The sequence below is a fragment of the Miniopterus natalensis genome, chromosome 11 (genome assembly GCF_054644295.1).
Source record: "Miniopterus natalensis isolate mMinNat1 chromosome 11, mMinNat1.hap1, whole genome shotgun sequence".
Taxonomy (NCBI): domain Eukaryota; kingdom Metazoa; phylum Chordata; class Mammalia; order Chiroptera; family Miniopteridae; genus Miniopterus; species Miniopterus natalensis.
The window spans coordinates 68,911,908-68,983,996 of record NC_142091.1 but is presented as its reverse complement, the minus strand read 5'-3'; the positions used below and the strand labels follow the sequence as shown (position 1 = coordinate 68,983,996).

The 72,089-nt window shown below is 41.8% G+C and overlaps 3 protein-coding genes across 3 annotated transcripts; all 3 read right to left on the bottom strand.

Annotated features, from left to right (window-relative positions):
• Positions 1-25,832: 25,832 nt before the first annotated feature.
• LOC107527613 (olfactory receptor 5AK2-like) lies at positions 25,833-26,762 on the bottom strand. The gene has a single exon (XM_016200391.2). It carries the CDS (start codon positions 26,760-26,762, stop codon positions 25,833-25,835), a length of 930 nt encoding a protein of 309 aa, XP_016055877.2.
• A 5,713-nt stretch (positions 26,763-32,475) lies between these two features.
• Positions 32,476-33,405, bottom strand: OR5AK2 (olfactory receptor family 5 subfamily AK member 2). The gene has a single exon (XM_016200392.2). It carries the CDS (start codon positions 33,403-33,405, stop codon positions 32,476-32,478), a length of 930 nt encoding a protein of 309 aa, XP_016055878.2.
• Positions 33,406-40,763: 7,358 nt separating this feature from the next.
• Positions 40,764-65,737, bottom strand: LOC107527615 (fatty acid desaturase 2-like protein FADS2B). The gene is given in 13 exon segments (XM_087822288.1): positions 40,764-40,815; positions 42,263-42,388; positions 43,616-43,695; positions 45,508-45,604; positions 46,574-46,671; positions 46,867-46,943; positions 49,575-49,635; positions 52,211-52,336; positions 54,869-54,970; positions 56,499-56,696; positions 59,428-59,538; positions 62,487-62,509; positions 65,452-65,737. Coding segments are annotated over 13 exon segments (1,437 nt in total).
• Positions 65,738-72,089: the final 6,352 nt, after the last annotated feature.

Below are 72,089 nucleotides of genomic sequence, written 5' to 3'. Positions count from 1 at the left end.
TTGCTTCCCTGAGAGCTTTCCAGGCTGTTGCCACCACCCACCCAACGGAGCAAATTCTTCCTTGTGGCCTCTGTCCCAGAACTAGTCCCACGTCTCGTCCTCCCAGCCCATTTATTGGTAGCCAGTGTGAGTCTTTCAAACAACATACATCTTTCTTCCCTCTAGTAGATGTATTAAAGGAGCCTGTCAACCGCAGGGCAGGGGACATGGTTCCTTCTCCATCTCGCCCTGCAGCTGGTGGTTTGGACGGCAGGCCCCAGCACCTGGTCCTTTCCTGGCGAGCATTTGGCTCCATAGGCTCATTTTCTTACAAGAGCTTTTGACCATGAACACTTTTGTTTAACATGTGAAAACTGAAAAAAAATTTAAGTTCTAATATTGGTGATAATGAACTTAATATTTAATACTTAATGCAAATTGAGACTAAAATAAAATGGATTGGGATATTAAAAATAGTGAATTCTCTTTGGACTTTAAGCCTTCAGACTTTGGGTTCAATGGGAAAGAAAGCAGTAAAATTAAAGATTATATGAATTGTTAGAAGCAAATCCCAAAAGAAGGCAAGATGTGTTAGAGATTTTACATACATGTATATTATCCCTGAGATGAGAATCCTGCTCCTGACATGTAATTTCCCAACTGTGACATGACAAAGTTTAAAAAAACCCTTGAAAACAGAAATGCACCATCTACATAGATAGGAGACTGCCTTTGACCTCTCTGATGCTACTCGGCCCGTTTCGGTGGAGCCAGGATTGACATCAGCCCCTTTCTGTAGCAGCACAGCCCCATTCCCCCGCTGGCCCAGGCCTCTAAAATGCTGCCGGGGGCCGAGGCCCCGCTTGGCGCTGCACTTCTTTCTTAGTTAACATGAGGTCATCCACGCACTTCCAGGGCTCAGCGCCCTCACCATTGTCTCTCCCGAAGTATCCGCCGAGTTCGGCGCCCGCTGTTTGCTTAGCGCTCCCCTATTGTTGGCCATTTGGGTCCCTTCCAACAGCTAATTATTATAAATGGGCTCGGAGGCCTGGCAAGTGCGAGCCCCGCAAGGCCCCCTCATCATTTCGCGTTATCGCACTCCCAGGATGCAGGCCTTTTATGACTTCCTGACGCCGTCTTCCTAAGCACCTGAGCTCTGGAAACACATGCCCGGGAAATCAGCCCAGTGATGTTTTTCTCTTTAAGGGGGACAGAGAAGCCCCCCAATTCTAGGTCTGTGTCTGGAATTCTTCAGAGTTGTTAATCAACTACCACGTTTTTCCTTCCGATTTTTGCTTTGGTTCACTTTCAAGTGAGTTCATTTCAGTTCCCCCAACCCATCCACAATTTTTTTTTTTTTTTTTTAAAGTTAAGAAGCCAGGAAAAATGTAAACTAAGTGGATTAATGTTCTAAATTGACTGTCTAGAAAACTCAAGTATAACAGTACACATATTAAACATAAGGCTTACTTTCAAAGATGTCTCATTCTGTAGAATGCATATTTATTATACGATAGCTGGAAAATATACAAAAGTAGAGAGAAGGGGGAAAGGTCACAATTCCATTTTCTCAGCCCACTACTAGAAGCTTGGTGTATTCTCTCCTAGTCTTCTTCTATGCAGACTTTCTTTTTTTACATAGTTATTTTGAAAAGTATTAAATGTTTAATTCACTTGAAAATATTTTTAGGTTGTGTGAAAGGTAAAAAAACAAACAAACACTGGTTAAAGTTCACACTCCTCAGGTGGAATTATTTCTTAGGGCCAGTCCTGTCTTGACTGCATTTTACCTGGGTCACTTTGGGTAAATCCTATCAACCTGCAATTCTCAAAATATGGTGGCTCTCTTGGGAAGGTTGTTAAAAATTGATATTTCTGCATTGCACACCAGACTTGCTGAATCAGAAAGAGAACTGAGAACTACTTCCCAAACCTCCTTGAGAGTCTTTCTACATCAATATAAGTGGGACAGGGGTTTGGGCTGGGCTGTCCAGGACAGGCGTTCCTACCAGAGGGTCCCCCCTGGGTGGGGAAGAGGAATTCAGGGATCTGAGAGTCCTGGAAACCTGTTTGCAAGTTTGTGTCACTTCACAGGGATGCATTTGTGTGGAGTGTCTACAGCTAGAACATGCTACAGATTTATCAAAGGGCTTCCTACCAGTAAGATGCCTGAGCCTGCCCTGAGCTAAGATTCCTCCTAGAAATCCCTCCGTAATGGTCATCTGATGGTTGTGAGAAGTGTCACGAAGTCCCCTATGAACATCCACCTTCTTCCACCCTGGCCAGCAAAGATATGGGACTTTACACCCTTTCATTATCTGTGTGGCCTCAGGCAAGTTGCACAGCCCCGTTAGCTTAATTTCCCTTTGGAAAAAGCTTAATATAGTAGCATTAATATTTTATTCAACATCTACCTACTATTTGCCAGGCTCTGCTCTAAGCACTTTTAACTGATGATCTCATTTCAATCTACTTGACAACCCTTTGGAAGAAGCACTATTATTATCTCTCTTTTCTGAATGAGCAAACAGGCACGGAGAGGTCAAGTAACCTGTCCATGGTCACATAGCTAGTAGGTGGTACAGTTGCGATTCAAAACCATGTTGGCTGCCTCGGAAGCCTATACTAACAATACTGAGTATTATTAGTAATAACATTATTTCTAATAATAATAATACTATCAGTAATTAATAACATTAATAGCGCTAATAATATTAGTACTAATAGTACTACCTGCAGCACAGGATGATGGAATTGAAAGCATGTATTAGCTGGGTGACTGTAACCAAGGGAGTGACGTAACTTCTGGAAGCCTCTGTTCCTTCTTCATTTGTCAACTGGGGATAAACAATGACATCTGCCTCGTAGGGCTGCTGAGAGGGTGAGACGAACTAATGCTTAGAGCATTAACCTGCACCTGATAGATTTTTAAAAATATTTTAATACATTTTAAAATATGTATTGTGGTAAAATACATAAAACATAAAATTGACCACTTTAATCATTTTTAAATGTTAGCTTAGTGGCATTACTTACATTCACGTTGTTGCACATTTGCGGAATAGATTTTAAGTTTGTTTCCTAGACTATGTAGACTGCAGGGCACAAGACCTGGCACACTGAAAATATTTAAGAACTTGCAGCTTCCCCCCTCCCTCCATCCATGCCCCCCCCCCCCCCGCATGCCCCTCCCTCCCGCAGCCTTCGGAAACTCTAAAATAGATTTTGGTTACTATTTTTCTGTGCAGTGTGCGAGGCAGAAAGACAGGCCACCCTGAGGGGCCTGGGACACATGTCTTAACCTTCTCTTCCTCGGTTTCCTCATCTGGAAAATAGGGGTTAGAGCAACATCCCCTTAATTAGGTTGAGGATATAACTGCGTGAAACTCCCAGAATAGCTCCAGCCCCATTCAATGCTTAATAAATGCTAGAGGCAGCTTTAATTATTGCCCTGATCCTGGGAGGGGCAGGCCTCAGGGGTGCAGGGGAACCGGAGGCTGGCTCTGGCCCCAGGTGGCTGCTTGACCTTGTCCCTTCCCCACCACCCTGACCGTGAGAGCTCAGGAGAGGCAGAACCATGCAGGAGGAAAAATGAGGCCTTCAGGAGCCCACGGAGCTCTGTTCCATAAAAAGCTGCAACTCGGGCTGTCACAGTGGCCTCGGTATATTTGTGTCTCCTTCGCTTCTATTTCGAGAGCAGAGCTGGCGTGGGAATGTTTTCCTTTATTTCAAGCCTTCAGTAGTTGTTGGGTAACAGCTGTTCTTATAGATAATCCTTGAGGCACTGAGATGCTGCTGAGGAATTTCTGGAAGTCAAAAAGGTCTTCCCTCTTTCATTAGCCCGGTTCTATTTTTCCTCATGTCTTTGCTCATGCTGCTGCTGGAATTCTCTTTCCTACCCCCGTGGCTGCCCTTACGCCCTGTCAGAACCATCCTTGTCTTGCTGTTATTTCTCCCTTGGAGCTTTCTCTGGTTCCCTCGGTCAGGGTAAAGCTCGTTTTCTGGGCTTGGTGTTGCAGACTTAGTGTTGGTTGGTTTAAAGAAGTCTCTCCCCACCTGGATGGCAGGTTCTGGAAGGTTCTAGGTCTTTTCCAGTTCCAACATTTCCTCAATGTTGTTAAAAAGAAAGCTATAGTGAACCTTTCTCTTTGTCAGGCCAACAGCCAAACACCTTACCTGTTTTCCGGGGGGGGGCCTCCTAAATAGGTCCTGCCTCTGGGACAGAAGCCAGATGAGGGGTGAAGAGATCGCCCTCTGACTGATGGAGCACAGACCAGACGTTGGCGAGGGTTAGCAATGCTCGTTTCTGCCCAAGCCTGATTCTCTAGTCTTTTTATTTTCAGCTTTATAAACTACCAGACTCTCTGGAAAATTCCTTTTCTGTTTAAGTTAACTAATCCTGGTTTCTGTTGTTTGCAACCCATAATTCTTGCTAGTATAATGTCATAAACACACTAGGAACTTTAGAGATGTTTATACATTTCAGTTTGCTAAAATCCCATGTAATGATTATCTATTGTTTAGGTCTCCTCAGCATTTTGCTCCCCCTTTGGGTACTAGCAGTCTGATTTCCCTTTTCCAAACCACCCAGTTTCCTTCTTAGTCCACGTGCTTCAAACAGAGCTGAGTCCAGTCAAGGCCGCAGGGTGGGCATGTCTGGCCAAAGCACCGCATCCCTCCGGCCACTGTGATCGTTTCAGAGAGGGGCATGTGACCTCACCCAGGCCAAGGAGATTCAGTCCCAGGACTTTTGCTGGAACTATTGGGAAAGAGATGTTTTTTTCCCCCTTGGGGCTACTATGCTCATACCAGGTAAGGCTGGAGCTCTCAGGGACCCCCATGAGGGTGAGTCAACCTGAGAGCCTGTGAGGGGAGCCGACACAGAAGAAAACCAATGGAGAGATGAGAGAAAAACTCCTGATGATGTTGCTTGAGGGCCTGGAATGAACTGTGCCCGACTGTAACAATAACACCTGGCATGTATGAAATACTGTGCACTAAGCATGAGTTTAAGCATTTCACATGTTGTATTGGTTTCCTAGAGCTGCAGTAACAACATTCTACACACTGGGCAGTTTAAAACAATAGAAATGTAAAAAATGTATTGCCTCATAGCTCTAGAGGCTACAAGTTCAAATTCAAGGTGTTGGCAGGACCATGCTCCCTATTCTGAACTGAATTGTGTCCCCTCCACACCTCTCAAATTTATGTATTGAATTCTTAACCCCCATTGTGACTGTTTTTGGAGATAGGTCCTATAAAGAAGTAATTAAGTTGAATAAGATCATAGGGTTGGGCCCTTGAAGAGACACCAGAGGTCTCTCTCTTTCTCTCCTCCATGTGAGGACACAGTGAGAAGGTGGCCATCTGCAAGCCAGGAAGAGAGCGCCCACCGGCAACCAACCCTATCGGACCTTGATTTGGAACTTCTAGCCTCCAGAACTGTGAGAAAACCAATTTCTGTTGTTTTAGCTACGGGTCTGTAGTATTTTGTTGTAACAGCTCAAGAGCAAACTTATACATTCCCTCTGAAACTGTAGGAAAGAGTCCTTCCCTGCCTCTGGCAGCTTTGGTAGCCCTGGGCCTCCCTGGTTTGAAACTGCAGCATTTCAGTCCCTGCCTCCGTCATCACAGGGCATTTCTGTGTCTCTGTGTCCTTCCCCCTTATTATAAGGATAGCAGTCATGTTCGATTAAGGGCAACTCTACTCCAGTACGATCTCATCTTAACCAATTACATTTGCAAAGATCCTATTTCCAAATAAAGAAATCGGAGGTGCTAGGGGTTAGCACTTCAACGTATCTTTTCGGGGAGGCGCATGGGTTAACTCACCCATCGCACCCTGCCTTCCCCAGACAGGGGAAGTAAAGCCCAGAGAACTTCACCAACGTGCCTGCAGTGAGCAAGGATTCGGGCGCGGAGCTGGGCTCGGGTTGTGGTGACAAAGCCTGCAGGTTTAGCCATAGCACGAACCTGCCCGAATGTAGTTTAGAGACACAATTCAATCAATCCCCTAATTTGCTTCGGCCAGCTTGAGTTGGGTTTCTGTCCGTTGTATTGATTCCTTCCCCCTACCATGTGCCTTCTCCTTTCCTGTATCTGACCGATAGCTCAGCCTCAGGGCTTCACTTAGGCCTGCCCCTTGGGGTCTACCCCATGTTCTGGAATGAATGCTGCCTCTTCCGCCCCCCTCCTTCCTCCCATCAACACTGTTTGTGCATCAGATGCTAGCTCTCAGCGGGGTTAGGAGGAAGCCACAGGAGTAAATCAATACAGACTGAGGTGATTTACAGATTGTGATTTTCCTAGGAGCTTTAGCTTTTAGAAGCAGGTCATTAACCTGTTTACTATATGTCTGGAAGAAATTCAGATAGTAAGCTATGGAGGCCAAGGTCTTCGGGCCACGTGGAGAACTTCAGGGGCAGGTAACCTTGGGGTAAATTATAGCATCTTCTGGAGAGGGGATGCTAGCGTAGTGTAACAGTCTTGTATTTATAAAGATCGCCGCTTCAGTTGCTTTAGTTGATTCGAGATTTTGTCTTTTTTCAAGTAAAAATCCCTTCCTCTTGAAATTTTCTATCCCTCATGTCAAACTTTTCAACCTTACCTATAATTCAAACATAATTCAAATATCTTACCCATAGAGGATTTTAACTAACTCCTTTCAGAATAAATTTCTCCCAAACTAGCATCTGTCATTACAGTAATCAGCATTTTTTTTTTTTTTTTTTAAACAGAGTTAGATGTTTTTCCATTTTTCCCCTGAAAAATCTCAGCTCTTGGAGATAGGGGCTGAGTCTGAATCTTTTTCCTTCTGAACTGATCTTCTCAGCTGAGGGTGGTGGTTAAGCCCCCAGCTCCAGAGTCACAGGGACGTGGATTGGAATTTCCACTGCGATAGTTATTCCTTCTGGGACCCGAGGAAGATAAACTAACCCAGCATTGTTAGTCATCATGTGGACACTGTCCCATGGTGCAGAGCTGCTGTAAGAATCCAATGCCCTCTCAGTAACACCATTTGAAAACACAGCTGAATCATAGCCTCTATTTATTGAACATTTACTACGTGGTGGATATTTTGTTAAGTACTTTATAAACACTTCTCCCTCACAGTAACCCTATGATGCAGGAATTATTTTTATATCCCATTTAGCAAAGAGGAAAACAAGCCCAGAATGATTAATGGACTCCTCCAAGTTCCTTCTATCTGGCTAGATTCCAGCTCCATTTGTTTGCAAATTCTGTGACCCTAATACCCATGCTATTGCCTACCATGTCCTTCTACAGTTAAAAATGCTTTCTCCTCTGTTAGGGTGCTGGCCATGGCCTCCCCTCCTTGAGACTTAAGCTCTCCCCACCCCTCATCTCATGATATCCCTTCCCTTTTTCTTACTCCAGCACCAGTAATGATTTTAATACTAATTCTGCAGGATTGTTGTAAAGGTCTCATGAACTCATGGATGTAAAAGCTCTGGCCCTGTACACTGTAGCATGGTTGTCAGATGTACAGTCACTTTTCAGATGTTGATTCTTTCTGTCAGGTAAATAAACCACTTTGATTATGATTTGTTCTTTAGCACTTAAAGTTGCTCGTTCCTGTTAGTCTGTCCATAGCTCACTCCTTTACCCTCTTGTCCCCTTTCCACATCTTAATACCCACCTATTCTTCAAAGCTTAGAACACAGGGTAAAACTTCTTCATGAAGATCTTAGGCCAGAGAAATACAGGCAGTATTTGGGTCAAATTGCCTTGGCCAGAGGGAAAACAGCATAAGGTTGAAGAGTCATGCAGTGACCTGCACATTCCTAGAGCAGCACTGTGGACATCCCATTTGAAGATGATGAAATGTCTCATTTTGCAAGGGATGACCTTTCCCAAGCTCAGGGAACGGTCTGAAGCCTGAGGCTGAGGTTGGCACCTTGCCCCTCTGAGGCTCAGTGCTCTTGGATTTGCCAATAGAGGATGCTCTCGCCACCTGCACATTTTATGCCTTTGCTTCCTCACTTTGTGCATAGTTTTGGGACTTTTCAGTTGTTTTCTGGAGGCTTGAAAAAAACCAAATAACCACTGTAGGGCCCTCTGAGGGCTGTGCAGTTGCATCCTGCACAAGGGCGCTCTGATGTGGAGCTAAAACCCAGCTTGCGCTCTGCTTGCCGAGCTGTGTGCCTGCTGTCTGTGTTTGCCCAGGGGAAGAGGCGCTGTTTCTGATGGCATAAGAGGGCCAGGTAGGCTGGAGCAGCCTGAATCACCCCCTTCCCTGTGGCCCAGGTGGGCTTGTGATCCTCTCCACATTTAAACTAGTGTGTGTGTGTGTGTGTGTGTGTGCGTGTGCACATGCACGCACGCGTATGCTGCCTTTTGAGAATTCAGATCAAATAATCTGATGCCTTATTCTACCAGCAGTGGTCTGGCTCCTCCAGAATGTCAGATGCAACACATCGCTGGCAAACCCTCACATAGTCTGGACTTGGTCTCTTTGCTCCCCCCAGCTCCCTTCTCCCTTCGTCTCTCCCCTCCTTCCGCCCCTGCTCTCTGGCTTTTAGTTCATGGAATAGTATCACCATAAGGTGTCCATGATCTTGTTTTATTTCTCCCTTTAAATTTTGTTCATGCTTTTAAATCCTGATTCTTCATTCCCATTTAGTATGTTTCATGAGCATGCTTCTTTGGGGAGGGGGTTATGTGTTTTTGCAAAATGTAGGCTGTCATTTTGTGCGCAAATCTTTATATTACAAAAATTGCATGGCATTATAAATCTCATTGTTATTTTTCACTCAAAACAATGCTTCGAAGATATGGCTGTTTTTAATTTTTCAGTGGCTTTACCTACTTCCCTGATTCTATTGGCATTTTGTTTACATGGCCTATCCATGTCAGCTGCAGGCCACGTGTCCCCTTCTCAGTTGGGTCTTCCCTCATTCCTGCGACATCAAGCTCCCTCTTCTGGGCTCAGATGGCACTTGCTGATTATTCTGTTACTGTAGGTATGATCTCATTTCGCAATGAAAAATCTATCTGTTCACGCTGAGCTCCTCCATGGAAGAGACGAACATGTGTACATTTACGCAGTTCTAGCACCTAACACAGCTCGTGGCACATATATTCTCAACAAATGCGTGTTGGGTGAATGAACGACAATAGCTAACGTTTCTTGAGAGCAAGCTATACGGCAGGCACTGTTCTAAGGATTTCATATCCATCATCCTCATTTAACTCTCACGCCAGCCTTATGAATTAGGGACTGTTACTGTTATTGTCATTTTACAGAGAAGGAAAACGAGACATGGAATGGTCAAGTAAATACAAAGTTCATGCCACTTGTAAAATGCAGGCACCTTATGCAATGAGTAAATGTGGGGCTGGGCTTCTAACCAAGGCGGCCTGGCTGCAGAGTCCACGGTCTTAGCTCTTCCCTGCGGCAGCCTGTGGACTGCCTAGGACTCCTGACTTCCAGTCCAGTGTGAGCTCTATGCCACAGTACAGGCTCAATCTGTCGCTTCTTTTCATTGCTAGGTGTCTGTTAGGCATTGACATGAGCACTGTTATGTCATTCAGTCACCCAAGAACTTATAGGTGGGTACCATTGTCATAGTTTTTATATGAGGAGACCAGGGCTCCAAAGAATATGGTAAATTTCCTTTTATCTCACAGTGAGTTTAGTGGCAGAGTCAGGATTTGAACCCAGGTCTGACTGATTTTAACTTCCATCATTATCACATGGTTAAGAGAGAGGGCACCCTGGATTTGAGATCCTTGCCACTCTGTTCCTTAGATTTATAGGGGAACTGATGGGCATTTGGTGGAAATCAGGGGTTCTTCTGGCATTGATGTGGTCCTAGGTATGTCCTTCCACCATCTGTGACTTCCTTATGATCTTGCCACTGGGAGCTTGGAGTCTCTTTTCCAGAACCCGAGTCTCTACTCTTCTTTCCCTGTCTTCCCCTAACAAGAAGCAATGTGTACACTAAACCAAATAGACATGACTCATAGACGTACAGCATGAGGAAGGATGGCAGTGTCTCAGCATGGTTTTGAGGATGTGGGGTGAAGTGGGTTGAGTTTTTGGGGGAATCTGCTTTTTAGATTGCTGTGTTACAATTTTCTTTTGTTACAATGAGCATATATTTCATTTAACATTACAAATTGATAAAATTTAATAAAATAGAAGAATAAATATCATTCAGTTTTAGAATTAAAAAACAACAACCTTAGAGATCTCTTTTACCCCAGAGATCAAATATGTGGTGAGCTTGGAGCCACTCCATCCTCCTTTACTGTGTTGGATGCTGATTATTTTTTGTTTCTCTGGTGGCAGCACCCTGATTTCCTGCTCAGGAATCAGCTTTCCCACAGTCTCAGTTCAGGTACATGGGGTGGAATAGACCTACTCTCTTCCCTCAAGGCTGAGTGGCTGACCCAGTGTCTTGGTTAGCTTGGGCAGTTATAACCAAATAGCACAGACTGGGTGGCTTAAACAACATCCCCCCCCCCCCCCCCTTTCATTTCTGGAGACTGGGAAGTCCAAGATCAAGATGCTGGCAGATTTAGTTTCTGGTGAGATGGTGAGAACCCTTTTCTTGTCTTGTAGATGGCTGTCTTCTTGCTGGGTCCTCACATGGGTGGGAGAAAGGAAGGGAGGGAAGGAAGGTGAAGAGAGAGAGAGAGAGAGGGAGAGAGAGGGAGAGTGAGAGAGTGAAGGAAAGAGAAAGCTAATTCTGGTCTCTCTCCTGGTCTTATAAGGCCATTAATCCCATCATGGCGGCCACACACCTCATAGCTTCATCTAAACCCAGGTGCCTGCCAAAAGCCCACCTCAAATACTATCACATTGGCTTGGGGCTTCAACAGAATAGATTTTGGCAGTGACACAAATATTCAATTTATAAAGCCCAGCTTGACTCACTCTTTCTGGGACACAGTGATTGGCTTACTGAAGCCTGTCCAATCAGGACCAGTAGAGAGGGAATCCTGGGGAGTCTGTTTGAGTAGCTAGATAAAAAATAATATTTTTCCATTGGATGTGTAGCAGAAAAGACATAATCCTGAAGTCTAAGGTGGCTATAATATTGAAATTATATATGGGACTCCAGGATCCAGCCATTGCCTGAAGCCAACTCTACCCCTGGAATTTTTATTTCTATAGACCACTAAAATTCGGGCTCTGTGAGATGGGGACTTCACCTCTGTTGTAACCTCAGTGCTTAGAACAGTGGTTATCACACAGTAGGGCTCAGTAAGTATTTGCTGAAGAAATACCAGATCTAACAGTTATTTTTCCCCTCCTTAAGCCAATGTACGTGGAGATTTTTATTGCTTACAATCAGAGGAGTCCTAACTAATGAATACTCATGGCAGATATTATTAATCAATTTTGATGCTTTTTGTAGCCGAACCTAGGTGCAGATTTTTAATCCTTTCCAATATGGTGCTTTGGGCAGACATTATCAATCATTAGAATTAGCAGGCAAGATCGAACTCATTTAGAATCTATATTAGTTTTCTATTACTGTATAACAAATTAACAAAAATTTGGTGGCTTATAACAACATATATTTATTATCTCACAGTGTTCCTGGGTCAGGAGTCTGGGCATGGCTTAGCTGGGCCTGCTCCTCTGGGTCCCACAGAACTGCAATCAATGTATCAGCTGGACTGTATTTCTTTTTGGAGATCAGGTCCTTTTTCAAGCTCATGTAGTTGTTGGCCAAATTCCTTTTGGTGGCTGTCAGTTAGGGCCACTCTGAGCTCTAGAAGCTGTTCCCTGTTCTTTGTCACATGGCCATCTCACAGGCTCCTCCATGACTCGGCAGGTCTGCCTCCCAGGCTTGCAGGAAAATCTCTCTTTTCAAGAAGGACCCAGCTCTTCTAGGGACTTTCATCTGATTAAATCAGATAATCTCTCTCACTGAAAAGTCAACTAATTTGGAACCTTAATCATATTAAGAAAAATCCCTTTACTTTTCCTTAACTTACTCATGGGAGTGAGATCCCATCATATACATACACCCCACCCACACTCATGGGCACGTGCACCAAGGGATGGAAATCTTCAGAGGCCATCCTAGGGTTCTGCCTACCACAGCAGCCCTGCTCCAGCCCAAATTCTTTGTTGTACAGATGAGAAAACCGAGGACAAGAGGATAGTAGCTGTCTGTGCACATACAGCGTCCACCGGCACAGCTGGAAACAAGAATCTGGTGCTCTTTGAGGTCATTGATTGTAGAACTATGGCCGAACCTTTTTCAGGTCTGTACAGACTCTGAACTTGTGGGAACAACCTCTATTTTTCAGTTATCTTTGTGCCTTTCCTTTCTCCCCAACTCCCACTGCACCTAGCTAACAGATACACAAAATGCTTTTAGTGTTGATTTGACTAAAAATCCATGGGCTAATTTTTAAGAACTTGGAGGCTGATCTAATGTTTATGACCAAACCAGTGAGGGATTCAGACACAGAAGGAAGCCTTGCAGGACTCTGATGAATCATTGATAGAGTCCCTGTCAGTGACAACAGTGTCCCTTCTTCTAGCAGCAGCTGTGACCTTTACGAGCTCAGAGTCACTGTGGGGACCCTTCCTATAGGGCCAGGCCCCCTGCTTTTGAGCAACTGAAGCCACTTACCAGATGTGCTCATGATGGAGCTGTGGAAGAACATGATGAATAGGCGAAAAAGATGTTAAAAATGTCAACTCAGGGCCCCAGATGATCCTCTTGGGATTCTGTTGGGTTCCTAGGAAGTGTTCACTCACCAGCTGTTTTAGGATTTTGAATTGGCTTTGTTTCTCTTCTCATAGTCCTGGCTTATTAATATGAAATATGTATGTATCTGAATTAATGTGACAGCAAGTAGAATCATGTGGGAGCTATATATATATAGTATATAAAACATATATATGTCATAAATATAAATGTTAAATATATACATTAAAATATAAAAAATATAAAAATATTTTATTACAACTTCCCAGGGACCATAGTTTTCATGGGAAAAACTTTTCTGATATTTGGAGACCCAATTCATTGGTATTATCAAATTCTGAGCTTAATTCTTGAGACCAGCACATTGCCTGAAAAATAGTAGACTTTTAAAGAGTAACAAGGGCCAAAAAATAGTTTGTAGAGTGAGGAACAGGTAGCAGGCAAGAAGGAAAAGATTTTATAAAAACATGTAGGATTCTGAAAGGCATTTTTGATTGGTTGCTATATGATTTTTCTATTATTGTATAACAAATCACCTCAAAACTTAGTATCTTAAATAAGGAACATTTATTATCTCACAGTTTCTGTGGGTGAAGGGTCCAGATGTGGCCTAGCTGAGTGCCTCTGGCTCAGGGTCCCCTACAGGCTGCTATCTAGGTGTTAGCTGGGCTTGTGGTCTTATCTGCAGGCTCTACTCGGGGGAAGATCCTCTTCAAGCTCACTCCTGTGGCTCTGCCTGGCTGTTGACAGGATTCCTTGGGGGCTGTTGACCAGAGACATTAGCTCTTTTTTACATGGGTCTTTCTACAGGGCAACTCACAACGTGGCAGCTGGGGCTTCCCTAGTGGGGGTGAGGGGAAGAGAAATGTGTATGTGTGTATGTGTTAGAGAGAGAGAGGAGTGGGGGAGTCTTTTCGTAATTTTAATCTTGCTAATCTCAAAAGTAGCATCTCATTGCTTTTCCAATATTCTCTTCAAGCCTTAGAGTGTTTGGCTATGTGAGCCAATAACTTAGAGGGATCCTACTCAGGTCTTCATCTCAAAAACAAACAAATGAATGAATGCTCACCTAACATGTGCAAAGCTAAATGTACTAAAGAGCTCCCTCCAAAAACAATAGACTCTTGCAAGGGCAAATTTTTGTCTTCAAACCAGATGACAAAAAATTTCTTATTACTCTAAAAATGGTAGCTCTTTGAGCTTAAAAAAATATTAAGACAGGGTCTCTAAGAGGGCTTATATAAGAAGAGTTCTTCACAATGCATTTAACTACATTTTCTCAAAGAATTCTCCTAACAATCATTTTTGATAGGTTATTACAGTCCCCCTGTTCCAAATGAGAACACGAAGACCTTGTGAGATTTAAAGATATGAGGCTGTTCACAAGGGCTCCAGACACCGATGGCCTGGGGCCTGTTCCCTAGTGTAGACAATGGTTTAGCTGCATTAGTCAGACTGACTCTGGTTTTCACTGTTGTTTTGAATAAGTTGTTATAAAAACATAGACACCAGAAGATCACATGTCTGGCTCAGTCTGAGAATTTCACATGTTGAAAAGGGAAGATAAATACGTTCTCCTAAGGAGTTAATCATCATTCTCTTACTCAATCGTTGCAAACAGAAGGCTAGATGACCTCTCTAAAGATTCACTTTAGCCTTTTGAATGATCTCTCCGAGCACCCAAGAGTCTTCCTAATGAACTGCAGGGATTAAATTCTGACTTCCTTTGACTTTCCTTAAGGAAGGCCCCTTATTCTGTGTTTTTGAATACAGTTGAGCCATAACCTCTTTTGTCCAAGCTTTTGGCATCTTCAGCTAAGTTCTGGACTGGTTGCACCACTGACGCTAGACCGTAAGCTCCATGAAGGAAGGATTCATGTCGGTCTTGCCATTTTTGTGCCCCGCTTAGCCCAGAATCAGACACTGAGCATTCATCCGAAAAACATTTGTTGAAGGAGTACATTTCTGAAAATTGATTAAGAGATATCTAGTAAGATTGGAAATTGAGTTGGGATAATCAAACAAGATTTATGTAATATAATCATAGACACTAGAGCTGAAAGGGAATGTTGCAAATCAGAGATACAGTGGATTTCGGTGGAAAGAAAACAGAGGACTCTAAAATACCTAAATGCCCTTCTTGGCCTGTGACTCTCTAGCTGAGGGATTTGGAAAACCATTTTACCATCCTGAGCATAAATTTCTTCATCTGTAAAAGGATGAACAACACAGAAAAACTCATAGTGTTGCTGTGAGGGTCAGGTAAGATGGTGTATATAAGAGTACTTTGCATATTTTTGGACAGTCTACATTTCTCTGGTGCAGAAATTGAAGAAAGGAAATAGTGATTCTAATGTGAGTGAAAGGAGAGCATTTGTTATGAAAACTAGCCAAGTAGAGGGCTCTTCCTCAATCAGCCAACTCTCATTCTTGGGCGATAGTGAGGTCTCACCTGGTATATTCACTAGTTGTTTTCAAGCTGAAACACGTGCACCTTCGAAGACTTTCCCACGCTTTGCTGGGCTGAGCCACAGTGTCTCTGATATTGATGATGAGAGTAGTAAGGGACAGTGGTGGCAGGGAGGCAAGCTACATTCTGACCTTGCTGAATGAAGAAGCCCTTTCCCTTAACCTGAAGGAACCCCTAATAAGCTAACTTTGAAGACTTCAGGAACATGCTAACTCTGGGTCCCTGAGCTCAGGTAAATGAGTTAAGATCTCAAGCTTTGGAGTATAACATACCTAGATTCAAATATAGGCTAAATCTCACTACTAGTGCAATCCTAAGTATCTTTGAAGCTCAGTTTTATCAGTAAAATGGACAGGTACATTAACTTTTGGTTATTAAACACATACTATGTGCCATGGTCTGTGGTAAATTCTTTACTTATATATCCCATTTAATTGAAAGTATCAACCTCATGTAATGCTAGTGAGGATTAAATTAAATCATGTATAAAATACCTATCCCAGGCACACAGTAACTCTTCAGTAAGTGTTTGCTGTAATTATCACTATTATTGGCTACTATGGAATTTTACATGTCGGGTTTGCTGCCATTGGAGGTTATGGTTAAACTTGAAATTGAGCCTTTTATATAAACAATCTCATGCCTTCTTATAATCTACCTTATACTTAGGTCATACCTCTTAGAATTTATTGGAACTCAGTTATCTCTGAGTCTCTGGTTCTGATTCTATAACCAGAGCACACTTCTTTCTGAAGGGTGTGAGAGGTATCTTGACTGGGAGAAAATGCAATTCCAATAACTCTGCCATGCCATGACAGGTTCAGATTGCTACCCAGAGACTCATCTACCAAGACAGGGAGAGAGACTAGAGGATTGATGTGGGTAAGATGCTAGTGTCCTGAGCAGCCTTTATTCTAGATGGTGTTATGGGTTGAATTGTGACCCCCCCCCCAAAATTCATATGTTGAAGTCCTAACCCCCTGTAACAGACTGTGATTTTATTGGAGATAAGGTGTTTATAGAGAGATTTTAATCAAGTTAAAATGAGGTCATTAGAGTGGGCCCTTATTCATGACTGGTGTCCTTATAAATAGAGAAATTTGGAGACAGACATGTAGAGAGAGAGAACACTGTGTGAACATGCAGATGACCATCTACAAGCCAAGGGGAGAAGCTCCTTCTCTCACAACCCTCAGAAGAAACCAATCCTGCCAACATCTTGATTTTGGATGTCTAGCCTCCAGAGCTGTGAGACAGTACATTGCTGTTGCTTAAACCACCCAGTTTGTGGTATTTTGTTACAGCGATCCTAGCGGACTAACACAGATAATGACATTTTAACTGTTGAAAGCCATCAGGTGGTATCCTGCTAGGGTCAGGGAGAGGTGACGGGGAAGGGGGTGGGGTGGAGAACTACCAACTATTTCTGGAACTGAAGTAGACCACATCTGGCATTCACTTCCACTCTTTGGGTAAATATGAGCTGGGATTCCAGAAAGTGTTTACAAGGTTCATTTCCCTTAGGTGAAGGAGAAAGGTGACTCATATTAAAGTTAATAAATAATAACAGTAATAAGTGTTTCCAAGGACTAGAAATTTACCAAAATAGGTAGATTGTGTGAAATAGCCGGCCTGAATCATCAGATACTTTTTAAAGAAATAAAGACATTTAACATCCACCATAACTAAACCATGGTAAATAACATGCTTCCTTTAGGAATCCTTAGGGCACTTGTGTTAATGAGTGAATATAATATTGATTTTTTAAATAGACAAACGTGATGTTCTGTTTAGAGCTGAAGATACTTTTTTTTTTTTTTTTTTTTTAAATATATATCGATTTCAGAGAGAGGAAGGGAGAGGGAGAGAGATAGAAACATCAATGATGAGAGTCCTCATTGATCAGCTGCCTCCTGCATGCCCCCGACTGGGGACTGGGGATAGAGCCCGTGACCCGGGCATGTGCCCTGACCAGGAATTGAACTGTGATCTCCTGGACCCTAGGTTGATGCTCAACCGCTGAGCCATGCCTGGCTGGGAAAGATACTCTTTAAATGATGTTTTCTAGAAAGTATTTCAGTAGTCTACTCTCTCTAGTTATTTTTATAAAAGCATTTAGCTGACATTTTTTAAAAAAACAGGTATTTTTCAAACTGAACTACAGGAAAAATGGGCTTCAAGCTGTTAAAAATGTGTTTATTATATTATATTGGATATGTGTATATATCAATAGAAAGATTTACCATCAGTTTTATAACTTAATTGCTTTGTTAAATGTACATGTGGATTCTAAGATAAACCCCACATAAGAAATATTAAAACAGGATAGAAATGTGCACTTTAGAATTAAGACAATGGAGCAGAAAGTACACAGGTTAAAAAGTGTCCTGTGGTCCAGCACATTTGGGAGATGTTCTACACTCCTCTCTTAGAGAGTCAGGAGGCACATTGCTACGTAATGTACTCCTGGCAAGCCCACTGGTAAATAAATCTGGCATCGACTAATCTAAGATTTTACCACTCCTTGGCCTTGGAATCCTTTTCATATTGAGCATCTCGTAAGAATAAACTCGTTGGACTTCATTTTGGAAAATGCTGAGATAAGGCAAATTTTGTTGACACTTACCTGCATGGACACACTTATCAGATGCTGAGATGTTGAAGCGAGAGAAGCTTTCCCTATTTTGCCAGCCCCTGACTGGCAGCAGCTGCTGAACTTGACGTTAGCAGGCAGAACCGGGCCGGAGCCTTCAGTATGGCAGGTCGCTGGGGCCCCGGCTGCCAGCCCCTCGGTCAGGTTGCAGTCTCCTCGGGCTCCGGGTCCCCGACTGCTTCAGATCTTGGCAGTACCAGCTGGGCACTGTTGGTGATGGGGTAATAAGAGTGCTTTATACTTACAGGATCTGGGGAGTGTCCTATTGCTGAAGTTCTGCTCAGTAATAGACCTTCATGGGAATTTGCTTACTATTTTATTTTTTGCCCCCCCCCCCCCCCGAATCTACCTCAAATGCCTTTATGGGCTCTTGCTTACTTTCCCAGTGCATAGGAAGTTCCCTTTTCTATCCTAACACTCCTTGCAAGTTGATGTCGCTTCTCTGGAGTTAATACCGCATTAGCTGGTTTTCAAATACTCTTTGCGTGATGTTACTGTAGCATACTGATTGCTGAGTTTTCATACTTTTTGTGAAGAGAAGTCATTAGCAGGAGAGGCCTGTTCATCAGGCAAAAAGGCTCTGGTGCCTCTCCATATAAATCCATTTCTGTGAAACTGTGATAACCTCTTATGTAATTTAGGGATTTAGGAAGCTCAAAGCATCTTCGAGGCAATTGGAAAAAATTACTCCAGAAAAATAGCTTCTTGTAAAAACTTTTGCTCGGACGCTTCTTTGTGTCTGATGGGAAACGAGACCCAGTTGACAAGCACGTCTTTACTGTGTGATTAGCGCATCCACCACCTCCTGGCTCCTTGGGCCGTAGATCAAGGGCTCCACACGTGAATCACAGATCTGTAAAACATGAGGTCACTCTCATATTCTCCCGAGCCTGTTAGGATCAGCTGAAAGTGCATGTAGAGAGGGCCCCATAGAAGACACGGGGCCTCTGCAGGGAAGTCTTTTCTCCCCCTTGAGGACATCCTTGGAATAGAGGCCAGGCCCCGCGTGTGAAATAATCTGCCGACCGAGCGTGATAGCCGATGCAGTACTCAAGCTAAACTCCACCAAAGCGATAATTGTCATGCTGATGTAAATGTGGGAGTGTGAAATGTCAAGCGCTGGGTGTTCCCCACACAAAAGAGTGATCGATAGCGTTGACCCTGCAGGAAGATGGTGAAAAGGTAGGACACATGTTTACAATGGCTCTTAAAAATCCCATGAACCCTGAGCCAGCTACTCATGGATGCCAACTCTTGGAGCTAGGACTAAGAAATGTATCTAAGAATGGCTTATTTTTCTCTTTGTAAGTTATGGCTCAGTAGAAAGTGTAGGGGAAAAAGTGATATGCAATTTAGAAAATATTTTCCATTGAAGTTACTTTTCCTTAAGAAAAAAAAAGGTCTATTGTTTCGGTCAAGAGTGCAGGCTCTGGAACTAAATTAAGGCCCTGGTTCCAGGCTTTGTTATGTGGCTTGAACAGGTTGCGTAACTGCTCTGAGTTACATAGTGTGGAAATAGGGAGTATAGGTTTTTCATAATCTGAAAATGGGGATTATTTTGTAAAGTTTCAATGAGATAATGCGTCTTCTATATGCTGGCACATAGAAAGCCTATAGTAATGCCTAGCTAATAATAATTCTGACTCGCTCCAGGCTTGTAATAAACTTTCTTACATTGATGGCATTTGTCCATGGATTGCTGCTGTTATGATTCAAGGATTCTTCCATCAAATGATTTTACCAGACACTTATTCCCAGCATTTAATTCTCTCCAGTTTCCCCTTTCGTCTTTAGAATTCTTAGGGCAAAGGTCCCGTTTTTCTACCAATATCCTGTCTTCCTTTTATGCTCACTGTCTACCAGAAAATGTGAAAACTCATTAGGATCAAGGAGGAACAGCTTACCTTTCATTCTCTTATAAGTCACTGCATTATGGTGCTGGATAGACTGAAGCTACCTCAATTTCTGATAGCCTATGACTAAGTTTTGCAGAATAATTGGCCTCAACTAGAAAGCTTATGTTTACTTATTATATGGATCTTTCAACATTAAAATCACTTTTACAGATTGACATCTGAAAAAAGCTGCTTTGTATTATCATGGGTTGAAATTTCTTGAATAAAATATTAGAAAATTGCATTTAAAGAGCCAATAATATGCTTTAAACTTTTTCTGGGAACAAGGTAGGAAATAGATGAATGAAGAAATGCACTTCACAATGTGTTCTTAAAATTATTTTGATCCCTGTGTCTTCTACCAGAAAAAAGAAAAATATAAAAAAGGCGTCATTGTAGATTCCTGCAGTTTTAGGTACAGATATTAATTCTCTCTATTGAAGGAAAAAAAGTGCATCTATATAGAGAAAGAGAGCTTACCCTGTAACTGGTAACAAAAATAAAAAGTAATAACATGAGCAACAGTTTTGATAATTCTAAGAGCTAGTGAAGTCCAAACCTGCGGCTATTGGTTGGAAATATTTATTTATTCTTATAATGTTTTAAACCCTCATGTGCTAGAAAATGCTAAACTCCTGAATGTGGCCACACTCATTGCCTCTTACCTATTGGGCTCTGACCAGTAGCTGAAGGGTGTTTGTGGGTAGCTTAGGAAGCTGCTTGTAGATAAAAAAAATAACATGTTCCCTTGGTAAAGCATTAGAGGTCTTATCTTTATTAACATCAATAATCTTAGTGCTGATTCTCTAGCATGAAGATAAAGTCAGACACTGTGACCTTGGTCTATGGGCCAGAATAGAAACGAAAGCATGTTATTACTGGCATCCCTGATTCTTTCAAGTTCCTTGATAGGTAGGTACTCACAACTAGGTCACCTTTTAGCAATAAAATAAGGGACTTTACTACAAGTCAAGCTTTATGCAAGATGCTTCCTTGTGGTGAGGTTGTAATGTAAGCGAGTAAGATTTGGCCGCTTTCTTTGAATGTAGTGAACAGAGCAAGATGGTGCACGAGGATCACTAGATTTGTGTTATGCATGATAGGATAGCGACGGCATTTTAAATCGTTCAGTTTATCTTTAACAATTCTGAAATGTGTCACCTGGACAACAACTGAAATAAAAGGCGAGAAGCACTTTTCAAGCGCATCGCAAAGCCAGAATTCATTGCGTGTGTTAAAGATGGATATGGAATTATTTGGTCTATTATAAAAGCATTGTTTTTTTTAAGCATGTTAGGGTGGTCTTTTCACTCCTGTCATTTCTATCAAGAAATATGTTTATATTTTTACACTTCTGCTACTTACAATGTATCTTTTTCGTCTGGGTGCATTTAAGGTTCCCCCTTTATTCCTGGCTTTGAGCAATTTGATTATGATGTATCTTGGTGTAGTTTTTGCATGTTTCCTTTTCTGGGAGTTTCTTGTGATTCTTGAATCTGTGGGTTTTTGGACAGTTTCTATTGCTGTGTCTTCAAGATCACAGATCTCTTCTTTCAGAATGTCTAATCTGTGGTTAATCTCACCTAGTGCATTCTTTTCTTTTTTCACCATGAGACACTGTAGTCATCTATTTTTCTATAGATCTTTTTTGAACATATGGAGCATAGATAAAATAATTGTCTTAATATTTTTGGCTGCTAATTCTGACATCTTTGGCAGTTCTTGGTTGGTTTTGACCATTGACTTTTCTCATGGTCGTGTTTTCCTGCTCTTCGTAGGTGTGGTAATTTTGATTGAATGCCAGGCATTGTAGATGTTACCATGTTTGCTGCCAGATACTTTTGTATTCTTATAAGCATCCTTGGGCTTTGTTCTAGAGCACAATTAAGTTGCTTGGAAACTGATCCTTTTGATTCTTGCTTTGTGGATTTGTTAGTTGTAACTGGAGCTAAATTCAGTCCAGGGCTAATTATTTCCCACTACTGAGGCAGGTCTTTTCTGTGTACTCTACCCAATGTATTATGAATCATGAGGTTTTCCAGTCTGGCTGGTGAGACACGATTCCAAGCTTTGTGTGAGCCTTAAGCATTGTTATCCATAATCTTTTCAGTACTTTTTCCCCTAGCTTCTACACATTTGTGTATAGATCAGTACTCAGCTAAATAATTGAGGGGGATCCTCTACAGACCTTGGGCTTTTCTTTCCATACTATTCCCTTTCTTCAGGATCTATTGTGCAAACTCCAGCTGCTTTGGTCTCTCCAGACTTTCATATTTATTTCCTTTAGAAATTCCAGGAAACTCTTCTTGAGTACTCTCTCTCTGCATTGCAGTTTGGAAATTTTCTTAAGATAGAAAGCTGGGGAGATTTTATTTCTTGCCTCTCAGGAATCATTGTCCTTTACTGTTTGATGTACAATGTTTTGAAAATTAATATTTCATATATTTTGTCCAGTTTCTCTTGTTTCAGGCAGGAGGGTAAATCCAATCCTGGCTCCTCCATCTTGGCAAGAAGTGAAAATTCTGGAAGAGATTTTTAATTGGATAAATAATGGAAGTGTTTTGAAGTTGTACAAATTATTTTGTATTCAAGACACTTTGAAGCTTTATTTTATTCCACCAGCAATGGCAATAGATAGACTTTGAAGTTAGATCTATATTTGAGTCTTGGAACTACCATTTAATAGGTATGTGATCTTGGGCAAGAAATTTAACTTCCCTTAGCCTCAGTTGAACCTTTGATAAAATGAGAGTGAAAAAATTCCCTTAAACACAGAGAATTCTATGCAATATTGTGTATTTATAGCAAAAATATTGGCTATAGATTGGGTAATGTTAAAATAAGTCAGAGTTAATCTATAGTTTGTACTTCTGTGTAAATACCTAACATAGTGAGAGATTTATTGTAGTAGGGAAAATGCTAATAACATACTGTTAAGTGCTTAAAGCATTTTGCAGAAAAAAGTGTGATATAAACTGATTTTTAACTTAAAAAATTGTGTTTATGTGAAGAAAACATCAGGAAGGATATTGAGGAGTAGGACTAAGGGACATTAAGAAGCTCCTTTTTTGCGTGGCTGGGTGTGGCTCAGTGGTTGAGCATCGGCCTAGGATCCAGGAGATCACAGTTCGAATCCCCATCAGGGCACATGCTCAGATTGCAGGCTCGATCCCCAGTCGGGAGCCTGCAGAAGGCAGCCGATCAATGATGACTCTCCTATCATTGATGCTTCTTTCTCTCTCTCTCCCTCTCCTTTCCTCTCTCTGAAATCAATAAAGATATATTTAAAACATCAACAACTCTTTAAAAAAATTTTAAAAACAGCTGCATTGAAATAATAATGGATGCATATTAATTTCTTTAGCAATAAAAAAGTGAATAAAAAAAAACAAGTAAGGTTCCCGAGAGATAGTAGATGCACTTGGCCCAGTTCACACCATCCATGCTCAATAGCCAGTGAGCACTAGGAGCATCTACGGAGTCAAACAAAGGCTGCCCCCTGTGCCGCAGTGAGGGAGAGCTCAGCCCCCAGGCACCGAGTGCTGCACAAGGGGCCGTGGGGAGGCCCTGCTAGGATGCGGGCTTGTGCGGGGTGGTTCCAAGGAGGGTTTAGGAAGTGAAGGAGACTTCTGTTTTGAGTGTCATCACGAATTCAGTGATTGGATATTTTGGTCGGTTGTACCAAAGAAGGGAGAATAATAAAGCAGATAAAGCAGTAATTACTAATTTTAGCTTTTTGTTGTTGTTGCCAAGAGTCTTTGTCCCTGTTCTATTGCAGACAGAGTGGCTTTTTCTGTCTTCTTTCATCTCCATCAGGGAGTGGCCTTGTCTAGTTATTGCTTACATTCTGTAAAGGCTGTTGACGTTCATTCGAGAACATTATGGCTGAGATGTCAGCCCTCATCGCCCGCTTCTCCATACCATCGACAATTTCCTCTCTCCATTTATATTTTTATTTTGCTGGAGATAAGATGACTCTACCAGTCCCTGGAGTTAATTATGCTTTAATCCTGTGGACTTTACTGCGGCCCCCATATGCTGGAATATTGCTCAGCTGAATAGAAAAAAGGCAATTTGCTGTATATACAGGAGTTTTGTCTTTAGGTTTTCTTACCAGGCTAGTGAAGACTGATTGCTCACCCAGTGATTTCTCCACAAAGAGTGTATAGCTGAGGCCTGTGGGATTAGTACCTGTTCCCCTGGGCATCTGTGGCCCTACGTGCTGAGACAGGATCAAAGATAACAACCTTTATTAGTTCATTTTCTGCTAAAGGAGAGAGGAGCTTCCCAGAGGGGAAAGTTTTCATGTTTGTTGCAAGCCTTTGGAGACTTCTTACTGACTGTGTGTGTGTGTGTGTGTGTGTGTGTGTGTACTTGCACGCATGTGTGGTGAGGGAATTCTTATAATGTCTGTTGCACCCATGTTGAAATAATCCTTGTGAATGCTCATTACTATTAACACTTATTGGAGGTTTCTTAGTGCCGGGTACTATGATTTCTACTCATTATTTCATCTATCTATTACTAAAAAACAAATTAAAAAATCTCCTGAGATATGTATTATTATGAGAAGCAAGGTTTAAAAGCTTGGTTACTTACAAAGGGACACTGCTGGGGTGTGGCAGGGGTGGGACAGAAACCCCATTCTAAATGACTCTAAATCCTGTGCTCTTAATGGCACATGCAATTAAAGCAGCATTCTGCATGTACAGATACCTGTAGATATTAGGCTCCATCCAGTGTTACTAAATCAGCATCTCCAGGGCTGGGCTATAGTTATTGGCACTTAGAAAAAAATTTTCCCTGGTCATTCAAATGCTGCTCCCCGCAGATTTGTAGAGACCACTTGTGTAGGTTACATGCTCACATATCTTGCAGTTGAGAAACTGTCTATCCTATTGGTTTTTCTGTCATCATGCCTGCATTCATTCAATATTTATAGAATACTTACTGCGTCTAAGGCTCTACACCAGATGCTAAAAGGTCATAGAAAACAATGCATTTCAAGAGCTTTATAGATAACAGTGAAGGTCTTTTATGTAAATAAATAATTGAGATAGGAAGTGATAAAATAACATTTATTAATACAAATGAAGTGTTGCAGGCCTTCAGTGGAAGGAGAAATTATTTCCAGGGGGTAGAATGTTGGTGGGAAACAAGTGTTGAGCTGGAAAAACTTCAGGGAGAGAGTGACATTTGAAGTTCTGGTCAGACTTGGGCATATGAAGGGTATTGCTCCCACAGTGTATGTACTGATTAGCTGTATGTGGCTTTAGAACTTTGGAGTAAGCTACCATGTTATGAGAGGGATTAGGGAGAGGGCTACGTGGCACAGAATTGTGGATTGCCGGTAAGAGCTGGGGGACAGCCAGCGAGAAGGCAGGACTCTCAGTCCTACCACTGCAAGGAGATGAATTATGCCAATAACACAAGGGAGCAATAACACTCATCTGCAGGTCCATCCCAGTTGGGCTTCCAGATGAGTTCCCGTCCTCGTCGACACCTTGATTGTAGCATCTCAGAGGATGCAGTTCAGCAGTGTCTACATTCTTGACCCGTAAAACTGTAAAGTAATGATTGTGTGTGTGTTTTTAAGCCCCTGCATTTGTGGAAATTTGTTATGCAGCAATAGATACAGATTTTAGGCTGACAACAATACAGATTTATTTCCCTTTTGAGGACTTTGCAGGACTATGTCTTGTCTTCCTACATAATGCTACAGTAAACATCCTTAAATATATGTCCTTATGGACTGGAACTTTTATTTGTGGAGAACAACTTTCAAGGCTGAAATTCTGGGTTGAAGATTATTTTTGTTTTAAAAAGGTATTTCCAGATTCCTCCTAAAGTTAAGTAACACCTCAATTTTCCATTAACAATATGTGAGAGCATCATTTTCCATACATCACAGCAATTAATAGGCCTTATCATTGATAAAAACTGCAAACTTCTTCTGCAGTTTTTGCCAGACATGTTGGTAGAAAGTGGTTATGTCATTGTGACTTCAATTTGAGCTCAATATTAGTGAAAATGAACAACTATTCCATGGTGTTTGACTTCCTTGTTTTGATTTCTTGAAAATTAGCTTGCTGGTCTGGTTGTTGACAAGCACAGAGAAGTAGAAATTGAGGGTCCGTCTAAAAGTACTTCTTCCCAATCCCTTTCAGAGCTTCCTTCACGTCTTGGTTTCTCAGGCTGTAGATGAGCGGGTTTAACATGGGGATCATAATGCTGTAAAACACAGAAGCCATTTTTTCTTGCTCTTGAGACTTGTTGGTCCTGTGGTGCAGATACATGTACGAGAGGGTCCCATAAAAGATAGTGACCGCTGTCAGGTGGGAGGCACAGGTGGAGAAGGCTTTCCTTCTTCCTGCAGCAGAAGATAGCTTCAGGATGGCAGCCAGGATGAATATGTAGGAACAGATGACGACCGACACGGCGAATGTCAAGTTGAACCCCACAAAGACGGTTAGGAGCATGATGTTTAAATCAATGCTGGAGCACGAGAGGGCAAGAACTGGGGGTTCATCACAGAAAAAGTGGTTAATTTTATTGGATTTGCAAAAGTTGAGTGAGAACGTAAGACTTGTATTTACAGAGGCATTTAGGAAACCCAGGAGGTAGGAGCCAACTAAGAGTTGAATGCAGACTCTCTGGGTCATGACCGTTGGATAGTGGAGTGGGGTGCAGATGGCCACGTAACGGTCCACTGCCATCGCAGCAAGGATGTAGCTGTCGCTTGTGGCAAAAGCACCATAGACTAGTAATTGCACCATGCATCCTCTGAATGAGATGGATTTTTCTCTTTCTACAAAGTTTTGCAGCATCTTGGGAGTGATAGCAGAGCTGTAGCAGAGATCAACAAAGGCCAAGTGTTGAAGGAAAAAGTACATAGGGGTGTGAAGGCTGGAATCCGTCTTGATGAGTAGGATCATGCCCGTATTACCCACGAGGGTGGTCACATAGATCACAAGAAATACCGTAAAGAGGATATGCCAAGACTTGTCCTGACCAGCAAATCCCAGGAGAATGAAGTCAGTCACCTGAGTGCTATTGTTTTGTTCCATGACTAACAAAGACTAAGTATCAGTTGAAAAGATACACAGAAAGAAAAGCACAGAAAGCTAAGGTCATTGTGATCCTTGATAATCCTGGAATTGGAAATGCTACAATAATTTGGTTTTATAGTGGGGTCAGAGAATATTTTCTATCACATGATTGACTTATATTTTAAAGGTTGAACCTTGACACCTGACTTAGATAATTTCATCTACAGTTGGGAAGAACTGTCATGGATCAGTAGCTGTGTTCTCAGGGTGCAAATTGATTGGCATTTCATAAATGTATCGATTAGGAAATGTATAAAACAAACTTTTATTTAATTATGCTTTCTTTTACGCTCTCAATATTTTCATTAGAAACTTCAATGTGCCTAAATGCTAAATACTGCATCTGAGATCTTGACACACCTGTCGAGTTCTGTATGACCTTGTTCCAGCTTATCTTTGCACTCTCAGTTCATCTTTCCCTCCTGCTTAGTGACTCTTTTCTGCAGTCAAAGACTCACGGATGTGTGGAGTTCTTTATGGAAGTGTTTATCAAAGTATTTATGGTAAAGGGTCATTTTCTTTTTAACATTTCCTGTCCGCTGTGGACCAATTTTTTAAAAGCTATAAAGAGCTCTCAGCGTTGTTAAAATTCTATAATAGTTTTAAATGTTCAACCTCATTTTCTATGGTTATTTCATCATAGAGTGGAAACAGAGTCTAAGGACTGGTGCTGGTTCACGGACCACACATTAAGTAGTATGGTTCATGATGCCCATCCTTCAGAATTTACCTATGTGCCTTCCTAGTGACAGGTAGCAGGTTGCCTACAGCCTGTCTCCACTGCAAATAACTCAGTGTGGGAATTTTTCTACAGTACGTTCCTACAAATGAAATTTTTGAGTCTGAGCGTATGCATACATTTAACTTAACCAAGTTTTCTGAGACCACTTTCCATAATGTATGCACCAATATACATTCCTACAAATTGTATGTGGTGAGGGCAGGGGTTCCCATCTCCTAAATTCCTTGTGAACATTTTCTTAAGTTTTTTTTGGCCAGGAAAAGAGTTGTAAAGTAATATCTCATTTTTATATGCCCCTGCCCCCCATTAATTACAAGTGAACTGGATCATTATCTGATATTCTTAGAATCTTGGGATCCTATTTTTCTGTTAATTGCTGGTCCCCATTTTTGGTCAATGTTCCTATTAGGTTGCTTTTCAGATGTTCTTTGTCCCAGGTTTGAAACTTTATCCCAGATTTGAGTTTCTTGTTAGCTGTTGGCTTGGGAAAGAGTTTCTCATGCTCTATCATCTGTTAATTTTGTCTACAATATGCTTTATAGAACTGAAATCCTTAGATTTGAACTAGTAATCCATCACTTTTGCCTTATTGCTCATTCTTTTGAAAAAATAGTTGCATAAAGTTCATTCCTTTCCCTAGTTGATTACCCCAGGAGAATAGAAAGCAGTAATAACAATGTTTTTCTGTTTATACTGCATTGCTGGCACATTGTGTTTGTTGCACCATGAACACTTTATATCATGCCCATAACTTGAAAAATGTTAGTGTGTTTCTAAATATTTATTTTTTATGAAAGCAGGCTAACAGCACAGAGAGAGTATTCAGTGTATGTGTGTCCCTGTGTATGCAAAATATTTAAATATTTTTAAACCATTAAGTGCTTTGACTTGTTAAAAATTTACTCACATAAATACTTGGTCCAACTATGTTATAGGAAAGTTTTTCCAGACATTTATGGAACAGCTAATTCTAATATGCAATCTTTTCCCATAACTGGCAAAACAGAACATTCCCAACTCATTTCATGAGGCTAATATAACCTTGACCACAAAGTAAGTAAAATCTGAGAAAAGAAAATTGAAACCAATGTCACTTGTGGATATAAATGCAAACAGCTTAAAAATACACATCCACAATCAAATCCACCCATGTATGAAAGAAATGATTGCCGGGGCCTCAGAGGCATTTCCAGGGAACGGCTATTTTCTTCCATTCCCAGGATTTGAACAAGTTGAGGAGCAAAGATAGTGTCTATATGGAGACCATAACATCATGTTTAGACACTTGAGGAAAGACTTAATTAGTCAAGTTGCCTGCTGCAGTGAACACCGTAACTAGACAGGCCTATTCACCCAGTTTTGGTGGCAGCGACTGGGGGAGGCCTCTTGCACATCTGGGGGGAAGTGCCTCTGGAGTGCAGGGGAACATGGGCTTCAGCAGGCTGGCTAATCCCAAGAGGGCCAGGGCAAAGCTGAGCATGCCAGGTTGTTCTCACATTTGTCAGTCAGCTATGTCACTCCATCTTTCTGGGAACTGAGGGAATACAGTGGGGGAGAGCGAGCCCAAAATTACACAAGTTGGGGTCCCTGTGCAAGAAAGAGTCATCAGAAGCAGGAGAAAATATATTTTCCATCCGCAATCAAGACCAAGTTGTATAAATCTTGTATTTTCTCCCCCAACAATTTATAAATTCAATGTCATTTCACTCAAATGCTAGAAAGAAGAATTTTATGGGCACCTTCACAAGCTTACAACGTTTATATGGAGGAGAAAAGAGCTAAAAATAACTAAGGGAATTTTGGAGGAAAACAAGGCGAGACCTTGTCCTACCAGATATCGGAAGTTATCACAAGGAAGTAACACTGATGACTGTGTGGTCGCAGTGTGAGGGCAGAAAAAGACATCAGTGTAACCGAGAAGAGGAAACTGTGAACAGACCCACAAGTCTGTGGAAGCTTAATATATGGACACGGCAAGTGCACATCAATGAATTATGGTCCATTAAGTGGTGGTGCTACAAATGCCTAAACATGTGAAATAATAATATTGTATTCTTACTTTACATTTTCCAAAGACCAATTCCACATGGATTACAGATTTAAATTGTAAAGCTTTGAGAGTAAAACAGCAGACTATTTATGACTTATGCAAAAATATCGAAACACGACAGGAATGCGCAAAACATAAAACATTGAAAATTCAACTCTATCTCAATTCAAAACACCAACACTATATAAAAAAGATTGGATATTGACTGGGAACTTATTCAGGTAAATTTGTTTGCAGCACATATAAATGTGAGAGAATCAGGATCCAGTATACATAAATAATTTCTAGAAATTACCCCAAGAGGAAAATTCATAAAGGATATGATCAGGATAATTATGGAAGAGAAAACCTAAATAGCAAAGAACTATGGAAATATACACAGCTCCCTAGCAATCAGGTAATTGTAGATTAATACTGTATTGAAATACAATTTTATACTCAGTCTAAAATGTAAAGTTTTGGTGAGATTGTAGGGCCACATATTTCTGGCGAGAAGGTAAATTAGCACAGTCATGTTGGAGTCAAATTTGGAATAATTAATAAAATTAAGTATATGCTTCCCTATGGTCCAGAATTTGTTATAGGTACATATACTAGAAAAATTTTCATCATGTAAACCATGATACACACACACAGACATGTAAGTGTATGTATGACTATGTATACATATAAATACACACACACAAGAATGTTCATGGCAGCATTGTTCATCATAGAAAAATATAACCAAATCACTGAAAATTCAGTCAATTGATGTTATAAGATATATGTGGACAGATATCTCCAATGGAGTGCTAGTTGCAGAAGTTAGAGGGTAGCTATGTGAATGGTGGTTACATTATTTTAAACGTATCTTTATACACCTGAAATATTGTGTAATAACGGAAATTCCTCACCAAGGAAAAAACCACATCCTCACCACATCGGTCGGGGACTCTTTTACTCTAATGTCAAAAATGGTAGGCGGAGTTGTAGCTCCATGGACGAGACGGTCAGTTTTAGATAAGGGTGCACCTTTATATAGCAAATTATAGCAAATTGAAATATAGCAGATTAAACCTGTGGTTGATGTGGTCTTAATAACATATGCAAATAATACAGTAAAGGCACATAATATCCTTCCTTCCTTCCTTCCTTCCTTCCTTCCTTCCTTCCTTCCTTCCTTCCTTCCTTCCTTCCTTCCTTCCTTCCTTCCTTCCTTCCTTCCATCCATCCTTCTAATCCTTCGATCATGTGTTCATCCATATCCTTCCCAGGCAACACTCAGCCGATTTGGTTCCCTCACTCCATTTCCATTACCTCACCAGGCATGAAGTGACAATTCCTGGTCTTGGGGTGAAACTTGTTAGAACTTGGGCTAGCCCTGTTGCTCCCCCATTTCCTGCACACCCTGGAATGATACATGGCTGTATTTTACTTACATCAGAGTTGCCTCCAGATTCCCTTCTGCAACTGGTGCAGGCTGACTGCCCACCAAAGTCTCTCTGTGTGGTTCCATCTAATTGGGGAGTTTATAGCTGGGGCCTTTGGGATCAAGGTTTGCTCCCTTGAGAATCCAAAGTTCCTGGAGCTGAGATGGGATTGGAATAAACAATGTTCAGTAGTTATTTTCTGTTGAGGAACACTTAAGCTTTCTAGAGAGAATACATTTAATTTATTATTAATGTTACTGTCATTAGGGACTGTGTGTGCATGTGTGTGCGTGTGTGTGTGTGTGTGTGTGTGTGTGTGTGGTGTGTTGCCTTCTTAAAGAACAACTTTTAAAAAATTTTCCTGGTTTGGAATCAGGTTGAGCATCTTTTTATAGGTCTAAGAATCTGTTTCAGTCTAGAAAAAGAAAATAAAGTAAATTGAGGGCAGATGGTCCCTAGCATGACAAGGAGCATTATTACTATTTGGGAATATTTTATATTATCACTTTAACTATTGTTTATTTATTTAAAGAAAGAATTTATTCGTGATTCTTCCCTCCCCCCCCAAAAATGTATGCATTTCAAAAATCAGCCCTGAATAAAGACAGCTTTCTTCCAGTTGTGCCTTACAGCCATAGTATTTTAGATAACAGTCTGTGGACTAAGGCTGCTCACCACCACAGTCTAGATACTGAGCAGTTCCCAAGCCATAAGGGTAACGTGTATCGCCCTCTTATAGCCACCCACTCTTTCCTTTCTTCCCTTCCTCCACCCCTTGTCGCTGCCTCACTCCATCCGTAACCTGTTAACCTGTCCTCCATTTCTAAAATATCGTCATTTCAAACATTCAAGAAGCATAAATTTAGAATAAAGAGGGTAACTAATGTCCAAAATTAGTCGTAACATCACATAAATGTGTTTTTTTAAGTGCTAGAGGATGTAACTAATAGGCGGAATATTAGGTAGAAATCATAATGGTCCAAGCCATACTATGCTTTCAAATAAGTTTATTTTACATTTGGGTTTATGCAATAATTGGAACAGAACATATGTGGAACCTCTTTTTAGACAATTTAGGGAACCTGTTAAAATGAATGGAAAATAATGAATGTCAGTTTTAAAATTAATTATATACAAAATTGGATTTTTCTGGTCTTTAAGAACATAGCTGAAATAGTTGAAACAACCAAGTACTTTGTAAAGCCCATGCATACTTCTTAATATTTTAAATAATTTCAACAAAGCCCTTCTTCACTAGTAGTATGAGATATTTCTCAAACTGTACGCAAGGGGAAAATTAGTCCCAGGAGATGTTTCTATGTTTCCCACATTCTAGAACTTATCTGTTGAAAGAGGTAGCATTGCTTTAAGATGTGAACGTGTTTCCAATTTCAGAAACATTACACAGTGGTCAAATACCTCTCCTGGGTGCCTTGAGGTGCTGAATTTGAACCATTTGGGTCTAATCTAGAAGAACCTTTCCCCTACCACTTTTAGAGCTTCCTTCACTTCCTTATTTCTGAAACTGTAGATCAGGGGGTTCAACATGGGGATCATGATTCCATAACATATGGAAGCTAGTTTCATATTCTCCTGGAAATTGCTAGAATGAGGCTGTAGGTACATGTACGATAAGGTTGTATAGAAAATGGTGACTATTGTCAGGTGGGAGGCACAGGTGGAGAAGGCTTTTTTCCTCCCCGTGGTTGAAGACATCTTCAGGATGGCAACCACGATCGAGATGTAGGAAAAGATGACGACCAGCACAGTGGCCATCAAGTTAAATCCCACAAAGACAGCAAGTAGCATAACATTGATGTCAGTGTTGGAGCAAGAAAGGGCGAGAATTGGTGGAACATCACAGAAAAAGTGATTGATGGTATTAGATTTGCAGAAGGACAGGGAAAATGTAAAACCTGTGTGCACAGAAGCATTTAGGGAGCCCATGATGTATGAACCAGCTACCAAGTGGACGCAGACTCTTTGGGACATGACAACGGAATAGTGAAGTGGTTTGCAGATGGCCACGTAACGGTCCACCGCCATAGCAGCCAGGAGGTAACAGTCACTGGTCGCAAATATCGCATAAACCAATAATTGCATAACACAGCCCCTGAAGGATATCGATCTGTCTCCAACTATGAAGTTTTGCAGCATCTTGGGAGTGATAGAGGAGGTATAGCAGATATCAACAAAAGCCAAGTGTTGTAAGAAGAAGTACATGGATGTTTGAAGTCTGGAATCTGTCTTGATGAGCAGAATCATCCCGATATTACCCACCATAGAGGTCACATAGATGACTAGAAATACAATGAAGAGGGCGTATGGAAACTTGTATTGGGCACTGAGTCCTAGAAGAAAGAATTCAGTCACTTCAGAGCTATTTCCTTGTGTCATGGTTACCGAAAACCTAGAAAGGACCAAGAGGAGGGCAAAGAAAAGAAGGGAAATCTTTGTGACTTCTTGAAAGACGAAAGTGTCTTGCATTTTATGTCACTCTTTTTGAATTAGATTCTCAGGCAGACATTTACAAGAGGGTTTATTGCTTTGCAAATAGTTCTAGTTTCTTGATAAGAAGCAACCACATTAAAAGTGATAGGTGAGCCATGGGTTCATTTGCTAAATGGAGAAGATTTCATAGAGGACCGACCTCTAATATGTGTAATTCTAAGAAATATAGATTAAAACATGTTTTCACCATATTAACCAGGTATCCATATCTGTAAAACAATGTTAAAATACGACCTTCAACCCTTTCAACAACATAGAGCTTTTCTCATTCATTTATCAATTAATCCTGGTTCAGACTCCTGAAATTTGTCCATGTGGAGATAAAGCAAAATGCAAAGAAAAGGAATTGGTTAATCTAGGTAAAGTGTATGCCAGTGTTCCTTGTACTATAATTTTAATTATTATAAAGGTTTTATACTTAAAAATAAAAATCTAATGAAAATCACAGATAAATAGGAACGCTTTCCTACGGAAACAATGGAGAGAGTTTAGCAGCAAGAGTTGTGCACTAAAGATGCTTCTCAAGACTGTTATTGAGCAAAGAGGAATATAGTCACTGGAGAAAGTCTCAGAAGCATAGAGAAACCACGAGCTTAGGCAATGGTAGATGTGGAAAAATTGGAGCAGTGCAGGATAATAATATTGTCCATGGGGAAGTGATACACTAAAAATATCAGCTAATGCTGATACATTAGATTGGAGGGTTCATTAGGTTCATGGTGTTCTAAAATTCTTGTACTTTAGACTTTTACTTATATGTATATATTTGCAATAATTACAAGAGATAATAATTTAAGTTTAGGGGAATAAATTTTAAAGTCAACCACTCTAAACAAACACAATAAAGGAGATGAAAAGAATAATAGAAAATATCAAGACAAATAGAAATCACCAGGGAAGGCATAGATAAGCCCAAATAAATTAGTAAGGAAAATAAATATAAATGGATTAAAACCATCATTAAAATTCAGAGACTGTCAAATTGGATTTTAAAAATGTTAATCAAGCCAAGTGAATATATAATAGAAAAAAGTGAAGAGAAATTAGACAACTAATGATTAAATAAATAATGGTATAGAAAAGAATAGAATATTATGCATTAGGGAAAATAAATCATGAGCACTACATTTCTTAACCCAAAGCTTAGAAACATAATGTTGAGGAAAAGAGCTATTGACTGTTTGATTACATTACATATACTAGCAGGACTTCAGTGGTATTGGTGATATTTTAAATCCATAGCTATTTGTTGGTTACAAGTGTTCATTGTATATTTTGTATTCCTTTTTGTAATTATTAACTATTTTTGTATGTATTTTACACTCTTAGGTTGCTGTTAAGCACAGGTTACAGACAGCAGCTCTCAGCAAGTCAAAATGCTGCCAGTTTTTTAAAATCAAAGCCACATCTCCTTTAAAAGATGTTCAAGAAACAAGAGTATTACTTTTTAGGGGTTAAAAGAGGTCAATTAAGTCCAAAGGAAAAAATTGAGCATCTCAGTTGTTAAAAACAATATTCATAGGCTTAGGGTCTAAAATGGTGAGTTAGTTATACCCACAGTCCTCAAGTTCAATTGCGATGGTGACTCTCTGTGACAAAACTCAGAGTTAATAGTGTCCAAAAGGAGATACAAGCCAAATGCTGTTTGACTTTAGAGGAAAGATCTCATATTGTTAGAAGGACCTTGTCAGGGGAACCTTCCTTGAAACAAGTAACTTCAAAATTGGTTCTAGAAATACGTTTGGGATTGTGTAAGGTGGAGATCTTTACAGCCAGGGAAGGCAACTCCAAACGGAGAAAGTACTTTAGGAAAGCTAAGGGCAAGAGGCAATAGGGACTCACGCTATATACAATTAAGGTGTGTTGCTCTAATTAGTAGCATTTTCTACATTAAATCACAACAGACTTTTCCTGTACCTCTTTCAGAGATATTCTGTCCCCCCCGCCCCCGCTTTCATATTGAGATGCAACTGACATATGACAGTGTGTAACTATAAGGTGTGCAATGTGATAATTTGACACATGGATATATTGCAAAATGTTTACCATATTAAGGTTAGTTATCACATCCTTCACCTAACACAGTTACCATGTTGTTGTTATGGTGAGAACATTTAAACTCTACTCTTACAGCAACTTTCAAGTACACAGTACAGTACTGTTAACTATAGTCACCATGCTGTGCATTAGATCCACAGAACTGGATCTTATAACTGCATCTTATAACTGGAAGCTTGTAGCCTTTTATCAAGATCTTATATCCCCCGCCCTCCGGCCTCTGATCACCACCGTTCTGCTCAAAGGTATTCTTAAGTAAAGCCACTCTTGAGTCTAGGCCTGACTTCTCCCTTTCCCAAAGTGTTAGCTGGTTCCTGAGCATGGGCAATATCCGAGGCATTGTTTTAGGTACCGAATATCCCAAGTGCTCCCCACTCGCCCTTCAGCAGCTCCTGCTACTGTTTCCACTTTTCGAGTTTCTGGAGGATGATTTTCTGGAGTCTGCAAAGAACCAAAGATAAAAATCCTGGGCTATTTCTCCAACTTCTAGGTTTGGATTGTCCTTCCAGACACTACAGTGAGTGTCTGTTTAGAAAAGTATACTGTTACTTTAAAAAAAAGTCATTATTTATGTTAGAATATCCCTTTCTGCATTTGCTGCAGCTGATATTTTTGCTTTGGCTACAAATGGGGTATTTATTTTTGAGGTTTGTGGGATTAAGATCTGTTCCCATGAGAATCTCAGACACTGGGGGCTGTTGAGTGTATAGTATTGAGTGTCCCAGTTGAGACCATTAAAAAAATTTTTTTTTTCAAGTTTCTGTCCTTTAGGGACTTTTTGTCTTGTTTACTTCCATGAACTTAGGGACCATCTGGCCAACCTGGGGCTGATCTTGGATTTTGTAAACCTGCTTTTGCATAGTGGATCTTTCACTTACTCCAAACCTCAGTTTTTCCAACTGTAAAATAGGACTAAGGAACCACATGTGGCTGTCTCAGCAATGCTGGAAGAGCATACGCACATGCAGGTATACATCCTTTGACTCTCAGTTCACCCCCTGTGACTTAGATATCATTCCCTTTCTTCCCAGAGCCTGTGGGTGTATATCTACCCTTTGTCCCTATGTGCTAATTGCTAACTTGAATCCCTTATTTTCTTTGGATGGTGAGCCTCTCGAACGCATGCATACTTATTTGTGTTTGTGTAGGTCATGCCTAGCATGGAGTCTGGAACTACTTTGTATCCAGATCTTCATGGAATAAATAAATGAATGCATGTGAATGAACGGCATGATCTCTGATGGAGAAATCTATCCTTTCTATTTTATAGCGATGACTACTCGGAGCACAGAACCAACACCAGGAATAGTATTAATGTTTGCTGAGGGTTTGCCATTTCAAGGCATTGTGTGATAGGTTTTACATGTACTATCTGGTTTAATCCTCACACGACCCTGTTATTATCTGCCTTTTACAGATAAAGGAGCTGAGGCTCAGAGACGCGAAGTGAGTCAGCCATGACTACGTGGACAGCACAAGATGAACATGGAATTCAAGTAAGTCCATTTGAATCCAGAATTTAAGATCTTAGTCGCCAGGCTGAGCCAGACCCAAAGTTTGAAAAGCACCAGAATCTTCCGTCTTCTTGAAGAAACACATAAATTCGGTGATTCTATGTTAAATGTTCTATGTTTAGGCAATAGATATTATTAACACCTACTATTTGCTGGGCACTGTTCTTGGCATGTGGGACACATAGGAAGCGGGCACATATGTATCCAACTCATGGACTTTGCATCCTAGTGTGTGTGAGAACAGACTGTAAGCAAAGAAACTTACCAATAAACAAGACCACTTCTGATGTAAGAAAATAAAATACTGTAAAGTGAAGGTGGCGAGAGGAGACCGCCCGTCAGGAGAAGCCTCCTTATAGAGATGGTACAGCGGGGAAAGCAAAGCAACTGAGGGAAAGGCTGGCAACTGGAGTGAGCTTGGCTTGTGTGTTCCAAGGACAAGAAAGCAGCCTGGAGGGACTGAAGGGAACATGTTACACTTACAGTCAGAGACCCAGCAAGGATCTTATCATATAGGGCCTCAGGGAGTGATAGGGAGTCATTGTAGGATAAGTGGGGGAAGTGACATTAGATCACTGCACTGGACGGATTGCTTTTGCTGCTGATTGTTGTGTAGATTATAAGAGCAAGAATGGAAATCGAGAGCCCGTATATGAGACTCTGTGGTTTTTGATTGAGAGATAATAGTGGCTTGCCTAAGATAGTATAAGGGAAATGGAGATAATGGTACTTTAGTGTGCTATTTTGAGAAGGTAGACTTTAAAGGAATTGCTTTTGGTTTGAATTTAGGAAGTGAAAGAAAGAGGGAAATGAAGCCTGACTCCTAGATTTTTGTTCTGATCAATTGTGTGAATGGCGGTGCTATTTAGCTGTGATAGAGACGACTGAGTAGGTTAAAATAAAGTGCAGATAAATCAGATAAGATATTACCAAAAAAACCCACAGAATCAATCTTCCACGTAATTGAAACATAAAGTGGGTTTCAAAGGCTTTGTAAAGGACTTTGTCAAAACTGGAAATGGTGAAAACCTGCTAACGGGTACAGAGGGGTCTGAGGAGACAAAGATTGGATTCCCTGGGCCTCTTTAGAGAACTTCTCAATAGCTGAGTTGCACAGTAAACAATCCCATGGAGCCCCCTCGGCAGCATGGGGCAGGTGGTGATGCAAGGAGCTTGCTGCAAAGGCAAATGGAAACCAGGCGGCCAGAGCTCCCGTTCTAGCTGGCCCCTTAGCTGTTCAAACTGCCTGAGGGGGCGGCCAGCTGGAGGCCAGCGGGTTGAGGTCCGCTGAGCGCCTGACAGCCTCCTGTAGACATGAGCAGGTGCCCCACAAGGAGTCCAACAGCTTTGAGAGAGCAGGAGAAGCTGGTCTCCAAATCCCAACCTTCTGATATTCTACACTGTTCCTTTTCATCTGAAGCACCAACCTGTCTATTCCCACTCCACCCTGCTACACACGAATGTGACACCTACTTGGACACCTGGCTCTGGTTCATTTTGTCACCCTCTTCGTGTCAGCTGATACTTATGCTCTCTGACCCTCAATTTCTAAAGGATTTTTTGATAGGGTCATTTCCTAAGCTAACAATGTCACCATGATCATTTACGTAGTTTTATGAACAGCAAAAGGTGAAGTTTATAGTGATACCATTTTACTGGATTTTTCTGTTGTCCAAAACGATCCATGCCTCATGGTTTCCACATGGCGAGGGACTTTGTTACAAAAGGTATAGAGGCTCAGTCATTCAACTGTGGCACAGAGCATGTGGGGTAAGGAGTGGAGTCGAGGGAACGGGAAATGGGGCTTCTACCTGGCAAAGCCTCAGCCTGGAGAGCTCACCCCACTGTTTGCACCACCTGCAACACACCAACCACAGAAAGGCTCCCACCGCCCTGGGCCTGACTGCTATTTTAATTTTGTTAAATGTATTGGGGTGACATTGGTTACTAAGATTATATAGGTTTTAAATGTACAATTCCATGATACATCATCTGTATATTGCACTGTGTGTTCACCACCCAAAGTCAAATCTCCATCTATCACCATATATTTGACCCCCTTTGCCCTCTTTTACCCCCTCACCCCTGTCCCTCTGGTAACCACCATACTGATGTGACTGTCATCTTTATCTCCAGCCCCGGGGGCTGTGCTGACCATAGGCCCAGCAGGCCCTCCCCTGAGAGAGGGGCTCACGGGCTGCGTGGACATACTCAGCCTGTAGTGGGCAGGGGACTTCCTTGGATGGGACAGGTGGCCCTGCCCAAGTGCTCTTCATCAACCTGTGCTGGACATGGTTTCTGAAGGCCTAGCATTTCAGATTTTTTTCAATATGAACCCAATTTAACTTTCCAGGCTTATCTGCCAGTGTTCTAACTAATTAACGAATTATTTATTAAAACATTTGTTGGATACTCACTTAATAACAAGCAATGGACTGGGGCTGGTGAGAAAACAGTGAGTAACAGCATCAGGGTCATGGCCCTCATGGCGTTTCCAGTTTAGTGGGGCACAGGCAGAAATAAATTGAATCCCTGAGGTGCACAGGCCATAAGAGCTTATAAAGGGAGAATTAACCTGGTCATTCAAATCTGTGAAGAGTTCCCAGATAAAACTATGCCCACAGATAATAGAAAATTAGTTTTGAATACTGCTGAAAAGCCAAGGCAAAGCACACTCATGAAGAAATGACTTTAAGTGACAGTGAGGAAAAACCTGCTAAAAACTAGCAGGTTTCCACACTCATAAGCACCTCCTGTTCTGCTCTGTGAACAGAACCTGTTCCTGCCCCAGGGCCTTGCCTCAGGTGATCTTGCTTATTAGGATCTCAGGGTGGGGTCCTTCACATTCTTCCCACAGTCACCTTCCCCTGACCCCCTTGGCCAAACGAGCTCCCTGCTTATTATTTTTTCTCACGACACCCTTTTATTTTCTTTATATGTAATCATCTTGGTTTTTCTTCTATTGATTTGTTTATGGACTGACTTCTCCAGTAGAGTGTAAGCTCCCAGAGGCTGGCTCCTGCCTCTTTTGTTCGCATCACCAGCATCTGACCCATGTTAAGAGCTCGATAACTGTTGCCAAAGGAAAGAGGGTAATGAAGATAAATATGTACCCATAAATAAAAGATGGTGGAAGGTAAATGTATGCATGAGAAGGTTCATTCTATTTTGAGTTAATTGATTTGGCAGAAAGTTAACTATGTTACAGTCCCTTAACATAGCAAACTTTCCTTAAAATTCCCCCAAAGAGGAAGCTGCTACTCAATTTTCACCAATTCTTTATTGAAGAGAAGAGATATATGTTGTTGTTTGCGTAATCTGAGGTTCATTTTTAAATGTAAGCCCCCAGACACTTATTTTAAAATGCACAAATAAATAAGAGGAGATTAATAGATAGAAAGGTAGATAGATAGAAAAGTTTACTAACACGTTCAAGTTGAAATTTAGGTGATGGGTTGTACAGATGTTCACTGTAAAATTCCTTCAACATTGCTGTCATTGCTTCTTATTGGTAGAGGAAACCTTCAGGGAAGGGGTCGCCGTGCGTCCTTGGGGTTCACGCACCTGGAACACTGGGACATGCCAACGTCGCCCACAGGGAAGCAGGAAGACAGCGCACATCCCCCAGCCCCCGGAGAGGCGACGACGGGCACATCGGCCCGGCGCCCCGCTTCATGTCTTGTAGCACACGTCTGCCCAGAGGGCTGAGGATTTCCTCAGTGACCTGTGAGAGGAGTGAACAAAACCATCGGGAGGTGACCCCTAAGGTAGGAGTTGCTACTCCATGGGACATTTGCTCTTTACTTGGTTCAGGGCCATGTTGTGATTTCCAGAGATATGTGAAAAATATCTCTCTGTGTTGTCCAGTGAAGGGAGTCAAATACACTGAGGTGTTTTTTTTTAGCAGGTGAGACCTCCTTTCCTTGATGGAGGAGATCGAATTTTTCTTTCATTTATTCTCTTCTGTATTCCAGACCATCACCTACTCTTTTCTCTAGTCTTTGGTTTTAAGCTCCTCTGAGATTCTACAAGAGAAAGCGTGCAACTGTACACCAACCCCTCCGATAGCTACCTACCCATCCTATTTTATAATGTGAAAGATACTTTTCTAGTCTCTGGGGGGACAGCAATGAATAGGAGAGAGGTGGGTCCTGTCCACGTGGAGTTCCTGGTCTACTGGGAGATACATATTGAAGAATTTGTGACCTAATATGTTATTTAGTCATGATTGTGATAAAGGTCACGAGTGAAGAGAGTCAGGTGCTGCAAGAGCATGTGACTTAGTCATGGGGGTCGGGGAAGACTGGGAGGAAGAAGCATTTGGGATGAGCCTTGGAGAGTGAATGGGAAAGGGCAGACGGTGGGTTGGAAGAACATTCTAGGCAGAAGAAAGGTGGCAAAGGAAATGAAATAGCAAGGGGTGGGTGGTTATGTAACAGATGAATGGAGGGCAGATATCTGGAGGGCAGAAGGAGGAGAAGGTGAGTGGTAGAGTCTGAGACCTGAGCATGAGGCAGGGGTCAGATCAGAACAGGCCTGGCCTTGTTGGCTTCATTCAAGATACTATCGTGTTTTTGCTTGTTTTTTTTCCCCCCCAATCCTAAAAGGAAAAGAAAGTTATTATACCCAGATCACTGGCTGTTAGTCTGACCAGCACAATGCTCTCTAGGGAACTGTGAATGCTTTGGGATGGGTATGAATTTTCAGTTCCCACAAGCCTCGCCATTCTCGGTCAGCTACCCCTGGGGTCAGTCTACGGGAGATCAGTCACCCCTGCCCAGTTCACACAGTTATGTCCCACTGGACCCTGCAAGCATCTTAGTTTGCAACCTGGACCAGATGATTTGAGAGTCCCTCCCACCACTGGAGTTGTCAAGCATGCAAAGGCTCTGTAGGGGACACAAGGACAAGCAATACATAGCCCTGGTTTTAAGAAGCTTGAAATTTGGTAGGGCAGCAAGGCATTTTCACTAAGAAGGACCTAGAAGGCAGGGAGTAAACGGTAAGAAAGATGATCACTGCTGTTGTTGATGCTGTTCATGTCCGTGCTGGGCATGCAGGAGCTGCTTCAGAAATGGTTCTTGGGTGAAGGAGTCGCAACCCAGTGAATAGTCTGGGGATCAGCAGTGAAGAAAAATGAGAGCTGTGAGTGGAGGAGACTCTGTTATTACCTGGCAATATCCCCGAACGCCTTCAACATGGGCTTGTTCACACACTGCAGTCCATGCTTGGCACACAAGGACCTCACCAGAAGTGCCACCTTGTGGTAATTATGGCGAGGCATGGTGGGGGACAGACTAGGGAAACGGAAAGGGGGGATATAAAACTTAGACCTTCAGAGCAGCCGGAAAGAGTTTTCTTTCCCCATTACTAAACAAAATTATGTCAGCAACGCAGATCCAACTGTAACTTTGCCCAATACTTCTGGCCCAGGAAGTTAAAAAACTCTGGCTAAACATTCCTATCTCTAAACCTTCTGTGAGCACTGCGGTTGGCAATGTTTGGGAAGAGCTAAGAAAATAAATATTAGCTCCATCAAAAATGTTTATATTTGGCCAGCTCAAAATAAAGTATGGAGTTTTCTATCATTCTGAACCACCTAGAGAGCTGGAGACAGCCACCCTCCATCTCTGCCTCTCGGCCTGTGCCTCTATCCATCTAACTCCTGCGTCGTGAATAGATGAGTTTCAGTAAGCTCTAGTCATGGCATATGGGGAAAATCCCAGAACAGGAATAAAAAGTGAGGAAAGATGGGTTTTTATCCAACTTTAATTTATCAGCCAGATGACTTTCTTGGGTTTTTACCTCCTCTTTGATAAAATATAAATAATAATTATAATAATATAATTATTATAATAATTGTCTTGTTTTGCTGGGATTTTAAAGACCTAACATGAAAGAAAGGGTAAGAAAATCCTATAAATAGGCATGAGATCTCTTTCCTTCTCTGACTATCATAGAAATGGCTCAGACAAAGAGGATGTGGAAAGTCTCTCCCCTGAGTATTCTGGGGAGATGAACTCCCAAAGGATTACCATTTACTCTTCCTTTGGGGCATGTCCGCCTAACTGATACCATTTGGAAGTGGCAGCAGAGACTGGATTTTATTGTTGATTATTTTGTAACCTCAGCTCTAAAGATATAGATACAGATAAGCGTTTAAATTAAATTACAATTAAGTTTCAACCCAACGTGGTTACCCAGGTGGCATGATTTTTCTTGGGTTTTGCCAACAAACCAAATGCAAAGAAAACAATCAACAGTTTCTAAATCCATGGGAATCTGGAAGCTAAATCGCTGGTATTTTCCCAAGACTTCACTCTATTTACTCACAGTTGTTATACGGCCTTCTTTTCTTTTCTTCCTTCCTTACCCTGATGTTAGTGGAAAGACAGCAGCCTTTCAAGAATTCTGGTTCGTTTTTTCCCTCTGAGCTCCCAAGCCCATGGCCCTGCTCTGGACTGCACAGGGGCTCTTATCAGTCAGAGCCCATGCCCCCGATCAGGACCTTTTCTGTCACTCACTGATGCTCGATTTGGAAGTTCAGGTGCCCAGTGAACCAGTCGTTGAAAAAGGACTGTTCAACATTACAGGTTGCCAAAACCTGCAAAGAAAAAGTTTACATTAGCTGTCAATAAGCTCAAGGGCCAAGCAGAGAAAATGTTTAGTTGTGTTTTTTTCCCCCCAGTCCATCATTCAACAAGTGCTCATTGAGTCCCTCTTTTGTATAAGAAACCTTGAGGAATAAGAAAGGTAGATGGTCCCAGGTAAATAGCTCGCAATTTAAAACAGCAATAAGACATTTTGCTAAGAAGTATATATACAAGGCACTAGCTAGGAAGCAGTGTATAGAATTTGAGGGGGCTTAGTCACCGTCAGCCCTTGGCTACAGAAGACTGAGGGGTCACCAATGAGGACCGTGGCAGGTGGGTGTGAGTGCAGGACTGTGGGAGAGGTGGTAGGGGTTAGAACACCGCTTCCACAGGGTGGACTCGAAGGCCTGCTCAGTGGGGAGGAAGGCACTCAAGGATTTTAACCAAGGGTTCTGTGCGTAGAAACAGAAGTGCATTTGATCTAGGTACTTCCCTTTGTAATTGAATGTATTTTATTTTATGCATTGAAAAGTATTATCCTGAGGAGTTTGTAGGCTTCTCCAGACAGCGTAGAGTAAGATCCCTTGTGAATGTTATTTTATTCAAGGCCTTTCTAAGGTTTAATTCCAGTTGAGGTTGTTGCCATTTTGAATATTGCTTTCGTGGTTGTCCTATGTCAGTGTTTCTCAAGGTGTTCTTCAGAAAACCTTGGGGCTCCCCCGGACTTTTTCCAGGGGATCTTCAAGGTCAAAAGTATTTCTGTGATACTTCTAAGACATTTTCCGCCTTTTCATTCTCATTCTCTTATGTTTGTACAGTGGATTTTCCCAGGGCTACTTACATGGGGTGGCACCATCATTCTCATGCAAGTATGTATTGGTTTGATTCTTATATTAATTAATAATAAGTTAATTAATTCAAAAACATTTTTAAGTGTCTCTGTTTTAATTTCAACTACAGTAAATATCCATGAATATAAATAACCTACATAAACACAAGTTCTTTCAGGTTCTCAGTAACTTTTAAGAGTGTCAAGGGGTTCTGTGACCAAAAAATATGAGAACCACTACTTGATGCCCTATGGAGGGTTCACTGAACTCAGAAATGAGCTTGGAGAAGGAATTAGAATTGTGACTGGATTCTCCAGTCAATCCTGGAACAGCAGGTGGAAGGCTGAGGAGGCTGAGCTGATCAAAACTCCGAATCATTCACAGATGCTTGGAGAGCATGTCATGTCTCCTCACCAAGCCTCTCTACAAAGAAATGAGGTGCATTCCAGTGTCTTTCTGGGTTGTCAAATTCATTGTGTAATTCTAGGAAGGCTGTGTCATGTGGGTCAGCAAAACTTTTATGTAAAGTGCGAAGCAGCACATATTGTAATTCTCTGTCACAGCTACTTAATTCTGCTGTTGTAACCTGAAAGCATTCATAGATAATATAAAAAAATATATGAACATGGTTGTGGTCTAAGAAAACTTTATTTACAGAAATAGGCAGTGGGTCAGATTTGGCCCTTGAACTGTATTACTGACCCTTGGTTTAAAGCAAAGGCTGTGAAGTCAAACTGCCTGGGTTTAAAGCCTGCTGTACCACTTATCAACTCTGTGATCTTCTGCAAGTTACTCAGCTTCCTTGTGCCTCGGTTTTATCATCTGTAATGTGGGAATAATCATAGCACCTGCCTCATGTAGTTATGTGCAAAGCAGCTGACAGTGCCTGGTCTCTGGCAAGCACTGGGTAAGAATGAATTCTTCTTATAGGAGGTAACCAGACTCTAAACCAGTACGCTCTGAAGGATCCTCTCCCAGGAACGTCATTATTACCTGAGTACTGACCCAGTCTCTGTTCTCCTCTACGCTCATCTTCATGGATACGTGGCTCATCTGTGAAACAAATGCAATCCAGGGACTTTCCAGAAACCTTTTGGAGAACAAAAGGAGAAATTGATGACTCCTTGAGGTGTCACAGTTCCAGTCACTGGGCTTATGTATTGGAGGAAGTTCAAAGGACTCCAAGGTACCAGTAACATAGCGGTCATTTATTTTCCTCTTTGGAGGCCTTTATATCTAGAAATGACACATGAAGCATTTGGTCACTGACCTATCTTGCTGCCTCATGTGCAGAAGCAGTGCCCTGGTTTGCTGTGGCATTGGTGGAAGGTTCAAAAGAGACCTCAGTAACTTCAGGGCATGTGCACAGTGATTGACAGCCTGGGCTTTGTCGTCAGGTTCTGGTTTGGCACTGCCACTGGACCTTACCAGCTCTATAGCCTTGGGCAAGTGATTCGATCTCTGAGCTTCAGCTGCCTTAGCAGCAAATGAAGATGCTGTCTACATTGTAGGATTGTAGGAGAATTACGTCAAGCAAGATAACATGCGTCAGGACTTTAGCAAAGTGCCTAGTGCATGTTAGCTCTCCTTACCCTTATTATGATGTCGGATTTAGAATAATAAAGTGAAATAACGAGGGGGAGATAAATTGGGAAGCTGAAGAAGGCTACTTAATGGGAAGTCATTTTAGTTTCTGGAAAATCTCTAGTCATATAATAACTTGAAAAAATTTCATCTCTTCTATTATCTTGGGCAAGGATTATGATGTTCAATTGGATTTCAGTTTAAAAAGAGGTGAGGATCAGATGATATACTGCAATTGGGAATTAAACAAGTGAGGGGGGAAAGAGAAGATCGGGCAAAGTTTTTTTCTAAGGAGCTCTTCTTACTCAACTATTTCAACTTAATAAATTTTTTTTTTACATTTTCTTGGAAATGTCTCGATTATAGAGAATGGGGCATGGTGTCATAATCTGATGTTAATCACAAATAGATTTGATAAGGAAGGTATGAGGACTATCTAGGTTACAGTAACAAGAGGACATTCTTGCTTTCTTACTTGACCAAAGTAATGAGCAGTATGGTTCCAAAGATTCCATAGAAAGGGCCGAATGTGATGAAGTAGCAGATGTAAAAACTGCTGACCCAGGCAATTTCCTGCAGAGAGAAGTGCTTGAAAGTTAGATGCCCTGAACACAACTTCATTTTCCCTTCATTGGGCTAGGGTCCCTTCACATACGGGGCAAGTCCTATGTCTCATTATTCAAAGGAGCTCTGTCTGGAAGGGCCCAAGCATTTTCATTTCCCATTTTCTACTTGATTTAGCTTCAGAGAATGAGTGGAACTACTCACCCCCCAATACCTTCTGAGGTACATCAGTTGCGTGGATTGCAGGGTGAGATACACAGGTATAAGGAGTGGAAGCCCAACTGAAAAACACACAACAATAACAGAGATGGTGAATAAGTGAATGTGTCCTCAGTGCAAGTCAGCAGGGTCAACACGCCACCTGCAATGTTGCCTCTGAGAAGGGCAGCAAGCTTGAGATCCAAAGCTGGGACTTCTGAGTCTCTGATGCTGAGCCAGGAATTTGGTTCAATCTCCCTCAAAGAGACTAGGGTAGCTTTCAAGATGTGAGTCATTCTTGATGGAGGTACCCTAAAAGAGCTTCTGCTGCGAGCTTTTAAGTTATCTCAAGGTCTGTGGAAACCTTCTATCCTTCGGTCTTTAGGATTGGGCCCTGTCACAATATGCCAAGGCATATTCTTTTATGGCCAGAGAATTATTTACCTGCTTCTCCCCCAGGGTCAGTGCGGCTAGAGCATAAACGAATCTCATGGAGACCCTTTGGGTTTTGACAAATTCTCTCCTTGACCACACTTTAGTCAGTTCTTCTGATCCCTCTTCTAGATTAGGCTTTGTGCTGGCCTGAAAATTCTCAAACTCTGCAAACTCTCAGCACAAATGATTTCATCCATCTCATATACTAAGAAACTTGAACAAACACTAGCATAGTTTCTAACAGCTCAGGGCCACATCCCTGGGATGACCTTACTTAGAGCATTTATGTTAGAAATCTTACAATTGTAAATGCTTTCTCTGTTCTCTGAGATGTATCTTTTATGACAATGAAATGTCTTCCTTAAGGACCTGAGAATCATCCATTTGAAATATGATCTTGAAGAAGGTGAGGGCCGTCTCCTAGCCTCTGTGGGAGGGTAGGAGCTCAATTTCCATATGCACCGGTTAGCAGGCACAGATGGCCCAAGCAGATTGACCAGTTTCCCCTCCCCTCAGCATCTTTCAGTAATTTCCTTTAGCATGCACCAAGTTTAAAAAGTGCCCACTTTTTGTTCCAGCAGAGTTGAGCTCAGTTTATACTGAAGCAGTAGCCTGAATAAACTCTATCTTGCCATCCTGAAAAAATGTCCAGCTCTGTTTCTCTTTGACAGTTTGAGCAGGACTCATTTATACCTGAGATGCTGAGAGCGCATTTGAAGGGAAAGGACACAATGAAACAGCCCCTGTGGGCAGTGTGGCTTGTGACGGGGGGATTCTGCAGTGAGCCCATGCCATTCATTCATTCTTCATAAGCTAAGGGTGTATTGCTGCATGAAAGATGGGAGGAGAGTTCGGAAAAGAAACTCTTATGTGAGCACACATCTAGGTAGGTTGGGGACCAGCTACCTTTCAAAATGGGGCACCAATGTCCTCATTCCTCTTTTCGGTTGTGCAAGAAAAGGAGCAGGTGACTCCCATAGATGGGCTGCAGTGGAATGAAATCCCTATCCCTCCAAAAACTGGCCCACAGACCATCTGGTCGGGCATGTTACAGATAACCACTGGCAGCCAGCATTTGGGCATATCAGGTAATCTGCAACAGAGTTTCTCAGCCTTGGCCCTGTTGGAATTTTGGGCCAGATAACTCTTTGCTGTTAGGGGCTGTCCTGTGTATTGTAGGATGTTTAACAGCATCACTAGCTTATACCTCCTGGATCCAGTAATCCCTCTCCCTCTGTGATGATAACCAAAAATATCTCTTGACATTGTCAAATGTCCCATTGGGAGTAACATTGCTCCTGGGTGAGAACCACTGATCTACAGGAAATGTTTGGAACCTTCCCTGATTTTGGTTTATTTTCCAAATGTTTTAGATGAACACATTTGTGGTTCCATGAAACCATTTTTTTTTGGTGAGCGATCATGGGTTTGATTTTGTTTAAGAGCAAAGCATTTTGCTTCTGATGTTTTTTATTAGTACTATGATTATGTAGCTATCCTATTTTCTTTTAAGCCTGGACCCACATCCCACATTTGCACCCATTATCTATTATCTATCTATCATCTATCTATCTATCTATCTATCTATCTATCTATCTATCTATCTATCTATCTATCATCTATCTATCTATCTATCATCTATCTGTATCATCTATCTATCATCTATTTATATCTATCGTCTATCTATCTATCTATCTATCTATCTATCTATCTATCTATCTATCTATCATCTGTCATCTATCGTCTATTTATCTATCATCATCTATCTCTGTTTACCAAAGTATCTTCTACAACTGTATGTAAGCCATGGAAACAGCCAGCTTTCTCCCGCACAGGGCTCTATAGGTGCCTTTGATTCCTGGGCCTCTACTTTCTCTGGCACCATAGTCTCCATGCTTTGGCATCCTTTGCTGCCTCTTTCCTCCGTACCCAAATGCCACTATTCTTTTCTTCTTGTAGGTGCTTAGTCTTCCCACAATTAGAGTCCCAGACGCAAGACCCCTTGATTGGCATCCTGTCTTCAGTCTTTCTTGGAGCATCTCCTTCCCTGCCCAATACCCAGAGCAGTGATATGCCTATTAAAAATTCCTGTTTGCATCTCCGGTTTCCTCTGCAGTCTCCTCTCCAGTAAGTCTGAAAGAAGACATGCTGCTTTTCTCAGTAATGAGACGACGTGGGCTGTCCTTTCCATGAGAGGATCCCAGCCCTGTCCCCTGACTTGACTACCTCTTACTTCAAGGAAACGAGATGGTAAAGAACGTGGCTCCGAGGAGACTTACAGGTGTAGAAGTACAGGTGCTGCTTTTCATAGTCAATATATTTGATTTTCTTCTTGCCATACTGCATGGAGAAAGAACGAGGCTTCAGTAAGAGACAACACCTCTGGCCACTGCACTCAAGGACATCTGTGGGCTCGTGTGTCTAAAATCTCTACAGAAAGAGCCATCTGACCAGAGTTCATGCTTGCTGAACCTGAGGCACTGGAAGAAGCGGGACTAGAATGGGAGGAAAACGGTGGCACCTTTTTGCTCTAATTAAATATGGGCAATTCTTTCATGCCTGGTTATTCCACTTGACCACGGGCATTGTGATCATTTTTATTTATTATTATTACTATAGAAGCCATTTTGAGGCTTTTTGTCCTTATACAGAGTGGAGTGGGGGCTGCAAAGGCACATTTCTGATGAGTTTGTCTAGCTCTTCTTTAACTATGCTGTTTACAATTCTGCTTGAAGCTCAGTCTCCATCTATATCCATTCATTCAACAGATATTTATTGAATGATCATGTAATAAAAAAGATACAGTCATGGCCCCTCCTATCTGTCCCATCTTTCCTCATTTGTGTTCTGACCATGGATCTCATTCTATAATTTTCTACTTGTAAAGCACAGTGATATTACATATAATCTCAGTACTTGGAATTTGATTCATTTCCTAGGGGTCTCCTTCATTAGTTTAATCTGTTCTCAGTGCATAAAGACAGAAAATGCCTTGAGAAGAGTCATATAAGTAATGGTTTTATCTCCAATAACAAGCAGACATTCAATAAATGTTTAATTGAAGGAAGGAATGAATGAATGGTAATTCACATCCCACTCTATATTTTTGCTGTATATCCGCTCAGTTATACTATGGGCAGTGTCTGACTCTTGCTTTCCCCATTCTTTTAATACTTTCTGACCTACATATAGAGACCTACATATACTCTCCTATTTGGAGAGTAGGTTTGATCCTTTCTTCTCATATTGTCATAAATAAAAAGAAATATAAAGGTGATGATGTAATAATAGCTATTTGCAGTTACTCTCAAGCTTCTAAATATTAAGTGGTGGGAAAATGGAAAAGGAAGTGCCTGAAAAATGCTTGGGAGTCAGCCAACTCAGGGGAAAGGCTGGTTTTGAATATCTCTCCGAAGGAGGACTCTTAAGTCTTCCAGGTACACAGGACCTGGCACATAGATTTAATTAATGCTTGTTGCAAGAATGAATGTTTGAAGAAAGTGATAGAAATATTGGCAATAAAATGAGAGAAAGCAAATAATCAGGACTCATCAGAACTATTTCTGATGCAAAACAACTGAATTTTAGAGTTCAAATAATTTTAAGTAATATTTTGTGCAGTAGCTTTGAAACTATGTTATATAGATCCCTAAGGTTCTAGGCATATGTCCCAAGAGCATCTGTGAAACTTGGAGAGGTGGCCTCCATCATTTGTGAAGCTCTAAAGAAGGCCCTTCTGGAGAAGGTCAAGCTGTTTCCTGAACTTCAATGAGAAAAATCTCCCTTTGTCAGGGGGGATAATTAGAGAAATCAAATGTCACAATTTTAGTGATGAGCATGGAATTCACAAACATCAGAGAGGTCCAATTTGTTTGTGGAGACATGGTCAAAAGCAACTGATTCACCATCACAAATTTTGTTTTTCAAAATCTAGCCAAGAGAATTTGTGTCCTAATTCAGATGAGGAAAAAGGTGAATCTCCCAAAGCTGGGAAAATCTATTTGCAAAAAGTTGCACAATTTTTGGTTTATGTACCACAAGGCCCAGGCAGCAACTGACAAAACGACATTCTTATTTTCATAAAATGCCTAAAAGCTCCTAGAAGAAGATAGCAGCTTCTTCCTAAGTACCTGACTCCCAGGATACATGTCCTTAGACCTCCTCTGTTGAACAAAGACTTCCCCTTAAGAAGCTTGGTGATTGTCCTTTACATGATAAATTTGAGATTAAAAAAAAAAAATCAACAACTGAGAAATTCTGGAGTTGATTTACCCCTTCCTTTTTCTATCTTTTAAGAAGTACAAATTAGAGGTGGGATCTCTAAGTGTCTTAAAACACATTTGGGCTGTGGTTCATGTACATGAACCTAAATGAACATGAACTGAAAATGACAGCATTGTTTCTTCTAACTGAGCTAGAATTAGTTGAAATAACCAGAGATTTAGGTGTTTGTGCTTTAGTGCTTACTGAATGTACTGATCTGTTGTCCCTGAGTGAATGTCTCCACATCCTTGGAGAGCCTTTGCCCACCTCAAGTCACCTAGTTTTACTATATAACATTAGCATGTGTTGCTTCAGAGCTAGTGACAGGAACTGGGCAGGGATCTGCTCGTTACCAGGCTTGCTCAAGCTGAGTGATACGGGTTATATTTCTTACACTGGGAGGTTGTACTGAATAACTTTTAAGGACATGCACTCCACATCTCTTTCTAATTTTACAACTTCAGGTTCAGTTATTTCGAATCTATATCCTGGGCTTAAAAAGAGAGATGTTCTCAGGACATGCCATGTGTGAAGCTGGAAGCTCCAGCTTGATCTTTCCAAGACAGGGCGGTAGGCCTTTCTAAGAACCTCTTCCAGAAGCTTCTAGGAACCACTCCTAGGAACTTCTGGTGGTCAGGATTCCTAAACGTACCTTGATAGGTTGCAAATCTCCAACTAGGAAAAGTGGGCCCACATCAATATCTGGGTCTTTTGGGTAAATGTTTGGTTTTATGTGATGTTGGAAGTGTCGGAAATTCCACCATTGTCTTGACACACCCTAAGGAAAAGAGAGGGCTCATTAGTGGGGGTGAGATTTCTCTTTTGAAATATCCTTCAGGATTAGAGTTTTCTGCATGCGTCTCCAAAGTCAAAACAAGGCATTTGAGCTTCTCAAACTTGCCCCCGCTGCTGGGTCACGGAATGATTCAGGGGCCCTCAAAGCCTACGAACAAGTGTTTATCTGAGTCAGGAACATAAATTTAGGCTCAGGCCCCTCCCGATAGTGAAAAATCATAAGAACCTGGTGAAATGAAATAGTTTTCCATCTTTTTTTGATTCTCATTTTAAAATATTCTAGAGGTAGGTGAGGCAGAGAGTAATTTTCCTATTTAAAAAAAAAAAAAAGGAAGAAAGAAACCTCAGCTCTAAGACTTTAATTAGCTGCGGGGGAAAAATGGCCCCAGGCATCCTCCTTCAACAAATATTTCAAAGAATCATAGATGTGAAGTGATCTCCCCGGGGAGCGTGGCTCAGGTTATTGCGTGTCCAGACTTCAATGCCCCCATATAAAAATAAATGAGAGTAAAACTATTTTAGCTGTGTCATGCTCGAATCATCCCTGCATTTGAAATGTGACCAAATTGAGATGGACTGTAGGTATATAATATGTACTGCATTTTGAAGATTCAGAATGAAAAAAAAGGAATAAAAGTATCCTAATAATTTTTATACTGATAACCTGTTGAAATGATATTTTAATATGTAGGGTAATAAAGTTATCTTTTAAAATGTGGCTATTAGAAAATTTAAAATGACTTCTGGCATTTTAACGTGACTTTCATATTTCTTTTGCACTGTGTTAGTCTGCACGCTATATGTCTATGATGGTTTTGCTTCAAAAATCTTTGTTAGAGCTGCCTTCCCATAGCCTTCACTGCAGTTTTCTCTTAGCAACCCGAGCCCTCAGTCCATCAGGAATAGTCTTCTCGTCTCACTTCTAATATCCCCTAATGTCTTTCCAGTGTGATCTCTCTCTCTCCTGGCCAGCTCTCTCTCCTGAATCTTGTGCTTGAGTGAGGGATCATTTTCCAAACATTTCTTTTGGATGTCTTATGATATCTCAAACTCAACATAGAGTCATCAGTTTCTATCTCCCCTTTTGGGGCTCCAAGGACTCTGCATTGCTATCAAATTGCACACTCCCCACTCACTCTTACAATTGTGTATTCACTCATTTATTCTGCCATTCATTATTTACTTTGAAGTTTGACCCATGTGTTAGATACTGAGCTAGGCAGTATTTGGAGTATAAAGATAGACACGATAAAATGGGATTCCCACACTTATGAAACATATAATTTAATAAGAGCAGTAGATAAGCAATGGTTCTCTTTTTCAATTAAATCCTCTGATAGCCAATACCTTGGCCTCTTCTACTGGCTTACTATACCCTTCGGCCAATGACTATCTATGGAAATTGGTAATATGAGACACAGGGTTTGATTCACGAAGGTCAGAGAGCATCTGTTCAAGGTCTTGGAACTTAGAACAGTGGTCAGAGTGGTTATGGGTGTGATCTAAAGCAGGTGGCTCCTCCCTGACTCCTCTGTCTGGAAGCCACAATTTCTGGCGACAAGGGAGAGAGTGATTCATAGGGAAGTAAGGATTATTAATTATGTCCAAAACAGGCAGCTCTGCACCCAGTCCCATACAGGAACTACCCTAAGTCATTCCTCACTTCCACCTTATTTCCTTTCTTAGGACAGTATCCAGGCTTTGGACTGAAACCATCCTGAATCCAAAGCCTTGCTACTAGGTTTGCGCCACTGGCCAGTCTCATCTGTCACATGGGTGAGGTTACTGGAATGATTACAGGAAAAAACATGCTTGACACTCTTTCCCCCAAAATGGTTTAGGATGTAATCATAGAAACAACATAGGCCAGATTTTCAAGGAAGGTCTTAATTTCAACTATTCTGTTTCTTTATCTCTATAATAACACTTGACTCATAGCTTACAAAGTATGCATACTGGGGGGAAGGGTAAAGATGTGCTACAGGGAGTCCATTTTGGTTTTCATATTGTAAAGAAGTCCAAAATGTATGCAAACATTTTGTAGTTTATTTTCAGAAGTGCTCTTTTCTTATGTAAGTGCTGCAAAGACCAGAATGTGTATATTTTTGCACAGCTAGTGGATGAAAATTCCAAAGAATCTCAATATCTGCCAGTATCTGTGCCTTTTCCAGGTGTGGGGAGAAGGTAAATTAATGTGAAATCAAGTTTTGAAATTTAAAATTGTCATAGATGTACAGGTAGGGATGTTTGCTGTTTATAGGATAATTTCCTTTGTCGCCTTCCTCCCGCCCACCTTTGCTCCCCACAGGTAACTGTCTCTCCTGCACATAGTTGAAGCCTATATTAATTTTTTATCATGAATCACATAGTATCTACATTGTTAGCATATGTACATTTCTTTGTGGGGTGTGCACAAACATTTTTTTACTGATGTGAGTGCACAAGCACACTGGGAAACCACTGCCTTAGGGAATGGCCTTTGAGGGTCCCATGGTGCTCCCTGAACATCTTGTACCTTGAGATGACACATCACAAATTTGTGCATCAGGCGGTTCCACTTGGACTTCTTAAATATGGAAAGATGGCTTGTATCATGCTGCAAAAATAAACTCTGCGCCTAGAAGAGACGAAGTTGTCAGAGGAACTGGGAAGGGAAGGAGAAATGCACAAATGAGCCCACTAGTTGATTCAGGAGCCGCCCTGAGAACACTGGGAGATTTCAGCCGATCCCAAGCCAAGCGCACGTCCCACTTCCCACACTTGTGTCCTTTCCCTCCGCTGTACCACTGCAGGGGGCTCTCTCAGCCTGGACGCCCCCTTTGCCCTGCCAGCATCTTCCGACGTGGAGTGGAAAGAGCATGGCCTTTGGAGTCAGGAAGGCCTGAGTTCTAAACTGTTCTTTACTGCTTTTGAGCTGCAAGACTCTTGGCCAGTTATCAGCAGCCCTGAACCTCACCTTTCACCTGATAAGCAGGGGTGATACCGCTTCATTCTCCGCCTCTTGTGCGATGTAAATACGTGTAAAGCTCCCAGCTTGTGCTAAGCACCAGCCAAATGTTTGCTTCCTTTCTTGCTTCCAAAGTTGCTTTTCAAAGAATAGTGCAAGTTGGCTCTCAATGAAAAGGTTAGCATAAAAAAGTTCTGGCCCTAGTTGGTCTGGCTCAGTGGATAGAGGGTCGGCCTGCGGACTGAAGGATCCTGGGTTTGATCCCCAGTCCTGATTGGGGCGGGTTCAGGAGGCATCCAATCGATGTCTCTCTCTCACATCAATGTTTTTCTCTCTCTGTCTCTCCCTCCCTCCCTTCTACTCTCTCTGAAAAGCAATGGAAAAATATCCTTGAGTAAGGATTAAAAAAAAAATTTGAGAATTAACATTGATGTTAATTCTCCATTAAGCCTTCCCCAATTGTCTCATTCAGAATTAAATGCCTCTTTCTGCCCCAGAGGCACACACTTGACGCTTTCCTTAGCATCAATGCCATTCTGTCACGTAACATGTTTAGATATTTGAGTGACAGTATCGGTCACTGGATGACTCATTTCCGAGGGCAGGCACTGGGCGCTTTTCCCTTTGTGTCCACAACACAGTGTTGTGCTCATAGGAGACTGTGTTCGGAGACTCATACTTCATTCCTCAAAGATTTATCAAGTCCGCACGCCAGGCGCTGGTTGTCATTTACGCTGCGATTCCTACATTCTTATTCTCATATAAGGTGTATTCTCTGCCTTGCAGAGTTCATGGTCTAATTCACTGATAAGTGCTGGCTGGCTAGTGAACGGACGATAAAGATGAATGTTACGTGGCTGAGAACAGAAGTTCATTACTGAGCTTTTGTGGACAAAGTTAGGCAGAGTAGCAACTGTCATAAATTAAATATTTATATTATGCCAGTCACCACGCTAGGCGTTCTACACATTAACTTGTTTAGTCCTGCTCAGAATATAGTTTTATAAAAAAATTGTTTTCCCCATTTTACAGGCAAGAGAACTTGGGCCCAGCAAGGTCGGATAATCTGCTGGTGCCAGACACCGAAGCGAAGGCTGCCAGGAGGGATCAAGCAGCAGCTGACACCAACCTGAAGAGGGAAGAAGACATTCTGAGGCTCCTTCCAAAGCCACTGCCTGAGCTCAGGGCGCCTGCTTACCTGAGAAACCGCGAGGAGAACGGAGATGCATATTGTAACCGGCCAGCCATTGCCAAAATGCCACACCATTAGCCAGGCCAGGGCTTCCAGAACCAAGATCTGGGCGAGGTGAAGGAAGAAGAAACCCAGGTTGGCTTTGAACATGTTCATAGCCTCTAACGTCTTCCGCAGCTCCTGGAAATCTTCCACCAGCTGGGCCTGTGGAATATTCAAGGGGGAAATTAGTTCTTTCAGGAGAAAGGGAACACAAGAGATCATAATGAATAATCTGTTTTATTAACTTACTAACACCTTAATTTTACAAATAGACATTTATTAATATCATTAAATTTAATAGGGAGGAATTAAAAACAAAACAACAATGAACAAACAAAACCTTTGAAAAATATTAGGATAATTCTTTTCTCTAGAGAAGAGAAAGGAGAGTAGTGATTTGTCAATTGTCCTCACACTGTTAGGGAACTGAGAGGGGAGGTGGTGGTCAGTAAAGATATACAGAAGTCTAACAGTTGCCTTTTAAGCCATCAGTATTATTTCAGGTGTTGACTGATTTCTGGTTATGCTTTGGGAAACTTTGTTGTCTATATGGATCTATGTTACCATAGATACTGGCACAGTTTACAAAGTGATTTCTGTATTGTCAGTCGTTTATATGTACAAAGGGCTGGTTCACAGAAGATAATGAACACAAACAAATATAGGTCATTTAGATGAGCTCAGTGGATATATTTCCTGTGAGCTGCCAATGGATCCCTAGAAACAAGACAGGGTGGCTGGTGGCATTAGAGTGTCTGCTGGTTGAGGGGGTCCTGGTTCTGTGCACATGTACTGGGCATGTGTGCATGTATGTATATGCACAATGCTAGCCTTGGTTTGCAAGCTTCTCACATCACAGTGGAGCATCAGCGCAAGGTCTGGGCAGAAATATCTCTTAGCTTAATGACTCTAATGGGTTGAAACCAGGACCGCTGAGAAAGTGAGCAGAGTATAAGAAAGAGAACAGGATTGTTCAGATGTAAGAAAGGAGAGAAATTTGAAATAAAAAAAGAGCTATGAACCTAATTCTAGAAGTCAAAAATTTCATTTAAAATTCACTGATGCAACTTTTAAAGTTTCCACTGCCTGGGAAAAGTCCGGATGGGTTCATTTATCAAGTCCTCATCAAGCCTGGAATTCGGAGTCCGTAGATACTTTTAGGAGGTCATCTCTAGAGGGCCTCAGAGCCTGGTCATGTTTTCCAACATATTTATTGTACAGACACAGGGTCACCAAAGCCCAGAATAATACCTGGTCTGAAACCATCAGCAAGTCAGTGATGGATGCTGGACTTAAACTTAAGCTTCCTGACACTCAGTTTTGTGCTCAAACACTAATTGTCTACATACATATCTGGCTAAATATAAGATAACCATTCATTGTCTAAAAGAGTGTTGATCTCTGGGGGTAGCCATAAATTTTCTTTAATTTTATATCCATCTGTATATACATATATACCTTCACATAGATGTACTATAGAAAATTTATGGCAGATTATTACCTCCAGAGACCAACACTCTTTTACAAAATGAATGCTGATAGCTCTTAGCCATTAGTGGGATGTTCCTTTCCTTAGAGAATATTTTTAGGAAAAACAATTAAGCTTAGCATCATCTTCCATTTTTAACCTAGGGCATCCTGCCCTAAATGATGTTGAGTTCAGGATAATGGTAGCATCTAAAATTTATTGAGCATTTACTGTGTTCCAGACACTGGTCTGAGCATTTCAATGCCTTTAACTTTTTCAATAATCTCCCAATAACTCTTAGGACTTTGGTACTATTGTTGTTGCTATTTTACAGGGAGAGCAGCTGAGCTGCAGAGAGGTTTGGTAACTGGCCTAAACCTGGGCAACTTGTGGCAGGGCTGGGTTGTGAGTCCAAGCCATCCACCCTCGGAACCCACCCTTCTGAACACAGTACCTTGCGGGATGCACGTGAACCTTAAGGGTGAGCTTAAGTGTTTGTCTCAGGTCTGCACATAACCAGTTCTGTATCCCCAGATTTCCCCTGGCCTTCTGTGAGTTTGCTTCCTCATTTCTTAAAGTGGAAATATAATCCTTATTCTATCTGCCTCACTGTGATAGATGGATCAGCACTTCGTACAAATTATTTGCAAAGAATGGTACAAATGTAAGCTGTTTTGAAAACAACAAATTGCAAAAAAATGAAATGAAATGCCTAATATTAGCTGAAAACCCTTAAGCTTTATGTAAAACCATCCTGGTGAATTTTTAGTCTTATAGAGACCCCATCCTTTGGAAGACAGTGTTCAGGTAGTCAAGGTACTAGAGAAAGAAAGAGTGATGTCCTTCCTTGGGAACACCTAAGGGATAGGGGTCAGAAAGGAGTGATCTGGAGTCCTAGTTCTTCAACACACCAGCTCTGGGGCTTTCAGAAAGGAATTTCTTTTCCCTGGACTCTAATTTCCCCAAATGTCAAAAGGGTTGTAGTTAGAATATACTCACATCTTTGATTCAACAGCCAATTATGGAGTGCACGTGAGTCCTAAGGACACAGGGATAAGCCACAGAGATATGATTTCTTCTCTCATGGAACTTAGTTTATCAGGGGGCATAGACATACACATTACACTAATAATTACAAGCAGTCACTGAAAACAATTATAAGTCCCTGGCATGAAGTAGGTGTTTAGAGACATGGAATTACTGTTTGGTGTAGGGCCAAACACTCTGTTCCTTTGTTTCACAGAGGTTTCATTGTTCTGAGCGGGGGGATGGCATTATTTGGAAATATGTGGCACCCACTTATTCATGCTACTGTGGGCCCGCCCAGGCCTGAAGGCTGGGTGTGCACAGAGAATGATAAGTTCACCTGAAATGTACCTTGGCCCCTAACTTCCACATTTTCTTGAGTCCTGAGACCTCACTCACGTTTTTGTTTCTCTCCTGGCTGGGCTCTCCCTGGGCAAGCTCTCCCATGAGCAGTGGCTTAAGGTACAGTCACACAGTGTCAAGATCCACGTGCATGGCTCTGAAGATATCCTGTGAACCAGAGACAGCTGTTAGAGGCTTAGAAGAGACATGCTGATCCGCAGGATAGTCCCCTTCCTGACCTCACCCTGTGCCCATCTTGGGAACCAGCACACTCTCTGCTGTAGAGAATTTGCTTTCAACTTCTGGTTGATGCTTCAAGTTGATTGAGCAGAATTACCATTGGAAATCATCTGTGAAAGCTGGGGATCCACCTACTGAATGCACTGATTCACTAGGCAAGTCCAATGCAGCCAGGCTGTCCCCAAGCATTGGAAGAGACCTCTATTTTATTGAGAACTAGAAAAAATAGTGGCTTGAGTTTATGGGTCATGATAAATCTTTCAAGTTCAACATCGTGCTTGTGGAAGTGGCTTATACTATCTAAGGAATGCAGCAACCAAGACTGGTGTTGCAGATCATGTCTCCCATCAAAGTCTGCCTCTGGGTTCTTAGCCAAGGACCAGGAGAATGAGGTTCTTGAATTAAGTTATTTTAAAAAATAAAATAAAAATGCAGTAGATGATGGTTGCTTAAGACAAATGTGGAAGAGAGTGTGGGAGCGCAGCCCTTGAGCTCTGGGTTGTCTAGACTAGCATGCTCTTGGCTAAATTTGTCACTGTTCCTAAAAAACACTGAGGCAGTGTCTGCAGGGGCTTGTGACAGCCAGGCAGAGAATCCAGTTGATTAACTCTACTTTTCCATTTCAGGTCTCACGCTAAGCAGACATTCCGAGTGGCTATGAGAAGCGGCAGTGGTTCCTATAGCTTGCTTATATTTGGAAGTGAGAGGTATTCCCTTCCTTTGGGGATTTAAACAGTGTTTGGGAAAGGGGGATTTTCTAAGAAGAAGATGCTGGACTTTCTGCTACTATGGCTTTGGGGATGGGAGTGATTAAAAATGAAATAAAACCAAGGTTGCAACTTGAATACATGGAAACCATACACATTACTCTGAGTTCTGGTGTTGCATAGAACTGATTAAGCAGACCCTGAAGCAGCCTTCCCACATGTAAGTCCTGCCTTTGCCACTTACTAGCTGTGTAGTTGTGGGCAAGACTCTTGACCTGGCTACGCTTCTCTTTTCACTAACATGGAGGTGGTGATAATAGCTGCTCAATTCATAAAGTTGCTATAAGGACTAAGTGAACTCATTAAGATCTGATTGGCAGATAGTAAATTCTCGATATACATTAGCTATCTTTCTTATATGTATACCTCTAGTGATACGAGCTTACTATCTTCTCTGCAAGAGAGCAATTCAGATATTTTATTCCTGTGCTCCAATGCCTAATGTGGTGTGAGCTCTGATTTATTTAGTGAATATAATAAATTCACCATCTTTAAATTGTAAAGCAACTTTAGATATAGGCATGAACTACCTGTGTACCTACTTATAAGAAGGTGCTTATATAATCAATAAGGTTAATTGGAAAGGTGCAATGTTGACTCGTCGGACCTCCTTCCCCTAGATTCAATGATGTAGAAAGAGATTTGTATCTGCTAGGACCAGTCCAGACTCAACTATCCATTCTGCCTCTGCACACCGCCTCTAACCCCCTTAGAAAATGCCGAACTCTATGCTTTCAAAGGTGTATTTTAATTGTCACATTCGATGATTCTGAAACTTAGTTCCCCTGACCAGGAAGAGAGTCATTCAGTGTAAGAAGGTGAGTCAAGTCACTCAGGATGATCCATACTGAAAAAATCATGTTCTGCTTGTTGTTTGGGAGCAGATTAAGATGGAAAGCAGCCTTTCTGATTGATCAAGATCCGAGCATAAAGGAAAGGTAGGCCACTGCAACTTCATCTTAGTCTGAGCAGTCACCCAGCATCCTGGAACAGCGAGCTGGCATCAGATTCCTCTGGGTTCATTGTTTCTCCTGATCCCCAGCAGGGTTCTCCAGTCAGTACTGTGGCGACGGACACAGGAGACCCACACAGTGTTCCAGAACAGTAGGCGTTGCTCTGCTCTGTGGAGCTTTTTCACTGTGCTGATGGGCAGAACAAGGAAAAAGTGTAGCTCATCTTAGAATCTTTGATTTAGGAGAATTTCCTAATAGAGACTGAATGCTAGTCAGTTGTGAAATTCTCTCTTGAAAGACCTGCAGAAATGAGTTCTGTTACCAACATTCTTGGGCAAGTATGTCCCCGCTGAAGGAAGGAGAGGGCATAAAGTGAGGAGGGGGAGGGACACTGCCAACACTGTTGAGTGTATCCTATGTACAAGGTGCTCTATGGGCCGACTCATAATCATCACCTTAGTTCCGTGAGGCTCCATTGCTTGTATTGCAAGGCAAAGACGCCGTGTCTCAGAGGAGCAACACCAGATTGTCTGGGGAGGTGCTAAAATCAGTATGTATCCGCCGAGCAGAGGGTAATGGTGAGTCCCCACCTCGGGCTGTAATCATGTGAGTCACTTTGCCTCTGGTTTCAACCTCCCTCCCTTGGCTTAGCTCTCATCATCCCCTTCATACATCATGTTATTCATTGGACCTCTCCCCATTCAATAAACATTTCGTGCCTCTCCGTGGTGCTGGAGCTTTGCACATACCGTTCCCTTTGCCTTGATGGCCGCCTTTCATTTACTCTACACAAAAGTTCTTCTTTACCCTTCAAGATCCAGATGAAATACTGCCTCCCCTAGCCCACCCAGGAAAGTTATTCATGATCTCCTCTGGGCTCCTATGACACTTTGTTCCTAGAACTTCTCAAATTATGTTGTAAGCCCTCTATGTCTTTACCTCTTCTCTAGTGGCCTTTGAGTTTTTTGAAGGCAGGGACCCTGTGCTATTGATTACACTATACATACCATCCATCGGTATGCTTGGAGTATGGCATGAGATCATGGATGCTGAATGAAAACAGGAAAGGACGAATGAATAAATGAATATAGGGTTTTTCTAAGAAGGAGAAAGTTGGGATAATCAAAGTGTTGAACTCAGAGGTCTTAAGCACCACTGTCTCCTCCTTGCCCTCAGCATCTCTCATGTTCTGATCTTTCTGATCTCTCTCATTTTCATCTGTTAGCCTTTTGATGTTCTTCTCAACCATCATCTCTATTCCTTAATCTATTCACAAATTTATATCATAGCTCAAACTGATTATTTTCAAAACAGTATCAACACAGAAAAAATGTGATTTTCACAACTAGCTTGGAAATCCTGATAGTTTTTTGCCAGATTTCCATAAGTCAGTTTAGAGTCCTTCATCTTGTTTACTTATGCAGCCATTCATCAAGTATTATAAATTACATCTCCTAGATATCCTTGGCACCCACCCCTCTTCTTTATTCCTATTGTCAATGCACTGTTCAGGTCTCTAAACGTCCCCTGGATTTAGGTACCCTCATTCACCTTTGATGAGGAGAATAAGGGTTTGGAGAAGAGTCACTGTTTAAATAGGAAAAGTACCCCCCCCCCCCCCCCGGCAGGTGCAGCCATGGGTCCAGGGCACACAAAGAGACCGTATTTGGGTCCACTTTTCCCTTTCAGGGTATAAGCTGCAAAGACCTCTGAAGCTGAGGAGTGAGTCTGGACGTCAAGTCCTCTGACTTTGTTCTGCCCCCTTCCCCAGAGAGCGTGGTGCCCTCCACCACGTTCCCTCTGTTCCCGATCAGATGGCACCAAATACGATCAGGACCTCTAAGCTGGTAGTAAACAAAGTACGAATCACACCTCTGCGGTTAGATGGGAATGTCACCCGCGCTTTGCAGATGGCCGAGAGGAAGCTCACAGCATTCCGATGACTTTCCCGGGTTCATATGACGGACCCCAAGGCCCAGGCTCTCCCCACTCCGAGTAGCCATGGACTGTGGTTTCGGAATTTTCTGGCATCCTCCCAGTCTTCTCGAGCCACCTTTCCTTGGACAATATTTTCTCTGAACATTTTTTGGATTTACTTTCCTAACGTCTAAGGTCCGTGACTGACCACTCTCAGGATTTTCATTCTCGGGAGATGAATGAATATTCTCAGGATATGCATGGATATTTTCCTCTAGGGTTCTGATGGTTTCTGCTTTATTAATCAGTTCTCCTTGTTGGCTAGAACTGAATCAGAATCATGGTCTTTTCCTAACTTCGGGGAGGTAAAAACTATCGGCAAATTACAGATGTATCACCCGAGCTACCTCAAGCTTACAGTCTATCCATGATTTTCTCTGAGCTTGTTCTATGACTTTTGTGTTAGAAAAGCATCATCCATATTTTCTCTGAGTTGTGGGAATGAGGGGATGGGCTAGCTGGGAATCCGTAGTATTTTTTTCATTTTATTTTTGTTACCCTCTCCTGCTATTCTTGTACACACTTTTCCCACCTCGCTTCTTCTACCCTCAGCTCTTTGGATTCCTACCCAGCACCTACCTTCCCGACACACAGGATACTCTGGCCCCTTGCTACAAGCACAGCTCATTTTCTCAAGAAAAGGTTGAACTTAGTTTAAAAAAATATTATGTCTGAAGGAAGTGGTGGGAAGTAGCAAGGTATGTTCAGAAATGTTTTCACCTGACTGCAGAATCCAGATTGGAAGCTGCTAGAGGAAGAGCGTGATTTGAGAAGGGAGATGAGAAATTGAGGAAAAAAGGTGTTGAAAGTACCAAAAGACAAAATCGTGCTTAACCGAAAACTTGCCAGACGCTTGCATATTTTGTTATTATTAACACCATTTATAGAGTGATTCTTAGTTAAACAACGTTTTCAACTCTATACTTTAAAACCAGCTGGAGAACTTATATACTAAACTGTGAAACCAACAAGGCAACAAAGAAGTAAGAAAAAAACACCTGGGTTCCAATTTCTGCTCCACATGTTAATTTTCTGATTTTGGGTTAGTTAGACCCTTTTGCTCTCATTTCTTCATCTGTATAATGTGAACTATAAAATTCCTGATTGGTATAAAACAACCTCTTATAGAATACTTTAAAAGGGCTTCCTAAATGCATTTAAGGGTTCGAGTAACCTTCCTATCAAATGTTAAATGGAAATTTTATCTGTAAGGACTCAGCTACGAAGGGCTTTATGGTCAAAAACCTACGTGATTTCAAAATTGGGCAGCATCACTTGCTGGCTGTGTGCATTGTTTGTCTCTCTGAACCTCCCCTTTCTCATCTGTGATACGGAGATTACCTTCCTCGTGGTGAGGTTTAAGTGAGGTGATGCATTTGAATGTTTCTAGGGTGTTCTAGGCACCCAGTTACACTATTTTTTTTTTCTTTGCTGTTTTGGTGGGGGAGGGTGCAGAGGGGAAGCCATGAGGAGAAGTGGAAAGACTGGAAGTGAAGAAAGATAAGGGTTTTGAATCTGAGCTCTGCTGTCGGGTGACCTTGGGCCAGGCAGTTATCCTCTCTGATTTTAATTCCTTCTTCTGTAAGAGTGGGTCGTATCACCTGTATGAGCCTGAACGAGCTGCAGGATGCAAAAGAGCTCTGCAGAGTCTAAGAGCCTATGGAATTTTAGGCTTTCACCATTGTTATTAACAACATTTCGATGCTTAACAAATGAATCACTGGCTTTCTTTTAAACACTCCAAATAGAAAAGTCTGAGAAATTTATACTTGGGTGTGTATATATAAAAATATATATATATATTTCCCCCCGATTTTATTTACCTATTTGTAACTTTCTTCTTACAAAACAGTGACTCCACTTCAAAACAAAACACCAAGAACAAAAGGGAACCCAGGATCCACAAACAGTATCCACTCTCAGCATATAAGCTCATCCCAAACAGACCTTGAGGCTTAAGCTGCTTCCAAATGCTTGCTGGCCAGGAATCCCGAACACTTGGTCAGGGAGGGGATGAGCCATTGTGGAGCCTGGGCACATACTCGACATGCTTTTGGGGAGAGAGCCAAGGTGCCAGCCGCCCCGCAGCTGGCACAGAGGGAGGGCAGAGCCTGGCCTTCCTCACCGCCGCGTCCTCCCCGCACAGTGGTTGAGGACCCAGGGCCCACCTGGATGCTGGGGGGCCCAGTCAGTCACGTTGTAGACCTTGCGGTTGATCACCAGCCACTGGTTGGCCTCCTGGTTGTGTCTCTGGATCTCCTGCCAGCTGTAGGCGCTGAGGCTCTGCCCGGGCCCCCGCCCCACCCGCCCGCTGCCTGCTTTGGGGAGACCTCTGCTGTCCCCGGTGGTTTGCCTGCTGCTGCTCCCCTGGGGACAGCTGGCTCGCTCCTGCAGGGCTTCCTTCCCCGCACGCTTTTCTCCAATCTTCATCCTCTCGGAACCCCTGGGCTTCCTGGGCTGACTCCTGACCCTTCCAACCCTCACCTCTGACTGGATCATAAACTAACCCTTTCCCCCCTTTATTCCATTTTGAGCACAGACACTTCTTTTTAGCCTAGTTTTCTCTTCCTAAACCTGAGGGTGGGCACAACCCCAGCCTCTCACTTCTGTCTGTCCTGAAGCTTTTCCGCCCTGATGGAGGCTGGACCACCTTTCTCCGCTCTCTTCTCCTGTCCTTGCCCACTGGTCTCTTAGCAGCATCCTTCACCACTGAGTCCTTAAGTAAAGAGTTGTGGCCAATGGCAGTCCTGCACCACCCCACGGGGGAGCGGCCAGTCTCTGTCAGGTCACTTCCCTGCTCTGCGTGGACGTGTCCTGGGTTCCCAGCTGCCTGACGTGCCTGTGGCTATTTTGCAACTACTAATCTGCACTGCTTAATCCCTTCACCCTTTTCACCCAGCTCCCCGACCTCCCTCCCCTGACAACTGTCTAGTCTGTTCTCTGTATCTATGAGTCTGTCTCTATTTTGTTTGTTTGTTTATTTTGTTCAATAGATTCCACATAGAAGTGAGATCATATGGTACTTCTCTTTCTCTAACTGCCTTATTTCACTTAGCACAGTACCCTCTGTTTTCTTTAATATATATATATATACTTAAAAATATATCTTTATTGATCCCAGGGAGAGGAAGGGAGAGGGAGAGAGAGAGATAGAAACATCAATGATGAGTCATTGATCGGCTGCCTCCTGCACGCCCCCGACTGGGGATTGAGCCCGAAACCCGGGCCTGTGCCCTGACCGGGAATCGAACCCCGATCGCCTGGATCCTAGGTCGATGCTCAGCCCCTAATCCATGCAGGCCAGGCCCTCTGTTTTCTTAAAGGAAGTAGGAAGCCAGTCAAATGGGGAAAAGAGATAAGCTGGTATCAGTTCAGTAACTGAAGTAGTGCAAATAGCATCGAAGTGCAAACCACAGACTGAAGAGGCGGGCAGAGTTTTCCTCCTCACACAGTCATGGGCGTGGCCCCCTGAACCGTCTCCCGCCCCTTGGAGTCTTGTCTCGTCCCCAGGCTCCTTGTCTCCTTTTAAATCAATGCGTGAACACTCTCCAGCTCTGCACTGTCATAAACCAACACAAGGGGTACATGTGATGCACAATCCTTTAGCCATGTCCTCAAAACCAGAGCATTGCTCTTCTAGGTAAAAAAAAAAAAAAGAAAAGCATTTAAAAGGAAATTCTACACCAGTCTATGCCACTCTCTGGTCCTGAGGATTCAAACTCTACCAGTAAAGAAAGAAGCCCTTTGAAGAGAGCACAGCGGCTGAGAAAGCCCTGGTCTTGGCATCAGCTGGACTGATTGTGCCCCTTTTATGCTTTTCTTCTTAAAGACTGAGCATCTTTATTGAAGTCACTTATCCTCTCTGAACCTCAGTTTCCTTCTCCATTAAATTGGGTATAATAATACCTATTCTGCCTATATTTTAAAGTGTTGTGAGGCTCAAAAGAGATAGTGGAGGTGGAAGTATAGTTTTAAAGCAGAAATCTGTTATGATAATTGTGATTTTACAGGGAGTGCAAGATTTGCCAAGTTCTCCACGGGAACTATTCCAACTGGATCCATCAAGCCACAGAGAGAAAACTATAACCATCCTCATTAACGGCAGAATCATGCAGAATGTCGGGCGGAGTGTAAGGGGATTGGGTTCCCGAGCTCCTTGAGGACTGACATCTACACAAGTGCCCGTGAATGTAGCTGTTCTTGGTTGATAGGCTTTCCAGAGGGTTCATTTGGCTTGGGACATATGAAAATTAATGTATTGGTTGTTTTGAATTCAAGCTCTTTTCTCTTTATTTTCAGCACCTCTATTATATTGCATTAGACACTAATTAAGATACCTACTAAGCATCATATCTAAACAATTTACCTTTTGTAGAAATGAAGGATGGCAAAATTTAACATCCATGATGAAATGGAACATAGAGGCTGTCTGTGTGAAAGTTAATTAAATTTCAGAAAGGACGGGTGGATGATTAGGGGGAGATTTTACTGATCAATGATCATTGCATCTCTTGGTTTTAAAGAGAGATAAAACATTTTTATTTCCAGGGAGTTTTTGAAGTCCACAATTCATAGTCATTTAGCCCAGCCCAGCATGGTTCAGTGGTGGAGCATTGACCTAAGATCCAGGAGACCGGGGTTCGATTGCCAGTCAGGGCACATGCCCGGGTTGCGGGCTCGATCCCCAGTCGGGGGCCTGCAGGAGGCAGCCGATCAATGACTCTCTCATCACTGATGTTTCTATCTGTCTCTCTCCCTCTCCCTTCCTCTCTCTGAAGTCAATAAAGATTTGTGTGTTTTTGTGTTTTGTTTTTTTTAAGATATGTTTGTTTTTGTTTTCGAGCTGACTTCTTGTTTATTTGCTACATCCCCATCAACTTTTGAGCATATCCTTACTTCCTGGCGCAAAAAGATGTCCCAGGTTCCTGCCCCAGTTCTGGAATCAGACACTTAGTTCATATTAATAAGAAATTATATTTGGAAACTAAGATCTTGGAGTGATCAGAAAGGCTCCAAGAACTTGAATGTGCGTATGTATCCAGAGAATTCCTTGTGGTCTCAATTCATCCAGAGAAGATCACAGTATGTTGAACAAGTGCTAGAGTAACTTCAGGCCAACAAATATCCACACACAGTAAGGTCAGTCCAGAAAAATAGGACCAAGTTATAGGATGGAATCCTCTCACCTCCTTTATTACAGTCTCTTGTATTTTTATACATAGTAAAGTAAGAGAAAAATCACGTCAGAGTTGGAAGACATGTGATTTTTCATTTTGCTTTACAAGAGAAAACTGATAATCAGAGAAGGTGAGCAACTAGTCTTAAGTTACACAGCAAGTGAGTAGGAAATGGGGGTATCATGCACCTTTCTTACAGGTTTGTTATGAGGAGTAAGAAAATGGATTTAGCTTAATGCATGAGAAAGTGGAAGAATCAATAAATGTTAAGTGCTAAAAAATAGTTTTGTGTAGCAGAACAATCTACAGTAAATATCAATTCCAGGTTTATTAAAAGCACTGAATTTTCATACAAGGTCCACTAGAATAAGAAGTCAGATTCTTTGCACTTGGCTGGAATTTATCTCAGTGATGCTGTGAGTTATCACATGGCGATCAGGGCTCTAGGGTGGCATTACCTGGGTGGGTGGAGGCGGGCAAAGGCCAGGGAAAAGGGGGAACACCTGCAATTATGTCAACATTAAAAAATTTTAATAAAAAAAGAAATTAAAATTAGGAGTAGAAATTTCCCTTTCAAAGAAAATCACATCGATTGACATAATGTTTGATTGAAGAGTCCCTACTCACTGACATACAAAGATAGTTTTATTTTCTTTAGTAACTGCTACTTTTTGTGCTCTTTGAAACCTTTCTTTTCAGGTGGGCAGCGAGTTCCATTAATATGATTGCAGGCAAACGCTGTGCAGTCATTTTATTTATTTTTTATTTATTTTTTAATTTTTAAAATATATCTTTATTGATTTCAGAGAGTGGAAAGGAGAAGGAGAGAGAGATAGAAAATCAATGATGAGAGAGTAATTGATCGGCTGCCTCCTGAACGTCCCGGACTGGGGATCGATCCCGCAACCCGGGCATGTGCCCTGACCAGGAATTGAACCCCGATCGCCTGGATCCTAGGTCGGCGTTTAACTGCTGAGCCACGCCCAGCTGGGCTGTGCGGTCATTTTAGTTATTAAAATAGTCTCATTTGGGTTGTTAAACTATGGCACTTACCATTTTAAAATATCAGTCTCGAAAATGGATTTCATGAATTGCTGATGGAAATGTAAAATGGTACAGATTTACTGGAAAACAGTTTGGTAGTTTCTTGAAAAGGTAAAGTACACACTGATCACATGAATGGTGCGGAAATTGCACTCCTGGGCTTAGAGAATTAAAACTTGTGTTCACACAAATACCTAAACACAAAAGTTTATAGTATCTTTGTTTACAATAGGCCCAAACTGAAAACAACGTAGATGTTCTTCAGCAAGTAAATGGTTAAACTGTGTGCATTTATACAATGGACTACATTGTACTTTAATGGATTACAATGAATACATTCCATTGGTAAGAAAATAAATTACTGATGCACACACCAATATGGGTAACTCTTGGGGACATTATGCTAAGTGAAAAAACCCCTCAGAGAGCCAAATACTGTATGATTCCACTTATATTACATTATTGAGGTGACAAAATTTTAATAGTGAAGAACAGATCAGTGGTTATCAGAGAGTATTGTGGTGGGAAGGGTATGACCCAAGAGGTAACATGAGGGAGTTTTGTGATTGACTTAGTTCTGTAACTTGATCATGGTAATGTGTGATAAAATTCCATAGAGCTGTATACCCAAACAAACAAACAAACAAACAGAGTGCACTGCATGTAAATACTGATAAAATCCAAATAATGCCTGTCCCCGAGTAATAGCATTGTAAATATTGTATCGTGGTAAATGTTTTCTTTTGATTATGTACTATGGTTATGTAACATATTATTGGGAGAAGCTAGGTGAAGGGTCTCTCACTTATTCCAGGTATGATACTGGATAACTCCCAATATCTCTGCATTTTACCTGTTAAGTGAGGAGGTTGAACTTTAGACTCTCTTGGGTTCGTGCCTTTTAGGTCACTTGGCAACCTCTGATCTTTGTTCCTGTTGACATGTTAGACGTAGTTCATTAGGTAATTAGTAACCCAAGGCACCTGGACTGTGTGCCATGTGAATGGAGCAAGCAGGAGACCAAGTCACCTTGACTGTATGCCATATGAGTGGAGCAAATACCACAGGGAACTTCATACTATCATTTTTGCAACACTTAGGAGTCTCAATCTATTTTACAATAAAAATTTACTAAAAAATCAACCTCATACTTAGTTTAACGTTTTCCCCACACTACCCCAAAACCTTGTGCAAGCTGGCCTAGTGACTCAAGGTGCTTTCTCCTTTATTCCCTTTGATGTTGGAAGGGGGAGGAGAGAGTAGACAGCTGCCCTCAGTGAGGAGGCTGCCTTCCCCTTGGTTGTAATTGCTGTTCCCTTATATCAGTTTCTCAACCTTAACATTATTGACCTTTTGGGCCAGATAATTTATTATTATTGGAGGTTGTGGAGTAGAGTTGTCCTGTTGGCCTTTTGGGCCAGATAATTTATTATTATTGGGGGTTGTGGAGTAAGGTTGTCCTGAGCATTGTAGGATGTTTAGTAGCATTTCTGGCCTCTACCCTCTTGCTAGGTGTCAGAGGCAAAGCTGCCTCCACCTCCTCTGCCAAGTCATGATATTCAAACTGTCTCTCCAAATATTGCCAATTGTATTGGGGAACAAAAATCAGCCCCAGTAGAGAATCTTTACCTTATGTGATCATTTCCACAGTGGCAAGGGGTGTGGATGGAAAGGCTCCCACGGGCCTCACCGGGGAAAGGACACTCAACTCCAAATAACTCTTGGGCATTTGGCTACCACTTCTAGCTGACTCATAGCTAATGACAAAATGCTGTCCCTATACTGTGTTAGTCTGCAGTAAGCATGCACCCACCGATTTTGTCTCCCTGCCTGACTCTTTCTAGGGCTTATAGAATTTCTCTTCTCTACTGAAGGAGCTGTAATTGCTCACTTTCGCCAGGCCAGGCCATGCCATGCCATTAGGTTAAGTAAAAGTAAAATCTTTGTACATATAATGACTATATAGAATGATAATAAATGGTTCAAGTCCCATCCTATCCAAAAAGCCTTCTCCACCTGCTGTAGCCCTTGGAGGTCTTTCCCCTTCACCTCCCTGTGGTATCTGCACTTTGCTCCATTCGTTTGGCATATAGTTAAGGTACCTTGGATTGCTAATTACCTAATGAACTATGTCTAACATACCAACAGGAACAAAGATCAGAGGCGGTCATGTGACCTAGAGGCATGAACCTGAGAGAGTCTAGAGTTCAACCTCTCGTTTAACAGGGAAAATGCAGAGATACTGGGACTTATCCAGTGTCATATGTGGAATAAGTGAGAGATCCAGGTTGTATCCAGGGTCAGCGACCTTTTAATAAAAGTACTTTGAGGGTGGTTGAGTAGTAACTATGGAACTAGATAGATGTTAGGCTCCAATTTCAGTTCCACTATTAAACAGGCTATTCGACCTTGGGGAAAATTTGTCACCTCTCTCAACCTCATCTATAAGATGAGATTATGGCCTGGCCCGGCGTGGCTCAGCGGTTGATCATCAACCTAGGATCCAGGAGACTGGGGTTCGATTCCTGGTCAGTGCTTTTCTAACCAAGAACAAAAGAATA

Excerpts from the sequence above, each read along its gene's own strand:
- LOC107527613 (XM_016200391.2), bottom strand. The coding sequence starts at position 26,762 with ATGGAACAAAACAATAGCACTCAGGTGACTGACTTCATTCTCCTGGGA.
- OR5AK2 (XM_016200392.2), bottom strand. The coding sequence starts at position 33,405 with ATGACACAAGGAAATAGCTCTGAAGTGACTGAATTCTTTCTTCTAGGA.